Source organism: Nelumbo lutea, chromosome 1 (genome assembly GCF_056320005.1).
Source record: "Nelumbo lutea isolate HS-2025 chromosome 1, American lotus-T2T, whole genome shotgun sequence".
Taxonomy (NCBI): domain Eukaryota; kingdom Viridiplantae; phylum Streptophyta; class Magnoliopsida; order Proteales; family Nelumbonaceae; genus Nelumbo; species Nelumbo lutea.
Window position 1 is genome coordinate 17,445,179 of NC_142684.1, and position 72,089 is coordinate 17,517,267.

The 72,089-nt window shown below is 39.0% G+C and overlaps 2 protein-coding genes across 5 annotated transcripts; both read left to right on the forward strand.

The window, feature by feature from the left end:
- Window positions 1–1,955: 1,955 nt before the first annotated feature.
- Window positions 1,956–49,424, forward strand: LOC148873747 (Hydrolase-like protein family). 3 transcript variants are annotated; one of them, XM_088963585.1, is made up of 11 exons: window positions 1,956–3,182; window positions 9,407–9,551; window positions 10,212–10,279; window positions 11,417–11,487; window positions 11,603–11,872; window positions 47,364–47,527; window positions 47,603–47,658; window positions 47,829–47,881; window positions 48,744–48,912; window positions 49,007–49,104; window positions 49,200–49,424. In XM_088963585.1, exons 1-11 carry the CDS (start codon window positions 3,023–3,025, stop codon window positions 49,302–49,304), a joined length of 1,359 nt encoding a protein of 452 aa, XP_088819711.1. In that variant the 5' UTR covers window positions 1,956–3,022; the 3' UTR covers window positions 49,305–49,424. The 3 variants fall into 3 exon arrangements, with proteins under 3 accessions (XP_088819711.1, XP_088819713.1, XP_088819712.1); XM_088963587.1 differs by lacking the exons at window positions 48,744–48,912; window positions 49,007–49,104; window positions 49,200–49,424 and adding exons at window positions 48,096–48,191; window positions 48,307–48,380; XM_088963586.1 differs by lacking the exons at window positions 48,744–48,912; window positions 49,007–49,104; window positions 49,200–49,424 and adding an exon at window positions 48,096–48,293.
- Window positions 49,425–55,954: 6,530 nt separating this feature from the next.
- Window positions 55,955–60,447, forward strand: LOC148873748 (14-3-3-like protein D). 2 transcript variants are annotated; one of them, XM_088963540.1, is made up of 7 exons: window positions 55,955–56,585; window positions 56,696–57,002; window positions 57,100–57,187; window positions 58,527–58,636; window positions 58,740–58,888; window positions 59,803–59,858; window positions 59,938–60,447. In XM_088963540.1, the coding sequence occupies exons 1-7, from the start codon at window positions 56,513–56,515 to the stop codon at window positions 59,938–59,940; spliced, it is 786 nt and encodes a 261-aa protein (XP_088819666.1). In that variant the 5' UTR covers window positions 55,955–56,512; the 3' UTR covers window positions 59,941–60,447. The 2 variants fall into 2 exon arrangements, with proteins under 2 accessions (XP_088819666.1, XP_088819667.1); XM_088963541.1 differs by having other exon boundaries at window positions 56,101–56,585; window positions 59,806–59,858.
- The last annotated feature ends 11,642 nt before the right edge of the window (window positions 60,448–72,089 follow it).

Here is a 72,089-nt window from a genome sequence, read left to right on the forward strand (position 1 = left end):
GAGCAAACGGATCCTAACCAAGCGGGTTGAGGATACTAGAGTTGTTTCATGAGTTCCACTACAACCCAGCTATATAAGAACTTCAAACCCCAAGATCAAGGTATGCGCGATTATTTGCTCACTAGCACACTTATCATTTGACTTTCAGCTCGCAATACTAACTTAAGCATCAAAGCGACCTCGTTGGGTTAGCCACCCCGGGTTCTCTGAGCCTCACTGTTTTGTAGACCGAACCAACTTGCCATGCAGCCAAGTTCCAAACCACCCTCCAGCTAGGAGCATCCAGATCGTGCTCCATCAACTATTATTATAAATATTGTTAATAAATAGATATTTACTTAATTTTACTTTAAATTAAAATTATAAATATTGTTATTAATAAATACTGTTAATAAATTTAGTAATTATTATTATATTAAAAATAATTAAAAACATTATTAAAAGTATTGTTATTGATTATTTAATAATATATTATAATTACTGACTATTACTGATAAATACTATTAATTTAATTTAATTTTGGTAATTATTAATTTAATGAATATTGTTAATAAATCCTATTCATAAATTTAATATTTACTATTATATTTATTAAAAATAACTAAATAATGTTATTAAAACTATCATTAATGATTATTTAATTAAATAATATAATTACTTACTATTATTGATAAATGTTGTTAATAATATTCTAACAACCGACAGTTTGATCGTTTAGTTCAAACAAACGGATGGCTCGTTTTGACAACAAAAATTACAAGCAAAAAATTACGAAACCATTTTGGCCATCGGTTTCCGGGTCGATGGTTCGATCATCCGGTTCGAATAGACAGTCCGTTCTGACAACAAAAATTGTAAGCAAAAAATTGAGTTGTGAGGTCCATTAAGTAGTATCATACGTGTTATGTCATTCGAGCGTGTGACTCATACGACTCAAAAACGAAACCATTATGGCCATTGGTTGTTGGGTCAACGGTTTGACCGTTCTTTTGAACGAACGACCCGTTCTAACAACAAAAAATTACAAGCAAAAAATTACGAAACCGTTTTCGGCCACTGATTTTTGGGTCGACGGTTTGATCATCCGGTTCGAACAGACGACCCATTATGACAACAAAAATTATAGGCAAAAAATTGAGTGTGTGAGGTCCATTAAGCAGTATCATACATGTTATGCCATTCGAGCATGTGACTCATATAGCTCGAAAATGAAACCATTTTGGCCACCAGTTTCGGGTTGATGGTCCGATCGTCCAATTCGAATGGGTCAACGGGTCAATGGGTTGTTTGACCACTCGGGTCAATGGGTTGTTAATCAATTCAATGGTTTTTAGCCAGGGACCAGGATTGGGGTAAAACAAAACTAGTTGCTTGGACGGTTCCCAATTAAAAAATTAAAAAAATAGACAACCCATTATGACAAAAAAATTACAAGCAAAAAATTGGGTGTGTGAGGTCCATTAAGCGGTACCATACGTGTTATGTCATTCGAGTGTGTGACTCATATGACCTGAAAAATAGAACCATTCTGACCATTGGTTTTCGGGTCGACGGTTTGACTATTAAGTTTGAATGGATTGCTTGTTCTGATAACAAAAATTAAAAAAATAAAAATATGACTAAAAACTATTGAACGGGTCAATGGTTCGACTGCCTGGGTCAATGGGTCATTGATTGATTCAACAATTTCTAATCAAGGAACGAGATTAGGATAAAACAAAACTGATTGCCTAGATGATTTTTAATTAAAAAAATAAAAAAATGCCAAAAACCATTAAACAGGTCAATAGGTCAACGGTTCGACCACTCGAGTCAATAAATCATTGACTGATTCAATAATTTTTTGTGAGGAACTAGATCAATGGGTCAACGGGGCGATGGTTTCATTCTAGACCCTGCGATGCAGGCCCCTCCGCTAATGATAAATTAATTCGGTTTTGACTTCAGGTTGGGCCAGGCCTGAAACCTAAAGTTTGCACCTTGACACGGTTGGGATGTGCTGTGCGGGGCCAATGTGAACTCGACATTTGAATCTGGTCTGGATCTGCTACCCTGGAGTGCTAGTAACAATACAATACATTCAGCTGCACATATTGTTTGTTTGTCTTATTTGTTGTAACGGAAGGATATTTGGATGTGTGCGGCTGTATTATTTTGGTGGCGTATCCGGACTTCATAATATTTTGTAATTATACGAGTTCGGATCCAGTGGGGATTTGCCACTAGCGCTCTTCACACCGACCTCACATTACATCCCACCGTCCATTGTAAACATCTCCCCGTCAATAACAACATATAATACGGGAGATGATCTTGATGTGCGGCTGGGAGGTGATGTGAGGAGCGTTTGTTAGAGGAGATCCGGACTCGTTCGGAGACGATCCGACTACGATAAAACAGTGCATAAGACGTTACCCGCACATCCGGTATTTCATGTCGCCATTCATGTGAGATGTTCCAGATATATGTTTTGTGTTCAGAAGATCCTAATTCGAATTATGGATCTCGAATTATACACACATGTAACGACATTTTCCTTCGGTTTTTTGCGTGGACAAACACCCAAAATTTTGTCTATATTCGTAGAGCGACAATCAATCAGACAATCACGCGCCCAGTACACGTGGACCTATGATTTGCCACACGATGCACTAACGCAATCAAAGCAGTCCGACATATCTCTGTACTCCCCTTCCCCATCTTTCCGGAATCTCAATCCGAACTCCGATAGGCCTGCCGTCCGAGAGAAACAGAAATACCGGCGGCTTCTTCTTCAACCTGGTACTCGTGTGAACTTTTCTCTTCTCTTTTTCTAAAAGTAGGAATAGAGCTTCGTTGCTCGTGCGCGTGATGGTGACACGGCCACGGGATCCGTGACGGAGAAGTGCAGCGGAAGAGCATTTTGACGATGATGGAAGTGATCAAGCCGTCAGGATAACCACACGGCGACAAGAATGCTGGCATAACGGAAAGCGAGAAAAAGAGATCTCGTTGTCTTTGTTTGTACTATTCTTTGTTATTTATGGCTTCTGCGCCTTTAATCCATGCTCGTTGCAGTTATTCCCCAAGGATCAGGCTCAATAAAAATGGCGGACATGGAGGGCCATCTTCTCATTGTTCCTCTTCCAGTTGTACCAGTTCCTCACAGGGTTTTCCCTCTAATCTCTGTAACTCCTCCTCTGGTAAATAATAAAATATTCCTTGTTCTTTATTTGTAATCTCTTCTGGTGTTGGTTGTCCCTTTCCTGTTTCTTTGTCTCTGTGCTGGATGATTTTATTGGAAAGTCGATTGAATTTACGTTAAATGCCGGGAGTTCATTATGTTGTTCAGGTTTTGACACTGAAAATCTTCATAATGGGAGCTTTATATGATTGTATATGTGTAGGCAGGAATTTCAGGATTGCTTGTTTACCTTGGAAATTGGAATGGCTTAGACTTAGGTTTATTCGAGAATTTATTTGACTGAACTGGTCGTGGGGTGACAGTTTACCAGTATAGTTATCGATGATTAAGGTGGATCATTGTGGTGCTTAATATAAGCATGTCACAACAACCGTGTCAAATAGATAAATTCCGTTTGTCAATACCCACCCACTTGAATACTTTGGATGATTTCTATTCTGCCAATACTGTCCAATACATACTAGATTCCTCGTAATTACAGATCAAACTCTGTATCCAAAATCTCAAGTGATAAATCCAATCAGTCCATATTTGTGGATTTTAGTAAATACTGTATGTGCATGCTTCCACGGCCTTGTAAATTTGAATCTGTTTTTGTTTAAGCCTCAGTATTATTAGTTTTTTAGTCAACAGGGAAATGCGGTTCTATCTTGAAGGTGAATTGATGAAGTGTGAATGACTGTGCTGTCAAATCCATTAGCAATATTACTTTCAGTGGTTGGGGCATCCATACATTGTAAACGACTATCTTTAACCAATCGATTATTCTATTTTGTTAGGAAATATCGGGTTTCCTTATCAGGTGGAACAAATGGTTAATGGATCATACAGATCATGGATGTACTACTACATTTTTTAGTGTATTTAGCATAAAATGCTAAGAAGAAACCTTTCATATTCATCACGTGGAGCACTCACCATCTCCTTCCCATATGAACTTGTGGATGTAGAAGGTGTCTGGTTAATTTGTTGATCCTCACTTATTTCACCACCACCACTTGTCATAGCATGATTAGCCCATGTAGGGTGTGGACCATGCAGATCGTAACAAAAATTAATAGTATGCCCCTCTATTCCATAGTATGTGCACTTCCTAGGACCATTACTATGTCCTCTACCAAGACCTTCCCTTGAATCTTGACCTCCACCATGTCCACCACCACGATTAAACACAGGACTACCTTGGCCTCCTTGGACTCTATGACCTCCTCCTCTATTCCCACGACCTCCCCCTCTTGCCACTACAAAAGCAGACCTACCGGAGATAGTAGGACTCTCTAAAGATCCAATAGAAATTCTATGGAGTAGGGCAAACACCTCCTCAAGAGAGGGAAGATCAGAACCACCTAATATTTGTGCTCTGGTTGGCTCATATTCTGCTTTCAAACCCACTAGAAATCCGATCACATCAAGCCACTCCCTTTGTTGTTGCTGAATTTTTACATCTGATGTTAAGGGATGATAAACATTAAGCTCATTTCGGATATTTCTCATATTAGCATAATACTCTTCAAGACTTTGATTTCCTTGTTGTAGATTAAAGTCTCCTAATAAAGTTGATATACTCTTGTAGTGTTGTCTTGCCTAGAATAGAGTTTCTTAGCATGGTCCCAAATCTCCTTGGCAGTATCTAAAAACATAAAATTCACACTAATCTTAGGCTCTATACTATTCCACAACCATATCATAATTTGTGCATCTTCTTATTCCCACTCAATATACCCTTGGGATTCAGCCAAGGGTTTTTCTTCTTTCACATGCTTCACCTTCTTTTTGGCTCTAAGGAAAACCTCCACCGACTTGGCCCATGCCACATAATTCTCACCATTCAGTTTAATAGAAGTCATTTGCACATTTAGATAAGCAGGGGGAGATCATAACATTTGATTTTGGGTCACTATTCTCTCTTATAGTTGTCATGTTATAATTTTTTCTTTTGACATAAAGTCCCAACCAACAACACCACACCACACTAGGTTAACACCCACAACACCACACAGTCACTGATCAATTGTTGCCGAAACACCCACTATCACAGTTTCAGCAACAAGCATTACATCAATCAGCCCTCTCACCAATTAAAACCATAAAAAAAACTTCTCAAACACATATCTCACTTGAATGGACCAACAAATCTTCACAAGAACATGGGTAACCAACCTCTCCATTGACAGGCCCTCTTTGAGTATCGAGTAGAGGGTTTCTAGATACCCACGAAAACCGCAACTGCAGCAACCACTGGAGACACGGTTGTCTCCTACACAGAAAAACAACTAGCCATTTTGTGTTTTCTCACTGATCTTCCAACCAATTGATGAGTTCTCTTCAAAACAAGAAGCTAAAAGGCGATGGAAAAATTTGGGGTTGATTACAGGTTCTCTGATACCATGTTAACAATCCTGTTACACTGGTTCCAGCCATAGGTTTGAAGAAAAAGAGAAGGAGCAAGAGAGAAAGTGGAGAAGAATGAATGAGAAAAAGGTCTAATCTTGAGAGTTAGGAAAATCTTCCAACTCTTAGTCAACCAGATATATTTGTATGTTTGTGACTGTTATACAAAGACTGTCCTACTTAAACTGAAATAAAAGAGACAAATAACCCTTTAATAAACCAGCCTATAATGACTAAAGTGTCCCTCTTCCGACTCTAACAGTTCCCTTTTACTTAATGGCCATCAGAAAGTTACTTGTGATTAGTAATGTCCTAACAACCTCCAAGTATTGCAAAGAAACGTTTAACTTTGTTGAAAAAAAGTTAATTGTCTATTGTGAAGATTTTATTAAAGTATGTAGTCCATATTAAAAAAAAAATCCTGGGTGGGAATACAACATATGAGGAAAGTAGATTTACTGCCAAGAAAAGGAGATTGTACTACAGTGATTCACCTTGAATCAATTCTTCAGTATGTGTACAACATCGACTTCTACTTTAAAGAAACAATAAATATCTATGCCATTATTATGCTTAATGAAATGAACCAATAAGGAATGTGTATTTTAAATACTGAATTCATGATAAACAAAGAATGAGCTTTGTAAATACCTTCTTAAACTTTATACTGCATTAGATCTTGGTATTTGGAATAAACCCCCAAATCATTTGCCAATTCCAGAATTTCTGAACCTCAAAGACCCAAAAAAGAGATACTTTCCATTAATGATACAAACCAGCCATACTAAGCACCCTATAAAGGCTTAACCTATCAAGAAGACATAATGTCTCAGTAATGTAATTCCCAGCTACACTACATAAAAGGCCATTACCCAATGTTGGCTTCATCTATCTGGGGTCTTGGGAGGTGTAGACTGTGTACGATCCTAACCTTTGGCAATTTTTGCACAAAGTGGCCACCCTCAGAGTCAAATCTGCATTTTCATGTTTTCCAGCCCAACATTTTATCATTACACCAAGTAATGGCCCCTTCCCAGCTACACTGCATACCATCTGAAATACAAAATTTTATGTACTATTGTCTCTGTGCCACTTCTACCCCAAATGTCAAATTTACCTTTGAATACTTCATGAGTGTTTTTTTTTTTTGAATACTATTGTCTCCTTCAAATTTACCTTTGAATGCCCAGATTTCCAGAGAAATATTGTGCTTATGGGTTTGGGTTTAGATCCAAGGTTTGGAGTACCTTTCCTATCTCATCCAACAGATAGAAATTTCCATTTCCTAAACTTCTCTGTGCATATTTTGTCTCCAAAAGTTGGTCTTAAACATTTATTGTAAATTCTCACTCTCTGTCCAGTTTTCAGATCCTTTGTTATCTGATATACTGATACTTCTAGCAACTTCAAAGTTAAACCTTATTGAGATGTCATACTGTGAAAGCACATATACAAAACCTTTGAGTTAAGATAGGGTGATCATATAAAAAGTATGCAATTCTAGGTAGAATTCATGGGTTTAAAGGATATTGATATATCTAATTTTATAAACTTCGCTGGAGTTATTGTTCATCCATTTTCAATTAAGGCGTAACTTAATCCTCTCATGAAATTATTTTACTTATTATTTTTTCTCTTGGGGGAGATTCCATTTACTTTCTTGGGTTTCCCAATTGGTGCAAAATCTTTGTTGCCTTTTTAGCCAATTCTAGACAGAATTGAACAATGATTAACAACTGGAAGGGGAAGTACCTGTCATTGCGGGAAGGATAACATTGATTAAGAGTGTGTTATCTAATCTACCAGTTTATTACTGATCTCTACTTAAAGTACCAGCATCAGTGGTGGAATAAATTCAAAGGGTGCAGAGGGTTTCCTATGGAGTGTTAGGGTCCAAGGAAAGGAAGTTCCACTTGGTGAAGTGGGAGAAGGTTTGTAGGGATAAAAAATGGTGGCTTGGGGATTAGAATGGTAAGATTATTTAATAGGGCATTACTGGGGCAATGGTTACGGAGATTTAATTGTGAAAGGGGGGATTAATGGAAGAGTCATTGAATTCAAATATGGGGTGATGAATTTTGGATGGGATTAAAGAGAAGTGAAGTCAATTTATGGGGTGTGTGTTTTGGAAAGGGACAATGAATTTTCATGAAGCCTTTATGAATTATGTGTCCTTTAATGTTGGAAGCAGTTCAAGCATTGGATTTTGGGAAGATGAGTGGTTGGTGATTGGAAGGTTATGCGATACATATCCAAAGCTATATAGGTTGAGTAGGAGAAATATCCCAATGTTTCAAAATAATTGAGGGTGCAGTGTTGTGGTGTCCAAAATTCAGAAGGACTCTATTTGATTGGGAGATTGAAGAATATGTTAACTTGTTGGCCAAAGTGAAGGAAGTGAAATTACACTTGGATAAGAATGATTAAAGCTAGTGGAAGGAGAGTAGCAAAGGAGTGTTTACTGTAAAATACTTCTACAAGGCATTGGCAAGGAATCAGTTTGAAAGGAAAGACGTTAATGGTGTTTGGGGCAATCTTATACCTCCTAGGGTGGGAGTGTTTACATGGTTAGTGGCTTTGGACAGCATCCTTACTCAAGATCATATCAAAGAGTAGGGATTTTCAGCTGGCAGGAAGATATTATCTTTGCCTCATTGAGGATAAGAGTGTGTTTAACCTTTATTTTGGCTGCTGTTATGCGAAGATAAATTTGGGGGTATTTATTTCTCCAAGTTTAAATTGGAAATGTGGAACCCAAGTTCTCCAAGTGAAATTTTTTGCTCATTGGCCAGCCTTAAGAGGAAGCAGAAAAGCAAAGATAATCTGGAGTTGATTGCCATTCGCAATTTGTAGGGAGCTGTGGAAGGAAAGAAACAGATGAATATTTGAAGATAAATTCAGAGGTCATGATCGTCTTGCTTCAATTTTTGGTAAAAGGATACCGGAGTGGGTTCTGATTCTTCCAGATTTTGCAGAGGATATTAAGGAGTCCTTTGGTTCTGGGTTTTGATCTGTTTTTCACATAGGAATGGGGGGAGTAATGTTGTGTTGTGTTCCTGCTTTCTTAGGTGATCCCTCACCTCCTTTGTATTTTCTTTCCAGTATTAATAAATTTTTCTTCTTTATTTATTACCAAAAATGCATTTTTTTAATATATTCAATTGTGATTTTCTCCCTGCATTCTGATTTGATTTCTTTGCAGTACTCGTTCATTAAATTTCACATTGAAAGCTTATTCTCTACCATCACATTCTTCTTGTATTGGCATAATACATCTCCAGGGTATGCTCTAATATGTTTATACTGTTCTGGATCTCTAGTACTCATATCCTATTGGAATCTATTGATTAAGTTTAAAAGAAGTAAATGTCATTTACTCAAGTCTGGATCCTTCTACCTGAAATTATGGATGATATTCTCATATGCAATAATATTCTTCTTGTATTGGCATAATACATATCCAGGGTATGCTCTAATATGTTTATACTGTTCTGGATCTCTAGTACTCATATCCTATTGGAATCTATTGATTAAGTTTAAAAGACGTAAATGTCATTTACTCAAGTCTGGATCCTTCTACCTGAAATTATGGATGATATTCTCATATGCAATAATATTCCTTATATCGTGAGAGAAGCTCTCCCACCTTTTGTACTAATACAAATATTTTTCTTCTTTTGACTATCAAAAAGAAAAAAAAAATATTCCTTATGTATGTTTAATTCATAATATTGCATCATAATCAAGAAACGAAATGAATTTGTATCAGTTTTTCTTGTTCTCTTTCCTTTTATTTCTTCAACTGAAATGTGTTAAATGAACTTTATCCAGGCCTGAAAAATTTCAGCAAAAATCCAAGTCTCAGAATCCAAGCAATGGGTTCCAATCAGAGAAACGTTGTAACACCAAAGGGGAACTCAAAGTCCAATGAGGAACCTGATCATCTTCTTGTCCTTGTTCATGGCATCTTGGCCAGGTAAATGCAGATCAAAATTATGGAGATTGATATTTGCCACCATCACTAAGTACACTGTAACATTATAATTCAATGTCTTGCAATTTTCACAATGAAATGAAAATTTTGGACAATTGGGAAAATATTAGAGGGTACATAGAATTTATAAATGGAACTTCAAGGATTCTTGATAATATTGCATACTCATGGGTCAAAAAGTGTAACAGAAAATTAGCAAGGGAAGATTAAAAGACTGAAATAGTCAAAGATGAAAATTTTGTTCCATGATCATAAAAATGAGGTGTTCTTACATCCAATGGTTAAAATACTTGCATAGAAAAGTGATAAACCAAAATAAAAATTATACTTTCATATATATATATATATATATATATTTTCTTTGAGCAGTAACAATTAAATTTTTGTATTGGTATCATTTTTAGTGATTGGTTGATTACAATGTAACTTTTTTCTTTTTCACAACAAAGTAGGTTTTCTTACCACTGACGGAATCAACAAATCTATGTTTTTATTGCCATGGAAAAAGAAGTGGTTGTTGTTTTACATTTCCAATACTTCTAGATGATTTTGCTGAAATTGACAATACTTACTTATTGTTTATTTCTATTTCCAAGTTGGTGACAGTGACATTCACTTTCACTGATCCTGTAAGTGATGCAGCCCTAGTGACTGGACATATGTAGAAGCGGAGCTGAAAAGACGACTAGGAAGCAAATTTTTGATATATGGTATGGCATATGTGCTTTTTCAATGTAATTCTTAGTTTCTTAATTTATTTTCTCAAGAAAAGTGCTATTCTTCATCTTGTGCATGTTTTTGGTTATGTGTTTTTTTCCCTTTCAAAAGTCTAATGTCAGTTTTTAAATACAAATATTTTTTCATGGATAACTGAAAAGATTTTTTGTTGTAAAAACTCTATATACAAGGTGGTGATTAGTTAACCCAAGGCTATAGAATAGCAACACCTTTTTACATTTCACCTATTTATGTTGTTCCCCAATGTATTTGATCCCTATTTACCCCATCAGCCATGTTATTTTCTCATCTCTATATCCAGTTGAATCTTGCATTCATCTCCCTTGACAGCCTCTCCCTCATGTTGTCTATACGACAATGACCCTGGCTTATTATGCTCCATCCACCCAATGGCAGTCCTTGAGTCGCCTTCCACTAGTAGATATGTAATGTTGAGGGATCTCCCTAATCTCAATCTATATAGTAGTGCTATTAGTTCTGCTTTTGCTGAATTGTTATGGCCTACATGGCCTGATAGATAGCCATAAGAGCACTGAGCACCCTCTTAATTTCTAAAAACTCCCACATCCAATGATCCTGGATTACCTAGGGTTCATCCATCAAAATTTAGTTTTACCTGGATCAATGGTGGTAGAGTCCTAACTACTGGTTGATGGCTGATTTGAAGAAGATGAATCAGCAATGTATATCCATATGAACTCACTCTAAATCTGCTTCTGAATTAATAAATTTGTTATCATTCATTAAAAAAAAATGTATATCCATCCTCTGATATAATAGTTTATTTTGGGCTGTGTTGTAGGTTGTAACTATATTTTCTGTTGGGGAGGGCTAGAGTGTTTATCCCTTCCCTTTTTTCCTTTTTCATTGTACTAAACTTATTTAATAAAATCGCTTCTGTTATTGATAAAAAAAATTCTCGAACAAAGTAGTAACCTTTAGCCAATTTGCCAGTCTGATCAAAGTAGTAACCTTGAAGATTCTCAAGTTCCTTTCTTCCCAAATCAACCAAAGTATAACCACCCTGATAATATTTATTTTTCTAATGCACTTGCAATGAATTTCATTAGCTCTAATGTGAAAGAGGTGTACCATGTTGCTGTTTTCAGCAAGCTCATCTAATACCTACACTAAAACTTTCACTGGAATTGATGGAGCTGGAAGACGATTAGCAAATGAAGTGAGACTTGATCATTTCTTTTATTTCCTTTCTTTTAAATTGTACACTGATCATGGTTATAGTTGAAAATGACTTATTTTTTATGCTGAAATTATGGTTATAAATTTTGGAGTAGGTCATACAAGTTGTCCAACAGACAGAGAGCCTAAAAAAAATCTCTTTTTTAGCGCATTCTCTTGGTGGCTTGTTTGCAAGATACGCAGTTGGTGTTCTTTACTCATCAAATACATGCATAAGTGATCATCCTGATGATCTTGCTGATTCTAGTTATGGAAAATCAGAAGTTTCAGCATGTTCTTCAAAAGGAGATACAATTGCTGGACTGGAGCCTATCAATTTTATCACCCTGGCAACTCCACATCTAGGGGTGAGGGGAAGAAAGCAGGTATTTTTATGGACTATGTTACTATCTCCTATTGTTATCCTGTTTATAATGGCCATGTTCATACTAATGCGACATTAATCATTATAATGGCTTTCAAATTTTAACAAATGCTTAGCCTGATCCTGCCAAGTTGGAACCCCTATTAATTACTCATCCTTTTTCCAAGATATGTTGATAGGAGGTTCTCACTTTTTCCATTCAGCAATGCTTCTTAAAGAGGAAAATAAGCTATACATGCTTATATTTTATGTCTTATTTCTTGAAGCATGGGAACTGATGTCAAATTTGAAGAGTTTAGACTATTAGGAACAAAGAAGTTGAAAATTGGGAAATATAAAATTCCAAGTAAATTAACATAATTAGATTGGTTGGTGTTAAATTCAATTCAATTGAAACATTATTAATTTCTTCCATGAGCTCTCCCATTTCTCTAAGGATTAGATTAATCCTTGTATGAACTGCCTTCAGTTGTGCTAGACTTCACTCCCTTTGGATTTGGAAAATATTGCAAAACGTTTCTCTTGGCAGTGTAGCCGGCCAGAGATAGGTGAAAGAGGAGAGAAGAGAAGAGAAAAGAGAGAGTTTGCAATGCAACAGTACTGGCGGCGCCGGTGTTTATTTAATATATATAGGGCGACAGAAATAACAAAGGAAAATACCATTGTGCCCCTGAGTACAATAATAGACATAACAGAAATAAAAAACGAAATAAAAAAACACTTTAATTAGACAAACAAGCCCTAACAACTGCAACTAAGTTATTCTAACATTATTCCAACACTCCCCCTCAAGTTGGAGAATAGATGTCAATCATGCCCAACTTGTCACACAAATCTTTGTGCCGCACATGATGAAGACCTTTGGTGAAGATATCTGCAAGTTGCTCTTCCGAGTTGACATATGGTGTGCACACTTCTCCACTTTCAAGTTTCTCTCTGATAAAATGTTTGTCCACTTCAATGTATTTTGTCCTATCATGCAGAACTGGATTAGCAGCAATATTGATGGCTGCTTTATTGTCACAATAGAGTGAAGTAGGATTGTTTACTACAAAAACCAGTTCACCTAACAGATTTCTTATCCACATGATTTCCGCAAACCCATGAGCCATCGCTCTATATTCTGCTTCAGCACTGGATCTAGCCACCACACTTTGTTTTTTGCTTCTCCATGTGACAAGGTTTCCTCCTACAAAGGCACAATAACCACTGGTGGACTTTCGGTCATTGATTGCTCCTGCCCAATCTGCATCAGTATATACTTCCACTTTTAAGTGACTGTGTTTCTGGAACAACAAACCAGCCCCAGGAAACTTCTTGAGATATCTCAAGATCCTCTCTGCAGCCTCAAAGTGAGTTGTCATCGAGCTGTGCATGAATTGACTAAGGACACCCACTGCATAGGCAATATCAGGCCTGGTCATAGACAAATACAGAAGTCTCCCCATCAGTCTCTGGAACATCTTTACATCTTTCAAAAACTCTCCCAGACTGTCTCCCAGATGGTGATTAGGTTCAATAGGTGAATCAGATGGTTTTACCCCCAACTTGCCTGTATCTTCTAGTAGATCTAGTACATACTTCCGTTGGGAAATAAAGATGCCCTTGTGAGAGCGGGCAACTTCAATTCTAAGGAAGTATTGTAAGGGGCCTAGATCCTTCACCTCAAATTTAGTGGCTAAGAATTTTTTTAGTCTCTGGATTTCAGCCTCCCAATCTCCTGTGATCACTATGTCATCCACATACACAATAAGTGCTGCAATTTTACCTTCACCTCTTTTTACAAACAAGATATGATCTGATTGGCATTGTTTGAATCCCATTTGTTGGACTACTACATGGAACTTACTAAACCAAGCCCGAGGTGATTGTTTCAATCCATATAAGGACATTTTCAACCTGCACACCTTTTGTTCACTACCTCTGGCACAGAACCCTGGGGGTTGGGTCATGTACACCTCCTCTTCCAAGTCACCATTCAAGAAGGCATTCTTGATGTCCAATTGGTGAAGATCCCAGTCAAGATTTGCTGCCAAGGAAAGGAGAATCCGAATGGAGTTCATCTTCGCTACAGGGGCAAAAGTCTCTGCATAGTCCACTCCATATACCTGTGTGAAGCCTCTTGCTACCAGTCTATCCTTGTACCTTTCAATAGTTCCATCAGCTTTGTGTTTCACTGTGAACACCCACTTGCACCCCACTGGTTCTTTCCCCTCAGGAAGATCTACCAACTCCCACGTACCATTTTTATGTAAGGCATCAATTTCTTCCTGCATTGCATCTGTCCATTCAGGTTTTGACAAAGCTTCTGCCACGGTCTTAGGGATGGGAACACTGTCCACAGAGGAGAGGAAGGCACGGTACGAGGGTGAAACATGCTCATAGGACACAAAGTTAGAGATAGGATGATTAGTGGTACAAGATCTAACACCCTTTCTCTTAGCAATAGGAATATTAAGATCATTGGGGACATGTGAATCACCATGTAAAGGAGCAATGGGAGCAAGTGTACCTGGCTGATGAGACGGATCTGCCTCGGGTGAATCCAATGATGTTGGTTGCATAGTGTCCGGCTCCACGGCTCTTGAACTCTGCTGGCTCTTATGACGACGATGGAAAACCTGGAACGGAGGAGGATCGGGTAAAGGAGGTAGTTGAATTTGAGTCGTCGCCTGTTTCTCCTCAACCCTACTCTCCCCCTGAGAGAAACCGAGAAGAACGGTTGACTCTCAAAGAATGAGACATCAATGGAAACATAGTACTTACGGGCAATGGGATCATAGCAACGATACCCCTTTTGAGATGAGGGGTAACCAAGAAAAACACAAGGAATAGCCCGGGGGTCAAGTTTACCACGAGTAGGTGATAGGTTGTGGACAAAACAACGACACCCAAAGACACGCATCGGAATGGTGGACAGCGGGGCTATAGGGAACAAGAGCATATGTGGGGCCTTATACTCTAGTAGCCGAGAGGGCATGCGATTGAGGATATATGTCTCACACAATACTGCATCCATCCAGAACTGTTTCGGCACATTCATATGAATCAGCAAGCCACGAGCAACTTCGAGTAGATGACGATTTTTTCGTTCAGCCACACCATTTTGTTGGGGTGTCCTGGCACAAGAGCTTTGCTGAAGTGACCCACTCGAAGCAAAGAACTTCGTGAGATCACTATGGAAATATTCCTTTGCATTGTCCGACTGGAAAATATGAATTTCCATTTGGAACTGAGTGAACACCATGCGTTGGAAATCTTTCACAATTTGTGGCACTTCATCTCGAGATCGCATAGGATAAACCCAAGTGTATCGAGAATAATCATCAATCAACGTAACAAAATACTTATAACCAGCCGCAGTAGGTAGAGTAACAGGGCCCCAAACATCAGAATAAACAATATGAAATGGAAATTCAGATCTTTTATTTCTTAAAGGTAAAGAGCTTCTACAATGTTTACTCAACTGACAAGTTTGACACTGTAACTGACTCACTGACAAGGACTTAAAAATCTTTGGGAACATAACTTTTAACGACTCAAAAGAAAGATGACCTAAACGACTATGCCATAAATAGGCCTGACTCTCACTCGTCGAACTTGTGGACTCAGTCGCCACTAGACCAGCATTATTCTCCAACACGTAGAGACCATCCACCATGCTTCCTCTACCAATTGTCTTCCCCGAGGTCAAATCCTGAAACACACATGAAGACGGAAAAAAAGTGACTGAGCAGTTCAAAGAGTGAGTAATACTACTAATGGACAACAAATTAATAGGTAATTTCGGAACATGCATGACATTTGGAAGAGTAAGGCCAAGTGGGAGAGATATGGTGCCTCGGCCAGCTATGGTAGAAAAAGAACCATCAGCCAGTCTTACCTTATCTCTCCCAGAGAGAAGGTTATATGTCTGGAACAAATTTGACTTACCGGTCATGTGATTTGAGGCTCCGGAGTCAATAATCCAAGGTGAATCAGTAGTATGAGATGACACATGGAAGGCTGTGGCATTACCTGATGTAGACGCAAATGAGGTAGAAGGAGTAGGCCCAGAATCCACCTGGCGGAGAGTCCTACCATACAATTCCAAATGTTCACGGAAGGAATTGATAATATCTTCCTTAGGGTCAGAACCGGGATGTCTCTCCTGAGTTACGGAAGGACTAGTCTCTGTCGATGCCAGATTAGCTGAGTTATACCTTCTTTGATTTTGTTGGCCTGGTTTCTTGCCCTGATTCGGTGCTGACTTCTTACCCAAATCCTGTGCCCATTTAGGTTTTCCATGGAGATCCCAGCATGTATCTTTAGTGTGTCGTGTCTTCTGGCAGTGAGTGCACCAAAACTTGCTTTTATCTTCTGTTTTTTTTCTGAGTGTCACCCCTTTTAAAACCACCTCCGACATTTGTATCTGAATTTCCCCGGACCGCTAGGGCAACTGACTCCCCTTCTACACCATTCATCACACTTCTTCTGCTTTCTTCTGACTGCACCAAGGCATACACCTCCTGGACTGATGGCAAGTCTTTACTACCCAAGATCTGTACCCTGATGGACTCATATGACTGATTCAGCCCTAGGAGAAAGGCAAACACGCGTTGCTGTGATACAAGTGACTTATAGGCTTTTACATCTTCATCACACTTCCAATTCACATTCTGATAGTGATCAAGTTCTTTCTATATTGATGTCAAATCAGAATGGTACATCGAGAGACTCCTCTCCCCCTGCTTGCAGTTGATATATCTTGGCATAGTGTCTCTGTTCTGAATAAGTGGACTTCGCTTGTTCCCATATCTCACAAGCAGTTTCAGCCCACATAAAGGTCTTCCTTACTTGTGGCAGCATTGAAACCAAGAGCCAAGACATCACCATACTGTTCTCTTGGTCCCACCTATCATGCTCAGCACTTCCATACTTCGGTTCCTTTACTCTCCCATTGATGTATCCTATTCGCCCCCTAGCAGTGATGTAGAGTTTTATCCCCCTAGACCACTCAAGGCAATTCAGACCATCAAAGGGAATGACAGCCATGGGAAAGCTCATATCCATTCCCCCACTCACTCCATTGTGGCTCCCTGAGATTTCTGAAGTAGCAGAATTCTCAGTCGACATGGTCAAGCAGTTACTCAGTCCCACACACCGGATTTAGGACCCCTCCTTACTCCACAAAGCAATGCTCCACTCAGTTCACACCCACACACTAGGGTTTACCAACCAGATTGTGCACAAACCGTACCAAATTCTGGACAAAACTGAGGTAATATTCGGCAGTTTCAGACCTGCCTATCAGAATTCTAGAATGGCTAACAGCCACCAATCAGCAGGAGAGATCCTTCTTGCTTATAGTCAACTCAAACCATTGAGAGGACAGGTCAGCATTGACCTACAGTTGTCTTAACACATCAACAGGATCACACGATCCAAGACAACTAGGGTTACACAGGTTCGATAGCATTCAGCCGCCCCAGATTCATAGGGTTTTCACTCGGCCCATGATCAAGGAGAGTAAAGAGGAGAAAAATAGAGGAAGAACTGTACCAGTCGTAGCTATCCTGTAGTCCAGAATCAGATTTCCTTTCTGCTAGCCTGTAGTAGGGTTGATCGATCTTCTCTTGACAGTAGGGTTGATCGGTATGCTCTCTTTTAATCAGTATTCCTGCTCTGATACAATCTTGGCAGTGTAGCCGGCCAAAGATAGGTGAAAGAGGAGAGAAGAGAAGAGAAGAGAAGAAAAAAGAGAGAGTTTGCAATGCAACAGTATTGGCGGCGCCAGTGTTTATTTAATATATATAGGGCGACAGAAATAACAAAGGAAAAGACCCTTGTGCCCCTGAGTACAATAACAGACATAACAGAAATAAAAAACAAAATAAAAAAAACACTTTAATTAGACAAACAAGCCCTAACAACTGCAACTAAGTTATTCTAACATTATTCCAACAGTTTCCTTCTTTCATTCCTCAAAATTACCATCTTCACATCATTGCTTATACTTTATCAACTATTTTACTAATATTGAGAGAATTTCCTACAAAAAATAATAGATTTCCTCATTAAAAACCCAATTAAGTACTTATGGCCATATTTGTTTCAATGTAAAATGAATAATAAGTTTCTCAGGCTGAATATTTGAGCTATATTTTAATTCCTTTTATGTTAAATAGTAAATGTGTACATGTGTTGCATGTAGCAATTTCTAATGATAATAATAATAATGATAAAATTTGAATGTTCTTATCAGAGCTCATATGACAAAGGTAAGTAATCAAAGTATAGTGTAACTGATATCATAAAAATGATAACCAATTAGGTGGTTATCATTAATCTAAGAACCTTGTCCAAAGTATATGGGATCAGCTATATGAAGCCTCTTTCACCATTCAATTCTATTCAATGTTGATTCATCATTAAATTATGGGCACATATATCATTTTTTATATACTTGCACCTAATTCCTTGATTTGCCCCTGGCTCTTCTAGCCCCTTCAACATTAAATTGATTACTTTTTTTAATAAATGTTGTATATGATTTTGCATGCACATGACCAAACCATCTCAATCTATTTTCTCTCATTTCCCTCATTTTGGAATTTCTCCTAGGTTCCTTCATATGCCACCAATCAAATGATATTCATTAAAATTCATTTGAGGGGGGAGGGGTGATGATCGATTAAATATCTTTTGGTATCATACCTTCTGGCATCATATATATGAAGAATATATAGAATATTAAAGACATGTTCAATTTTTTTATAAATTTTGTAATTTTTATATTTTGTATTTTCACTATTTGTTTTATGACATCACAAATTAACTTGTTTAATTGGGAGGGAAATGAAATGACAATTGATGCTTAGAACATTGTTTTTATCTCATGGTCAAATCAATTGGTCAAACAAGTAAAACCATTACCTAACAATGATTTTGATTCAATTTATAACCAAAACACTTACTTGCAAAAGACCTTTTACTTGGTTAGAAACATGATGACCTAATTGAACCATTTGACCTAGTTAGTGGGATCATTGATTATACATCAATTTTTCTAATTTTTGTATTCCACTTGTATCATTAATAAAAAATAATTCTTATTTATCACACTTAATTTTTAATATGCTAAATATATAATATTAGACATGTGCCCAAAATTGTTCTAGTACTTTTTGTGCCTTTTCATAATTCTTTGTATTTATTTATTTTTAAAATTTTAAATTTTTAATTATGACACCATGGGCTGACCAATTTGGCCCAAATGGTTGAACCACTGACCTGCCACCCAAATAGAAAATGGGTTTGTTTTTGATTGATTTTAAATTTCATATTTTAATTTCATCATTAATAAATACTTCATATTTATCATATTTCTTTTTAGGGTTTCCATTGTATGGTCTGGGTTTTTGCCTACTCTATTGGGGCATTTCTATTGTATATACTTCCTTTTTTCTCTTTTAATAAAGTTTTAGTTTACAAAAAAAATACCGTACTTGTGTTTAATAAATGACGATATATAATAATAGTGATGTGTCCAAAATTTTCTATAGATTTCCTTTATTCTTTTTATGTTTTTGTATATTTATCTATTTTTAATTTTTATTATTTAATTATGGTATTATGTGTTAATCCTTTTAGCCCAAATGGTTGAACTACTTAACTACCACTTAGATGAAAAAAAAATGGTTTCATTTCTAACTTGATTTTAAAAATATAGATTTTTATACTATGAAAATCATTATTTCTGGGCTTAATTAATGGAATTTAATGATAAAAACAAAAATACCTTAAATATAGGATTCATTGACATAGAATGAGTTAATACCTTAAATATGGGATTTAATGAGACGGAATTGAATGAACTTAATAGTAATATTGAAATTACAGTAGAACTCCAACTTCTAATTAAATCAACTAAGGAGAAGTCCTTGAATAGTTGCAAAGCTTTCAGCCAATGTAGGATCTTGACAGTAAAGCTCCCAACAAGTGCTTCCATGGATTTTTCTTGCCCTTGGAAAGTCCTATTATTCTTTCTTCCCAAATCGACCAAAGGACGATTTCTCTCGCATGAATTTTTGTCTTTTAATTCTCTCACATATGCTGGAATCTGGACTTGAGCCTTTAGAGTTCATAGAGTTCATGTCATTTTTTATTTGGGAAAGAAGATCAACGGGTCATTTGGGCAAGGAAATCTCATCTGATTGGTAAACTAGTGCATTTTCTAGTCCTTATTTTAATGCTATTAAAGTTTTTTTGGATTTCCTCTTTTGTTGGCTCTTTGGAAGGATTTATATTTTCCTCCTTGTCTTGTGAGTTATGCTTCCTAGCATCTGAACTAGTTAATATCTTCAAGCAGATTCTGGTTGGTTGTTGATCATTTAGTCAAGTTTGTTGTTTTTTTTGGGAGTTATTACTTTTCAAGGAAATATTGTAGAAGCGATGCAACTACTCTGGTATATTTATGATTATCAATATCAATGTGTGATATTGGATCTCAAGGTGGCTATTTGGTATTCGAGAAAATGTCTCGATGGTGTAAATTTTTTTGCAATGGTTCTCCATTGTTATGATCAGTTCTGATATGATCTTGTTTGTGGCTTTGTTTGATATTTAGACTATTTTGGTGAATAATAAATCTATTATCATCAGTCAATATCTGGTTTGTTTACCTCATACATGTTTTGCATGGAAGATGTTTGATGAAATGTTTCAGAAATGATCCTTTATTGTGTTCATCAGTTTTGAGTTGGTTTTCTGGTTGGCCAACTCTGATTCCTCTCTTTGGTTTATGGAGTTCATAGTTGGCTTTTTGTCGACCAACTCTAATTCTTTGTTTTGGTTTATGGAGTTCACCATAGTTGACTTTCCGCTAGCCAACTTTCTTTTGATAATTCTATTGGCATTTCTGATTATCTAGTTGTTTGACATGGTTGGTATAATATGTGTTGGATATTTGTTGGCAATTCTGATTATCTAGTTGACTCTTTTGCATAATATGTCTTGGATTTTTGTTGGCCAATTTTAGTTTGGTGATTACTAGATCATGACTTTGCTCTACTTTGGCTTTCCGACACAAGTTCATATCACTTTGGTACCTCATCCACTTTTTTTTTTTTTTTTTTTATCAATAACAAAACAGTCATTAATCAAACAGGAAAATTAATTACACAGAGGGGGAGATAAACTCTCTTAACTCCCCAGCAGAGGCAAGAGCCCCCAAAGTGAGAAAAACCAGAATTACAACTGAGCCCAAAATATAGATTCCCTGACCACCCCTGTTATGGACGCCTTCCTCCGGAAGACGTACCATCGCCGTCGGCAGCAACAGGCACCTGACCCACCGCCAGCAGTAGCAGTGATTCAGTGATGCTCATCCTACCCAGTTCGGCAACAACAACCTTATCTAGATTAGATTAGCTCATTTTGCTTGTTCTTATCTTATTGTTCTTATCTCTTATCTTATCTTGTTAGTAGCTTATCAGATTAGGATTAGCTTATCTTATCCTTAGAAAGATAGAACTGGAAGTCTCCCTATTCAGCAAGGAGACTCCCTTTGATTAGGACTCTTGTAATCTCCTATTTAAGGAGACCCCATTATTGAATGAGATATCGAATATTTAGTTGAAGAAGTGAGTTAGGAGAGTTGGTGATCTCTTGAACAAATCACCAGAGGCGCCAAGATGGGTTCATCAAGAGCAGGAAGGAACAAGGGAAAACAGGAGGTTTTCCCTGTGGACCGACCCGTGACGAGATCCTATTCCCGGGCCCTCAACAACTTGGTATCAAAGCAAGGCATCATGGGTGATCTGGAGCAGCTACAATCCAGGGTCCACGACCTCGAGCACCAACTCGTGGAGACCAGCTCCGAAGTCCGTGAGATCAAAGACGAAGTGAGGGAGCTGCGACGCCTGATGGAGCTATTCCTTTCTAGCAGGGAAGGGAACTCTAAAGGAGGGACAACCGCCAATGGCCACCGACCAGATCTGCCAGAGTCTTCCGGCGAGTGGTAGTCCGTTAGCCAAAGAACCGTAGTCGTCCCCAAGTACAGAAGGCTAGAATTTTCGTCGTACAACGGCAACAAAGACCCCTTGGGCTGGCTGTATCGCTGCGAGCAATTTTTTCGAAACCAATGGACAGATGACCGGGATAAGGTAAGTCTAGCTGCCTTTCACTTAACAGAGGAAGCACAACTTTGGTTTTATCGGTTAGAGCAAGAAGAACCCGGGTTTAGTTGGCCCCAGTTTAAGTCCTATTGCCTTCTTAGGTTCGGACCCCCACTGACCAGCAACCCACTGGGTGAGCTGATTAACCTTAAACAGACCGGCACAGTGGCTAAATATCAGCGACAGTTCCAAACCCTCCTCGCGAGGGCATCCTCCGTGCGACCCGACCAGCAAGTGGATATGTTCACGACAGGGCTATCAGAACCCCTGCGGGTGGATGTCGAGATGCAGAATCCCCCAAATTTGGTCACAGCCATGAACTTAGCCCGCGCGTTCGAGCGCAAATTGCAGCTCAGCCGTGGAATTTTTAATGTGGGTCAGCCACAAAACTCGTGGGTACCCCCAAGATCAGCAGCAACGACCCCCTCTTCTACTACCAGCTGCGAACTGAAATCTCCCACCACCACCGCCTCTAGACCAATGACAAGTACAGGTAGTCGGCCACCAAACTCGTGGGTACCCCCAAGATCAGCAGCAACAACCCCCTCTTCTGCTACCAGCCGCGAACTGAAATCTCCCACCACCACCGCCTCTAGACCAATGACAAGTACAGGTGGCAACATGGCCGCTCCACCCATTAAGCGTCTGACCAGGCAGAAATGGCAGAACGCCGAGCAAGAGGCCAATGTTTCAACTGTGATGACCTCTACTCAGCAGGAAATAGATGCAAGAGGCTTTTTTGCCTCCTCATCGATGAACAAGAGGAGGAGGAAGAAGAACCAGTCATATTCGAGCCAGAGATCTCTCTCCATGCAATCACCGGCATTAAAACTTCTCAGACCATGCAGTTACAAGCATAGATAGCAAGTCAACCGGTGCGCATTCTTGTCGATTCAGGGAGTACACACAACTTCATAAGTGGACATGCCACCCTTCAGTTAAAACTGCCAATGGAGCTTTGATCGCGACTACAGGTAGCCATCACAAATGGTGAGAGAGTTCATAGTCCAGGAATTTGTAAGGACGTGCCGGTACAGGTCAATTCTGAACTGTTTCTTGCTGATTTATTTGTACTTTCATTGGATGGGTTCGATATTGTTCTAGGGGTCAAGTGGTTAATTACCCTAGGCCCGATTTTGTGGGACTTCAGCGCACTCACCATGGCCTTCCACCTAAATGGAAAGCAAGTTTCATGGCACGGTTGCAGGGTTAAAGAAAGGACACCACATGTCCATGCACTTCAGACAAAACCGGCTGCCATGGAAAAACTTCTCGCCGAGTTTTCAGATCTGTTCCAGGAACCCAAGGGCCTCCCCCCTTCCCAAGCTTGCAACCATCGTATTCCTTTGGTGGCAGGTTCAGCACCAGTGGTTGTCCGGCCTTATCGCTACCCTCACTTACAAAAGGACGAGATAGAGAAACAATGTACAGAGATGCTGAACCAAGGAATCATACGCAAAAGTCACTCCCCCTTCTCTTCGCCGGTTCTGTTGGTGGCGAAGCAGGATGGAACGTGGAGGTTTTGTGTTGACTATAGAGAACTCAATGACCGGACGATCAAAGATAAGTTCCTATTCCCGTTGTGGACGAACTGCTGGACAAGTTGCATGGTGCCCAGTATTTCTCTAAGTTGGACCTCAGGTTCGGATACTTCCAAGTTCGCATGGCTCCCGGTGACGTGAAGAAGACTGCTTTTCGCACCCACCATGGCCACCTTGAATTTTTAGTCATGCCATTCGGACTCTCCAATGCCCCATCTACATTTCAGTCACTAATGAACGAGGTATTCCAGCCCCATCTGCACAAATTTGTTTTAGTTTTCTTTGATGATATCCTCGTTTATAGCAATTCATGAGTAGAGCATGTCCGCCATCTGAGTACCGTTTTCGAGCTCCTATGCCAACACAAATTATTCCTGAAGCGGTCCAAGTGCTCCTTCAGGGAGCGACAGGTTCTTTATCTCAGCCACGTCATCCATGGGCAGGGTGTGACAGTTGATAGTTCCAAGATTCAGGCTATAAAAGAATGGCCCAAACCTCAACCCGCCAAGGCCTTACACAGGTTCCTCGGTTTAACGGGTTACTACCGCAAATTTGTACAGAACTGTGGAGTGCTGGCAGCCCCGTTAACCAATCTGTTGAAGAAAAATTCCTTCCGGTGGGACAACGCCGCTGATGAAGCTTTCCTGACACTGAGAAATGCCCCGTCTTCCACCTCTGTCTTGCAATTACCTAATTTTGCCCTCTAATTTACAATCGAGTGCGATGCTTCTGGAGTGGGTATCGGGGCCGTACTACAACAGCAAGGGCACCCGATTGCTTTCTTCAGCCGCAGACTAGCCGACCGGCACCTAAAGCTTCCAGCCTATGAGTGCGAACTAATTGGCCTAGCTCGAGCCATCTAGCACTGGAGGCCATATTTGTGGGGGTGGTCATTCGTCGTCAAAACTGATCATTACAACCTCAAATACCTGTTAGAGCAGCGTCTCACCACTTCCCCTCAGCAGCATTGGGTTAGCAAACTGCTCGGGTTTGACTTTCGGGTGGAATATAAGGCGGGATCCTCAAATCGCGCAGTTGATGCCTTGTCTAGGTGAGATGAAGACGCGATGGTTCTGTGTAGTATTTCCCAATCTCGGATCTCTCTGTTCGACGACATTAAGAACGCAGCACCACAGTCCTCGGAATGGTCGCTCTTGCTACAGAAGATCTAGTCCGGCACCGCCGACCCCAATTGGTCACTTCAAGACGGGTTGGTACTGTATGAGGGACGAGTCCATCTTCCACCAGACTGCCGGTTGATCCCCACCATCATCACCAGCATCCATAACTCCACCCACGAGGGCATTCAAAAAACACTACACCGCATCCGGACTGATTTCCATTGGCGAGGTATGAAGATTTCTATTCGAGATTTTGTCGAGAATTGCTCCACATGCCAACAGCACAAATGGGAAAACCTACACCCGGCAGGCCTCCTTCAGCCCCTTTCCATCCCGACACAGATCTGGGCCGACATCTCCATGGACTTCATTGAGGGACTACCCAAGGTAGGTGGCAAATCAGTTCTCTTCGTGGTAGTCGACCGCTTCTCTAAATATGCCCACTTCATTCCTCTATCACACCCGTACAACGCCGCTTCGGTTGCCCTCACCTTCTTTACACATGTCTTTCGCTTACATGGGTTACCAGAATCCATAGTCAGCGATAGAGACCTGGTTTTCACCAGTGCCTTCTGGAAAGAGTTATTCCGGCTACAAGGCACCACCCTGGCCTACTCATCAGCTTATCGGCCACAAACCGACGGTCAGACGGAGGTGGTTAACGACACTATCGAGATGTATCTCCGCTGTTTCGTAGGCGATCAACCACGACGGTGGGTGGATTGGCTCCCTTGGGCCGAGTACTGCTACAACACAGCCTACCATTCTTCCCTCGGCATGACTCCCTTTCGCGTCATTTATGGCAGGGATCCTCCCCGCTTGCTGTCCTATGAGCCGGGTTCTACTCGTATGGAAGCAATTGATCACTCCTTACAAGAACCCGACGCCCTCCTAGCCAACGTCTGCCTTCGCTTACTGCAGGCCCAGCTCCGCATGAAGCTCCACTATGACAAGCACCACCGAGAACTGTCATTCGATCCAGGACAATTTGTTTGGTTGAAACTCCAGCCCTACCGGCAACGCTCCTTGCGCCACAAGGCTGCCCCGAAGCTGGCCCCTAAGTTCTATGGGCCCTACAAGGTTCTACAACGGATTGGCAGTGTGGCCTACCAGCTGGAATTGTCTGAGACCAGCCGGATTCATGATGTCTTCCACATCTCCTTGTTGAAGCCATTTACAGGTGTTCCCCTAGACCAAGCTCCCTCCCTACCACCCTTGAAAGATGGCAAGCTGGTCCCCCTACCTAAAGCTGTCACCCGCTCTTGTTTCAATCGTGGAATCCTTGAAGTCTTGGTGGTGTGATGTAATTTACCATAAACAGAAGCCACATGGATCCCATTGGCAGAGTTCCAAGCCACATATCCAGAGTTCGAGCTTGAGGACAAGCTCGTAGTCCAGGAAGGGAGTAATGTCATGGACGCCTTCCTCCGGAAGATGTACCATCGCCGCCGGCAGCAACAGGCACCTGACCCACCGCCAGCAGTAGCAGTGATTCAGTGATGCTCATCCTACCCAATTCGGCAACAGCAGCCTTATCTAGATTAGATTAGCTCATTTTGCTTGTTCTTATCTCTTATCTTATCTTGTTAGTAGCTTATCAGATTAGGATTAGCTTATATTATCCTTAGAAAGATAGAACTGGAAGTCTCCCTATTCAGCAAGGAGACTCCCTTTGATTAGGACTCTTGTAATCTCCTATTTAAGGAGACCCCATTATTGAATGAGATATTGAATATTCAGTTGAAGAAGTGAGTTAGGAGAGTTGGTGATCTCTTGAACAAATCACCAGAGGCGCCAAGATAGGTTCATCAAGAGCAGGAAGGAACAAGGGAAAACAGGCGGTTTTCCCCGTGGGCCGACCCGTGACGAGATCCTATTCCTGGGCCCTCAACAACCCCTTGCTTGGCTAACCCATCAGCAGACGAGGTAGCAGATCTCTTCACCCAACTGAACTTTATTTCCATGTCCTTAATCAGCCATCTGAATTTTCTCCTTTCATTGTTGCAGTTCCATAAACCAGCCTTGTCTTCTTGCAGCCACCCTACCACCACCTCTAAATCCCCTTCAATTGCAAGCCTTCTAATGCTCATATTCTTTGATCTTTGGGAACCTTCTAAGACTGCAAAGATCTCAGCCCTGAGAGAGTCACCAACCCCAATTGGGCCTGAGAACAGAGCTGAAACAGTCCCATTCTCATCCCTAAAGACACCCCCAATGCATGACTTCCCAGGATTCCCTCTACTATTGCCATCAAAGTTCAGCTTTATAAATCCAGTGGGGGAAGGGGTCGAAGACAGACTTAGACCCATTTTGACATGGGCACAGCTAGCAACCTCTCTCCATTTCCTCAACAGATCATGCACAGTAAAACCTTTGAATAAGTCCGAGGATTTCAGCCACTGAACAACCCTAATGTGAATCAGCTCTATCAAAATTTATACACTTCTCTCTCTTTCAGAGAAAAGTCTTGAGTTCCTTTCTTCCTAAATTGACCAGCACACCATAGCCCTTAGGCATCTCCACATAATCCTATCCCTCTTCAAATGCCACCTGAAAAATGAAAAATAAAAGAGGCTCTGCACATCCACAGGGGGGTTTCACCCAATCCCAAAGAGGGAAAAGGCCCATTCCCAAATAGTTTTGGCAAACTGATAAGAAGTCAAAAGGTAAAAACCAGTCTCCCCTAGTGTTTTAAAAGCGCAAGGCGCAAAAAAGGCATAGAGGTCAATTTGCGCCTAAGGCACAAGGCGAGGCGTGCACCTTTTTGAAGCAAGGCGCAAAAATACAAAATAAAAGCTAAAAAAATAAAAAAAAAGTCAGAAAATTCAAAAAAAATATTAAACATAATATTAATAAAAATATAAACTTAAATTTTAAAATAAATGTTTTAAAAAACCTATTATCTAAAATTAAAATACATAACCATAAGATGTAAAGCATATTCAAATGAGAATTTAAAAATAAAATCAAACATATAAAACATTTTCAAGCATGTAAAACCTCTAATCTCTTTTTTCACTCAATTGCATTACTTCAAGTAGCTAATGTAATGTAAAACATATTACATTCCTGATTCTACGAGCAGCCTTTGTGCCATGCCCCTCGAGGCAAGACCAAACAAGTCCATGTTAGGTGTTAAATTCTTAATTCTCACACAAAAAATAATGAGTTTATAATTTTAATTGCTTTTTAAGAAAATATTTTATTAGGATGAATGAATGAGCAACATTAGCAAATAGAGGGTTCTCGAAGCTTTGAGGGGCCTGGCATGGGGGTCCAGGGGCGGAGCCCCTGGCCCAACCGCTATGTTCAAAAAACGCAAAAAAAGCATCAAATTTTCAAAAGGCACATGCCTGGGCTGAGCTGCAAGGCGCATTAGGCACAAGCCTAGGCGCACCAGGCGTGCACCTTTTGAAAGGGCTGCGCCTAGAACCTAGGCAAGGTGCATACCTTAAAATGTGCCTTTTATGGTGCGCCTTTTGAAAGGGCTGCGCCTAGAACCTAGGCAAGGCGCATACCTTAAAATGTGCCTTTTAAATCACTGGTCTCCCATTAGCTTTACAGAGAATACACCTATGAGGGGATAAACATATCTTGGGTCTCTTTCTTTAAAGCATATCACTAGTGCTGATTCTATTCAGAAATGATTCCCAACAAAATCTCCCAACCCTAGGAGGAATTGGCTTGCACTAGATCTCTTTAACAAAGAATGATGAGCCTACGGGGTTGTTTGGCTGAGTCAAGACTTTAAAGAAGGAAGCACAAGAGAAGGAACCTGAGGGAGTAGGGGTCCAGATTCTGGTGTCTTCCTTTGTGGGGTCCAAGAAAACATTTTCAAGAGTACCTAAGATAGCCAAAGTGCTGTCCAGGACTATTATCTCTAACAGTCCTTCTCAAACCCAGATTCCACCCAAGGTACCTCGTCAGTTTTCTAAAATCCAACTTTGGTCTCTAGGCTCCTTCAACATCTCAAGTTTCACCATTGTTGCTTCAACGGTACATTGATTTTCATTAAGGTTGCTTTAACATCCTCACTTGCAAACTCAAGTTGGTTTCCCCACCTCGAGTTTGAGGGAGGGTTAGAAAGATATATTGTATTTGGCTGTATTTGGGTTTTCTTTCAAGGAGGGTGTTGGAGGTAACAGGGATATATTTGTAAATTGTAATGTTGAAAAATTTTGGAAACTTGTATGTATTTATGGAAGGAAGATGGGCTTATGTGAAATTCTTATATAATTGGGTCTTTTTCTTATTTAATCCATTGGTTGTGTGGGATTAGGGTTGAGTGAGAGTGGATATTTTGTTGTGAATCTATAGAGAGTTCAGTCATGCATCTCTTGTTCTCATAGTGAATATTTTTCCCTCCCTTCCCATGGATGTAGACAAACGAGTTGAACCACATTAAATATTGGTGTTTTCTCTATTTCTTTTCTTGATTTACTATTCTCTTTTGTGTTATTTGACAATAGATGATGTATTTCAGTCTGTAAATTTTATGTCCGTTTTATGGAGAAACAAACAGAGCCTTTTGACCTGATAAGATTGATCCTTCAGTTGGATATTTGGTTTAATTCAACCTTATTGACCTGATATAACTAGAGTATTACTAAATTCTCCCTACATTTCATGGATTCAATTGATCCTTGGAGAAATAACCTTGGTTACACCAAAAGGAGGTGTCCGAACTGATTCTACCCTTTGCTTTGTAGAGGTGCTTCTTGCCACCACAGTCCAATTCCTCCAAATGTTATCAAAGGAGAATTGGTAAAATTAGTCCAAAGCTGTTATCAAACTCCTCCATATGGATAAGATAACTTTATTTGAAGATCTCAATTTGTTTATTAATATCATTCCTATAAACCTTAGATTTATTGGAGTTTGAAGTTCAGTCAATGCCTTGAAGTAGTTGAATTGATGATGCGGACTCTTAAATTGAAAATGCCTATATTTCAAAATCAATGTTGAATTCAATTCTGCCTCTTGAACCTAGTGATCAAGAGGCCATTACCCAATGTTGGTCTTGTGGGGTCCTGGGAATTGGATATGGACCTAACGCTTTTTTTTTTCCACGAAGTGGCCACTCTCAGACTTGAACTTGCATTCTCATGAGATTTTACCATTTCACCAAGCAATAGCCTCTTGAACCTAGTGATACTAGAACCTTTTTTTCTACATCCTCAAGCATTTGGTTGACTCCTTTTTTCAAATATTTTGCGAATTCATATTAAGATTATCCAAATTCATTTCATCTTAAAGCCTTTCAATGGTCAATGATAAATGTTTTTTTTTTTTGTTGGGTGGGGGCATAATTTATAATCTGCCATAAAATAGGAGAAAGAGCAACGTTTTTCCTTAATACATTTGCATGATGTTCTATGTGAGTGGCACGTCTTAACAGAAAAGTTTAGATCTTATTGATGTCTTTAGTCACTCTGAGATGGCTAGAGGTGGCAAAATTCTGTTAAGTTCATTTATGTCTAATTAATATCTCAGGTTTTCCATTGGCATTTATAGCAGATGGATAGGGACATATGTTGAAGCATAAATGATCATTAAGTATGATTGATGGACATCCTTTGGCATATGTCAAAGCAGAGTCATGCACCTCCTGAATATGTTGCATGTCTCTAAGAAAAGCAATAAATTTTGAAAAAGAAAATGTCAAAATTTGTGTCTGTACTTCAATTTTCTGAAGCAAAACTAGGATTAACATAAGTAAATACTAGTTGACAAAAAATGGCCATCAAAACACTCTAAAAAGAATATCTGCTTCTACATACATCCTTACATTGTGTGTTTATTATCATATTATATTTGCAATCCATGCATACATGCATAAAGAGAAGAACATGTACATGGAGGGAAGAAGGGAGGATTGAAAAAAAAAAAAAGTATCTTTAAAAGAAAAAGGAAATCCTTATTAAAGGGGGCTCAGATTTGACATAGGATGGCTAAAATAAGTTTAAAGCAGTCATGTAGATATAAGTACATAATGAGGGAAATCACAAACCTGGCATTGGGACTTGGGAGCAGCTTATGGATGAACTCCTAGATCAACACAAGCTATGGGTGATGGGCTAGCCAAACAAGGGGCAAACCTGAGATAAATGCAATGAGGTATGTAAAAGGATTCATTATGGATAGCCTTATCTTAGATGGGTAGCCAAGGCTAGCTATCTTAATGGATGTAAGGAATTTTGATGTCTCAAAGAACCATTCAACATAAAAGCTTAAGCTGTTAGGTGAGGTCCTTGAATAGGTCGATATTCTCTAACACGCCCCCTCACGCAAAAGCCCATTGGGCTTAAAATGGGAACAAGCACAGGCCCACCTATACCTTGTGCTGAAACTTAATTAATTATAAGGGGGGTAATGAGGATTGAACACTAGACCACTTGGTCAAAGTGGCTCTGATAGCATCTCAAAGAACCATTCAACCTAAAAGCTTAAGCTGTTAGGTGAGGTCCTTGAATAGGTCGATATTCTCTAACATGATGTACTTCTAATTTTCATCAACGAATAAACTTAACAATTACTGATAGGCCTGTAATTGGATTGGATGTAGCTAAATCCAACTTCAATTTGATTAAAACTTTGCTTCATCCAAATTCAATCCAAAACCCAATCAGATGTTGGAGAAGTCCATTCAAATACAAATCTGATTGGATTTATCAGATTCCAGATTTAGTCTAAGTTCGAGAGAAAGGTATCTTGAGACTGCAATAGAATATAATGTATCTTAAGACTGCAATCAGTTAAAGACGAAAAAAAGAAGGGGATAGCAGTAGCTCAGGAATGCTTTACGCTTGAAGACAGAAAAAAGAAAAAAAAAAGAAACAAAGTATCTTGAGACTGCAATCAGTAGACAACAAGGAGGGGGATAGCAGTGGCAGCATAGGTTTAGAACTATTTTTAAAGACCGGAGTAAGACTTTCCCTGATTTTTCAATGTTGAGGACTTGGAACCCTAAACTTTAAGAGAAAAAAAGGCTGAGAGATCAACAAGCTAGAAGAGTAGGCTCTGTTTTCTTAGTTCATAAATACAAGGAGATCCATAGATCATTGATGTCAAAAGCAAAAACAAGAAGAACAAAAGGCTTGCCCACAAAAATCACAAAATAAAAAACTTTAAAATCTAAGCTAGAAGAGTAGGCTCAACCTCAACCCTGACTAACCCCACCCTATCTTTAACAGCCTTAGCAGCATTTACCTTTCACACAACCAGGCCATCAATATCCACAATATCACCTGGACCCTCTCAAGTCTCAAGTGTACTTACCACCATGGCTGGATTTGGGAGGGGTGTGATGAAGTGCAAGTATGGGCTGAGATTTCACAGTGAGTGGCAGTAAAGTGCAGAGGTTGAGCAGTGGATAGGGATGGTCTCTGTTTTGGTAAATAAGGATGTCTCGGTTGATTGACACCTGATAGATTAACAGTAACAAGGGGAATTGAAAAGTCATTATTTGTTTTTACATATTTACCCTTATAATTCAAACATAATTACAGTATATTAGGAAAGATAACAAAAACTGATTAGGGTATTTTAGTAACTCAAAATTTTTGGTAGAAAGTAATCATATATTATTGGATTCGGATTTTTTGTTGGATCGGATTGATATAAATCTGAATTCAATCCATTGTGCATGAGTCTGAAATAATCAGACAGTGGATTTTAACTTGGGCCTCAGATTTTTGGAGTCCATTGACACCCCTAATTACTCAAAAAAAATCATTATATATTTTATATAACTATGTTTATTAAAAAATACCTATTGGAGAAAAGGTCATAGTTCTTATAGGTCTTTTGGGTGGAGATCAGGTTTTCTTGAATATCTAGGAGAAAAAGAATAGAAGAAAATATAGAACAAATTCTTAAAACCTTCTACTACTATTGACAGAAACAAGGCAGTATTGTTGCCAATTCTTCAAATGACCTTGAAAGTAGTATAAGCCTTTAATTATTTGGTCCATCGGGAGTAAAGCTATCTAGTCTGACAATGCTCCTTTTTCTAATCTGTTAGATTCTTTTGAAGAAAATAACCAAGGATGCCTCTCCTTCCAAAAAAAATAATGTTCACTGGAAACAATTAAGCAACATCATAGACTTTAGGAAGCACTGCTGCACTTCAAGGGCCAAAAAAAATCTAATAATGAGTAGAAATAGTTCAGATTTGCTTTGATTGTCCTCTTAGGAGAAAAGAGGGGCACAGCTGTAGCAATTATCTTGATAACAACCAAATGTAGTTCATGCACTTTTTTTTTGATAGATAAGAAGTCCATGCACATTGGAGGTTACAATACACCATACATGTTGATACAATTCTTTTCTTATTCTAAGACATTGAGTTAAATTAAAAAAAAAATAAAAAATAAAAATCTAATAATGAGTAAAAATAGTTCAGGTTTGCTTTGATTGTCCTCTTAGGAGAAGAAGGGGCATAACTGAAGCAATTATCCTGATAGCAACCGAAAGGAATACACATTGCAGGTTACAATACAACCATCCATGTTGATACAATTCCTTTTTTATTCTAAGACACTGGGTTAAATTATGCCTTGCCATTGTTTTGTGTACTTGTCCCCCAAGTTTGTGTCAGGAACAGAAATCTTTTCACTATTAACTGGCTTTCTCCACATTAAAGGGTTTGTCAACTCTGTTATGCTCTTTCACATATTAAACACTAGGAAAATCAAATCTTTTGTGAAGATGACAGTTAACTAGTTTGTAAACTATGGAAGTTCATATCCCATGCCTTGGTCCAGATTCCTTCTTCACCCTATATGACTGATTAGTTATCTGGTAGGCAGGAACAATAGAGAAGAAAAGAAGGCATATTATAGATTTGCTGACACCAAAATCATATAAACTTGGACTATGGAGGAATTTTTCTTATAAGCATCTCTGATTACCAAGACTCAGGGTAACCTAATATAAACACATGTCAATTCTCCTGATCCAAATTAAATTTATTCTACAGCAAAGTTGCTTATAAGGAGAAAAGAAACCTTTGTCTGTGTTACCAATGCGCCTTGAAACTATAAGATCTAACTGTGCAAGAACTTGTTACTTAGCAGCACTTGTAGCATCTCAATGATGCTCCGAGCTGAAGTTAGTAGAGAACATGGGCACTGGTAGAAAAGGTATCCTATGGAATTAATGCAATATTTTGGTTATCTAATCTTTTACAATAGTTTAAAAATTATTTATTACTGTGCCCCATTCCATGACTTTTGGAGGTTGATTTGCTGGACACCTGAGAACACCTCAATATTTGGCATCTATGCTACATGCTAAGGTAACACTGACCTTGATACTTGTAGAGAAGATGGGCCGAATGGCCCATAGGCTGTTACTGTATGTTATCTCTATGTTCTTCTCTGTAATGGGCCTTATTCTGGGCCCATACTCTTTTATGTTCCTTTTTTGTAATTTCTTGTCCAACTAAGGACCTCTCTTGTAATTACTAAAAAATTAACTTAATAAAAGTGTATTAGAGAGTTAGAGGGAGGTTATGTTCGAAACTCTCATCCTCTAACTCTCCTTGCCGCAACTCTCTCTTCTTCTCTAATCTTCTCTTGCTAGTTTCCTTTGTTTCAAACACAGTCCCTACTTCTAGGACTGTTTTTCAACTTGGTATCAGAGCAGGCCACTGCTTGGCGTGTCCCTCATGTGGTTCTAGTCCAGCCAACTACATGAGGAGGTTCTAGGGCTGAGAGTTTACAGTCATCCGCCTGATTCTTGGAGGTCATTGGAGGGTTCCCAAGCTTCTACACACTTGGAGAAGGGTTCGGTGGCCAGGAAGAATCAGAGAACAAGTTGCTTTGCCTGATTTAAAATCAGAGAAAAGGGTTTTTCGAAGTCATCCTAGAGGACAAGTGTTCGGCCTGGTTTATTGTACAAACCAGAGACTCTTTTACTGTAAGTCTTTGCTCAGTTGTTTCTGGGTTAATTTTTCACTGTTCTGGACTGTTAAAAGGGCCGAAGTTTCCTTGAAAGCAGTGCTACAATTCGGCTATCCTCTGGTCTGACTTAATCCAGAGATTTCTGGGTTTTTTTTTATCTCTTTTCTGGACTGTCAAGTAGCCGAAATACCCCTGGAATCACTGCTACTGAGACTGCATCATTCGGCCACTGTTGCTGGACTGCTCCTACCCAGAAATTTCTCGGTTGTTTTTGGAGGTCCTATTCGGCTGATTATTGGGTTGGGAAGTTGCTGAGACTGTTAAAACTAAGAGGTACTAGTCTCATCTTCATTCCAGCCCCTTCTTGAAGGCTGAAACAGCAAACAGTACCCTATACTTTGAAGAATGAAACAGTAAACAGTGGGATGTTAAGTATTGCACACTGAGTGTTCGACAGAAGGTCTCTCAAGGACTGTATTTCTTTTGCCTTCCTCTTGAGACATCGGCTGTTAGAATCAGAAATATCTTGTGTTTGGAGGTTGCTGGGTGTCTTTTGGAGGCTGAAACAGAAAAGAAAAGAATTATCACCGAACTTTGCATGATGGATTTCTCAAACTTTGAAAACAAGAATACTGCTGAATATGGGCAGATGTTGGGAACAACCGACTCTATGCTAGCTGTAACTACAGTCAAGCTTGATGGGACCAATTACTTAGCTTGGTCACAATCAGTGAAAATCCATATTTGTAGCAAAGGAAAATGGGGTTTTATTTCTGGGAGCAAGAAAGCTCCTCCAGAGGATGATCCATCTTATGAGAGATGGGTACAAGAAAACTACACTGTGATTGGGTGGCTTGTGAACTCAATGCAACCACAGATCAGTCAACATTATCTGTGGATGAATTCGGCTAAAGAGATCTGGGATAGTGTTGCAGAGACTTATTCCCAGAAGTTGAATGTTGCTAGAGCTTACAAACTGAGAAGTGATGTGAAAAATCTAAGATAGGGGGAGAAGTCATTTGCAGCATACTTCTCAACCTTAAAATCTATATGGCAAGAGATTGATTTGATAGAGGCCGTGACTTGGGATACCCCTAAGGATGCTGAAACATACAGGAAATTGGTTGAACGGAATAGGGTGTTTGAGTTCTTGACAGGGCTGAATTCTGAATATGATATTACAAAGCAAACCATCTTGTCCAAGGAAGATGTTTCATTGTTACAAGCATATACTCTGGTCAGCAGTGAAGAAAGTAGAAGGAAAGTGCAGGTTCAAGGAATTGGTATTAATGATCATTTTGCAAATATGGGAATTAAACCCAAAGGGGTTACAGAAGCTCATAGTGGCTCAGGAAGGAAAGAAGTGGTGTGTGAATATTGTAAGAAACCGAAACATTTAAAGGACAAGTGCTGTAAGTTGCATCCCAATCTTGTACCTATCAGATTCTAGAAGAAGAATGATAGTAGAAAGACAGGAAGTGCACATGCAGCCACAGGCACAGATACAGAGGTTGAATCTACCAGTGCACAGTTGGCAGCCATGAAAGCTGAATATGAGAAGTTTGGAAAGATGATCAGTCAGCTTGAAGGTGCATCTTCATCATCCATCCCTTCTTGAAGTTCAGCCACCATTGCCTTTGCTCACTCAGGTATAAGGGCTTCCTCTAACCATGCATCCACCTCAGGTAAACACAAAACCCCTTAGATCATAGACTTAGGTGCTTCTGATCACATGACCAACCTTTCCACTTTATTTGTTTCATATGGCTTACTTCCTGGCCGTGACAAAATCACCTTAGCTGATGGTTCTCTTGCCCCTATTTCCGGCAAGGGAACTGTCAAGGCTACAGACTCCTTACTCTTACCTTCCACTCTTCATGTGCCTAAATTAAATACCAATTTGTTATCTGTAAGTAGCCTGACCAAATCATTGAATTGTTGTGTAACCTTTTTCCCTTCTCACTGTGTATTTCAGGACCTGAAGTCTCAGAAGGTGATTGGGAGTGGCCATGAAGTGAATGGAATATACTTGCTCGACACCCCTGGCCAATGTTGTGATCATCCCAAGAATGTTGCTTTTGGTTGTACTTTTTCAGAGTCTGTTAGTCAAATTATGTTGAGTCATTGTCGGTTGGGTCATTTACCTTTTTCTGCTTTAAGCCATTTGTTTCCAAAACTGTTTAAGGAAGTCAGTGTGTCCAGTCTCAATTGTGAGTCCTGTCAGTTGTCAAAGCATTGTAGAAAAAATTACCCTGTAAGCAATAAAAGGTCATCTTTTCTTTTTCATATTGTGCACTCTGATGTGTGGGGGCCATACCATTTATCCTCTATGGGGGGTTACAGATGTTTTATCTTGTTCATTGATGACTTCTCTAGATTCACCAGGATATGCTTAATGAAATCCCGGGATGAAGTCCCAAGACTTGTGAGGCAATTTCATGAGCTTGTTCTAACTCAATTTGGTACAATAATTAAGGTTTTCAGATCTGACAATGCAAAAGAGTACTTTGAGAAGAGTTTATCCTTGTATCTTTCAGACATGGGGGTTATTCATCAAAGCTCCTGTGTTAGAACCCTTGAACAAAATGGAGTTGCTAAGAGGAAAAATAGACATATTGTTGAAGTTGCAAGGAGCCTTTTGTTTGCCTCACATGTTCCTACAAGATTTTGGGGTGATGTTGTACTTACTGCTACCTATCTCATAAACCGTATGCCTTCCAAGGTTCTAGGGTTTAAATCCCCCTTCAGTCTTCTTCATCCAGACAAGGATCTCTTCCCAATTCCTCTTTGTGTGTTTGGCTGTACCTACTATGTTCACATTCCAAGTGTGCAAAGACACAAGTTTGAACCAAAAGCCCACAAATGTATCTTTCTTGGTTACTCCCCCACGCAAAAGGGCTATTGTTGTTTCGATCCAAAGACTGGCACCCGACATGTCTCTATGGATGTTACCTTTAATGAACTTTCTCCTTTTTTATAGTTCCTTTCAGGATGGACTTTGTCCACAGGGGGAGAGTCTGTCACAAGTTTTTGCTCTTCCTCTTCTTGTCTCAGTTGAGTCTCTTGACAAACCTGTATCCTCACCAAATGAGTCAAAGGAGGATCAATCACTTCATACCTCTTGTCCAGAGGACCCTATTTCTTTACCCCCTCGTCCTATCCATAATCCCAAAGTGTATCAAAGGCAGAGATCCAGGAATGACCAAATGGTTTCCCTTACAACAGATGAAGCTCATACATTCCCAATCACAGATGAGATAACAAGTACTGCTTCAACTCCTTTAGAATCATCTTTTCCAGACCTTGATGTCCCCATTGCTGTTGGGAAAGGGAAGCGGAAATGTACTGCACACTGCATTTCCAAACACCTTTCTTATGACCTGCTTTCTTCTTCATACTTTGTCTATCTCTCTTCTGTTGCTTCTAACCCCATTCCTAGGTCTGTCTCAGAAGCTCTTGGGATTCCAGAATGGAGAGATGCCATGAAAACCGAAATGGATGCTCTACATGCAAATGGTACTTGGGAGGTGGTGGATTTGCCTGAAGGGAAGGATCCGGTTGGGTGCAAGTGGGTTTTCACCATTAAATACAGGGTTGATGGAACTATTGAGAGGTACAAGGCTAGGCTTGTTGCAAAAGGGTATACACAAACATAAGGGATTGACTACCTAGAGACTTTTGCCCCTGTTGCCAAGATGACATCTGTGAGGGTTCTTTTATCTCTGGCAGCTCACTTTGATTGCCCTCTCTATCAGTTGGATGTAAAGATTGCATTCCTGAATGGTGACTTACATGAGGAAGTCTACATGTGCCTTCCCCCAGGGATGTATGGGAAAGATATGCAAGGAAAGGTATGCAGATTGAAGAAATCTCTTTATGGTCTCAAACAATCTCCTAGAGCCTAGTTTGAGAGATTTAGAGTTGCACTTGTTAAATTCGGCTATGTTCAGACACAGTCGGGTCATACTCTGTTTGTGAAGAGAAGTAGATCTTTGGCAGTGTATCTCATTGTGTATGTTGATGACATTATAGTGACTGGTGATGATGCCTCAGGCATTCTGGCTCTTAAGTCTTTCCTCCGTACAGAATTTGAGATTAAGGATCTAGGGGAGCTGAGATACTTCCTTGGCATAGAAGTTGCCAGATCCAAGGATGGGATCCTTATTTCCCAAAGGAAATATGTTCTTGATTTATTGTCTGAAATTGGAAAACTAGGTGCAAGACCAACTGCAACTCCCATTGATATGAGTCGCAAACTTTCAACTACAGATGGAACTCTGTTGGAAGACAAAGGGGTTTTCAGAGACTTCTTGGGAAGCTCCTGTACCTGTGTATGACTAGACCAGATATTGCGTATGCTGTCAGTTGCATTAGCCAATTCATGCATGCTCCTAGAGATACTCATATGGCAGCAGCAGAATGGATTTTGTGCTATCTGAAAGGCTCTCCAGGGAAAGGAATCCTATTTACCAAGCATGACCACTTGAAACTTGAAGCCTATACTGATGCTGATTGGGCTGGAAATATGGATGACAGAAGATCTACTTCAGGATATTGCAGTTTGGTGGCTGGTAATGTTGTCTCTTGGAGGAGTAAGAAACAATCTGTTGTGGCCAGATCTTCTGCAGAAGCAGAGTATAGGGCCGTGGCACATGGGGTCTCGGAATTGTTGTGGATAAGGTCCTTAATGGAAGAACTTGGGATTGATCATGACAGACCCATGATGTTGTACTGTGATAATCAGGCTGCCATCAACATTGCTCACAACCCGGTACAACATGATCGAACCAAACATATTGAAGTTGATACACATTTTATCCAAGAAAGAGTCTCCTCCGGAGAAGTGTGCCTTCCATTTGTTACCTCTAAAGGCCAATTGGCAGACTTTCTCACCAAAGGCATCTCCAAGGCAAGACTTCATCATGACACTGGCAAGCTAGGCATGATTGGCATCTATGCTCAGCTTGAGGGGGAGTGTAGAGAAGATGGGCCGAATGGCCCATCGGCTGTTACTGTATGTTATCTCTATGTTCTTCTCTGTAATGGGTCTTATTCTGGGCCCATACTCTTTTATGTTTATTTTTTGTAATTTCTTGTCCAACTAAGGACCTCGCTTGTAATTACTAAAAGATTAACTTAATAAAAGTGTATTAGAGAGTTAGAGGGAGGTTATGTTTGAAACTCTCATCCTCTAACTCTCCTTGCTGCAGCTCTCTCTTCTTCTCTAATCTTCTCTTGCTAGTTTCCTTTGTTTCAAACACAGTCCCTACTTCTAGGACTGTTTTGCAACTATACTTTCTCTAAGACTTCCAACATTCTTATGGATGCAATGAAAATAATGTTTTCTCATTTGGAATTGGGATCTAGATTTAAAGGACATTTGAAAGGATTGATAAGAATGAAAGTTTCAGACATTTGCTATACTCCCCCCCAAGTGTGGAAAAAAAAGAAGCATTCAACAAGATTTTTACGATAAAAAAAGAGTAGGAGTCCAGGCAAAAAGTAAAATTCCAAAGCCTAACACCAACTATTGGTTTTCCCAAAAAAAATGGAAATAGAAGTGGCTCACCAATGCCTTACCTACCAAGTGCATCAAAAAAGACATTTAGAAGAAAACAGTAGAAGTTCAGGACTGTTATCAGTCTTGAACTCTAATGGATTTCAGGTTCGAAAATAAGAAGAAAGGTAAAGAGAAGAGAGGAGGAAGAGGGAGGAGAAGCAATAGAACACAAGAGTTGAAAGGAGGAGCAGAAGCTTAATGTTCTGCCGCCGCCACTTTAATTAATATATATAGGTTATGCTCATTACATGGAAATGACAGATCTGCCCTTAGTCTTTACATAACATAATAGAGCAAAATAAGACTGAAATAAATAGCAACTAAAACAACTAAATGACCAACGGCTAACCCTAGGAAAACTAGAACACCTTCTACCCTACGAACACAGTGGGGCCATAGCTGTGGGGCCCACATCAGTGTTCTCTACACTCCCCCTCAAGTTGGGAATAAATGTTTATCATTCCCAACTTGGATAGATCCGCCTCTAGCTTCTTCCGTGGTACAACTTTGGTGAGGATATTTGCCAGCTGCATGTTGGAGGTGATGTACGGGAGACACACTTCTTGTGATGAGACCCTCTCTCGTACAAAGTATCGATCAACTTCAATATGTTTAGTTTTGTCATGTTACACCGGGTTGTGTGCTATATTAATAGCTGCTTGATTATCACAATACAACATCAGGGGCTTCTCATACTCAATACCCAACTCCTCAAGTAGTGATCTTAGCCAAAGAATTTCAGCCACTCCGTTAGCCACTGACCTGTACTCAGCTTCAGCACTAGATCGGGAGACAACACTCTGTTTCTTACTCCTCCAAGAGACTAGGTTACCTCCCACAAGAGTACAATATCCAGAGGTAGACCTTCTGTCATCAACACTCCCGGCCCAATCGGCATCCGTATAGACCTCCACCTTGATGTGGCCATTGTTCTTAAACAGTATACATCTACCCGAGCATCTCTTCAAGTATGCTAGTATTCTTTCTCCTGCTAGAAGGTGCATGGTTCTAGGAGAATGCATGTACTGACTGACAACACTAACTACATAACTGATATCTGGCCGAGTGAGGCATATATATAGGAGCTTTCCCACTAACCGCTGGAACATAACCTTGTCTTCAAGCAGCTCCTCACTCTCTGCACTAATCCTGTGATTCTGTTCAATGGGTGTATCCGTAGGTTTGACACCCAGCTTTCCATTTTCCGCCAACAGATCTAGAACATATTTCCTCTGAGAGACAAAGATCCCCTGTTTAGATCTAGCAACCTCAATACCCAAAAAATACCGTAGTGTACCCAGATCTTTCACCTCAAACTCTTGATGAAGGAACTGTTTGAGGGACTCAATCTCATGGCTGTCATTTCCTGTCACCACAATATCATCAACATATACTGCAAGTAGTGTTAGAGAGGACTCCACCCTCTTGATGAACAGTGTATGATCTGACTGGGCCTGTACATAATCGAACTTCCCAAGGGCTAGTCTGAATCTGTCGAACCAAGCTCTAGGTGACTGCTTCAAACCATATAATGCCTTATTGAGCCGGCAGACCTTCTTACCTGCCTCTGTATCATAGAATCCAGGAGACAACTGCATGTAAACCTCTTCCTGCAAGTCCCCATTCAGGAAGGCATTTTTAACATCCATTTGGTACAAAGGCCAAGTGTGGCTTGCTGCAAGAGATAATAGAACCCGAATGGTGGTCATCTTGGTTGCCGGGGCAAATGTCTCCAAGTAATCTATACCATAAGTCTGAGTGAGCCCTTTTGCAACTAGCCGAGCTTTGTACCTCTCAATGGAACCATCCACATTGTGCTTCATAGTAAATATCCATCTGTATCCAACTGGTTTCTTTCCTTTGGGCAAATCAACTAGCTCCCAGGTATTATTTTTCAACAGGGCATCCATTTCAACTTGCATTGCACCTCTCCACTCCGGGACTGATAGGGCTTCTTGCACTGTTCTTGGAATAGGGACATTAACAACGGAAGTGAGATAAGACTTGTAAGAGGGAGATAGGCAATCATAGGACAAAAACTGGGAGATGCAGTGGGCTGTAGATGTGGTGCAATGCCGTTTTCCTTTACGGATGGCAATGGGAAGGTCAAGGTCATCTGCAGGGGGTGAGGTAGCAACAATGGAAGGAGTCTCTGTGGGCAGTGGGACTGTAATATTTGGACTTGGAGCCGTAGAAGAGGTTGGAGCTGGCCGGGACTACTGATGACCGGGATCAACCTGCCTACATCGCCTGTGATAGACTTTCAACTCCCGATCCCCCTGACCACCCTCGCTACTGCAGCCCTCATCACCCAATGGAATAGGTAAAGGAACAGCCCCAAAAGTATTAACCCTGCCCTCACTGCACTCCCCCTAAAGAAAAGGACCCAAATCTCCATGCTCACTACTCTCCCCCTAGGAGAGACCCGAGAATAGTAGGGTGTCTCCTCAAAGAAAGTGACATCCACGGATACAAACTTCTTTCCTGAGACAGGATCATAGCATCAATAACCCTTTTGAGTTTGTGCATAACCAAGAAAGATGCACTTGGAGGCCTTGGGTTCGAACTTAGAGTGATGGGGACTGAGAAGCTGAACAAAACAGGTACAACCAAATGTTGAGGGGAATAGTAAACAACTCCTCATTGGGGTATAGAAGTGAAAAAGGAGGTTTCATATCAAGAACCCGGGAAGGAACCCGATTAATAAGATATATCGCCGTAAGGATAGCATCACCCCATAAGCGAATAGGGACATTGGAGGTAAACATAATACTTCTAGCCACCTCCAAGATGTGCCTATTCTTCCTTTCTACAACCCCATTCTGCTGAGGTATATGAGGGCAAGTGCTCTGGTGGATAACCCCATGATTAAGAAGGTACGATGCCAATGGCTTAGCAAAGTATTCATTTGCATTATCAGATCTAAGAACTTTGATCCTGGCATCAAACTGGGTTAGGATCATTTGGTGGAAGTTTTGGGTCAGGGCAGGAACCTCATCTCGTGAACGCATAAGATAAGCTCAAGAAAACCGGGTGTGGTCATCAACAAATAACAAAAAATATCTGTACCCACCCATAGAAGGAATGTGATATGGCCCCCAAACATCAGTATGCACAATATTAAAAGAACTATTACTCCTTTTATTACTCAATGAATAAGAGTTTCTACAATGTTTAGCAAACTCACAACTTTCACATTTCAACTGAGACAACTCAACAGACTCAAAAACAAAGTAGGAAACAGACTCTTTAAGGACTGAAAAGACAAATGACCCAATCGGTTATGCCAAAGGATAACCGGACTCACAACTTGAGAAACAAGTAACTTCTTATCCACTGACTCTTCCCGACGATAACTCTCCTCGAGCAGATAGATCCAATTCGTCTCACGGCTAGTCCCAATCACCTTCTTCGTCTCCAGGTCCTGGAAAACACATCGGTCAAGGAAGAAAGTTACTGAGCAATTCATATGTTTGGTAATACTACTAACGGAAAGGTTAGTATCAAGTTTAGGAACATGCAAGACAGAAGACAATGAGATAGTATCCGACAGTTTGATGTCACCCTTGCCAGAAATAGGGACAAGAGAGTCATCAGCAATAGATACTTTATCCCTACCAGAAGATAAGTGATAAGTAGTAAACAATGAGGGCAACCTAGTCATATGGTCGAATGCACCTGAATCTATTACCCAACAGGGTTCAGTAGTACCTGGAGCGGAGGCATGGTAGGCTGAGGCTCAAGTACCTGAATGTGCAAGGGCCGATGTGGCAGGGGCTGATGATGACTGTGGTGACTGAGCTGAACTGCCAACTTCCTTTTCCAATTGTATTAGAGCAGCCTGAACTGCAGCTAAGGTCTCTAAGGGTGTGCCTCTTGTACCAGACAAGGATGTTGAATCAATAGTCACAGCCACATGAGCATTACCCTTTTTGTTTCTCAACTTTGTCGGGACCAAATGTGGATGCAGCTTCCAACATGTTTCTTTTGTGTGTTTAGGTTTCTTACAATGCTCACACACCGCATCCCTTTTATCTTCCTTCTTTCTGTCCCTCTCTGAATCACCCATTGTTTTGGGTTTGACAGCTACCAAGGCAGGTGTAAGCGGCTGAGGTTGCATCATGACTTTCCTCCTAGTCTCTTCACTGTGCACTAAGGAGTATGCCTGAGAGAGGGTCACACTATCTCTGGTCAAAATCTGTTGCCTCACAATATCATATTATGAATTCAGTCATGCCAGAAACTCAAATTCTGTTTGTCTCGATGTGCTTTCTATGGGTCTGAGCATCTTTGGGACTCTCCCACTCAAGAGTCTCTAAGTGATCAATCTCATGCCACAGGGACTTCAAGGTAGAGAAGTAAACCGAAATCGGTTTCTCTCATTGTTTAAGGGTATTCACCTCACATTTCAATTCATATGCTCTGGCAACATTAAGGGGTTGGGAGTAAGTTTCTTTCATCACATCCCATATCACCTTGGCTGTCTTTGCCCATAAGTAATTTCGGCTGATATGAGGCTGCATAGAATTACACAACCATGTCATAACCAAGTAGTTTTCTTGGACCCACTTGGTATACATAGGGTCTCCCTTGGAAGGTTCTGTCACATCTCCCAAGAGATACCCTACTTTGCCCCTTCCCCCAATAACCATCGTGGCTGATTGGGCCCATTCCAAATAGTTTGATCCATCAAATCTTACGGTTGTAATCTGAAAACCTGTCTCAAAACCACCGCCATAACTACTATTCCCAAAACTGCCTTCTGCCTAATTCTTAAACTCCATTTCGGTCAAGAACCAGAAGTCTCAAAATTAGGGTTACTACAGTCAAAACAGCACTTGGACTATCAACCACAATCACAAAATCAGTATAGAATCAATCTGTACTCATAGTAGATGTGGATGAAACAGGTATAAAAATGATCTGAAACCAATAACTACACACAACAGCAACAATCCGAACTGTTTCCACCCCCTTAGAAGAGTTCGAAAACCCCAAAAGAAAATTGAAAAATAGTTTGAAGAACAATCTGATATGCTGAAGCCGAATTGGGGTTTTAATCAGTCCTAAAAGCAAATTCTCAGCCATACACTCCAGACAGTACCGTACTATTAGGGTATTCCGCAGTATTAGATCACAAGGTTCAGTCCAGTATTAGGGTTTGCCGCAGGGTTAAGACAAAACCCTAGAGAATAGAAAGATAAAACCCTAGATTGGTTCGGCCGCCCTTGCTAGATAGGTCCAACCTATCTTCTCTGATATTACTTCTCTCAGAAAATAAAAAACTTACAATAGGATGATGTTCGCTGCCTTCCAAGGTTACCCGAACCCTAGCCTTCTCTGATTCTTCCTGATCACCAACACGCTGCAACTGTGGCAATTCTTCAAACAGCTGCTAAACCCTTTGGAGATCTCCAAGAACTAGTCAACGAACTCTATTTTCTTAGCTTCCAGCCTTAGATGGTTCTCATGTGGTCGGCTGGACTAGACTCACATGAGAAACCCTAACTCTGATACCAAGTAGAAGTTCAGGACTGTTATCAGTCTTGAACTCTAATGGATTTCAGGTTCGAAAATAAGAAGGTAAAGAGAAGAGAGAAGGAAGAGGGAGGAGAAGCAGTAGAACACAAGAGTTGAAAGGAGGAGCAGAAGCTTAATGTTTTGCCGCCGCCACTTTAATTAATATTTATAGGTTATGCTCATTACATGGAAAGGACAGATCTGCCCTTAGTCTTTACATAACATAATAGAGCAAAATAAAACTGAAATAAATAGCAACTGAAACAATTAAATGACCAACGGCTAACCCTAGGAAGACTAGAATACCTTCTACCCTGCGAACACAGTGGGACCGTAGCTGTGGGGTCCACATCAGTGTTCTCTACAAAAACCTGTTACTATTGGATGATAATCTGATCAATTGTTGTGATATTCAGTGCTGTTTTTGAAATGAAGGTGACTCTCCTTGGATAGGGTGTTTCATCCCTATTAATGCAAGATCTAGGTGGTCAGACATGGAACTATCTGAATTTTTATTTATTTTTTTGTATTCTAGACAATAATAGTGTTTAGTCATTTTACGAGTTGTTTGCAGGGTCCAAGCCCAACGGTGTTTTCTAATTTGTGTAGTCATAGTTTAGTATTGTTTATAATTTCATGGTAATTGGTTAATTAGTTTAGGAGTAATTTATCTTTCTCAAAAAAAGAAGTTATTTATCTTTGAGTTAAAGTATGATAGAGGCAGTTCCGTAATTTTTGTTTTATCTTGGTTCTAGTAGGATTTGTCATCCATACACTTGTCTAACTGAAGGTCCCAAAGTCTAAAGCCAGAGAAGGCTTACTTGTCAGGTTTTTGTTTTTTTATAAACTTGAAGGATGCTGTTAAAATTGCGACTTCATTTTTATGAAATAGTAATGGAGACCAACATCTTAATTCAATTCCACTTTTGTGGTTGTAACATGAATATATCTTTGGGGCTGATCAGCTCCTGTCACATAACAAAACTAGTAAGCCAATGGTACACATGGTTGGGTTAATAAAGATTCCCCATTGGTGTATATTTCAACTTTGGAATGAAGATTTATTTATCCTTGTTAGAGAATAAAAACCTATTCAGGGACCTCACCTAACAGCTTAAGCATTTAGGTTGAATGGTTCATTGACATGGTATTAGAGCTTGTTTGAACAAGTGGTCCAGTGTTCGATTCTCGCTGTCCCCATTATAATTAATTAAATTTCAGCACAAGGTATGGGTGGGCCTGTGCTTGTCCATGCTTCGAGCACTATACGATTTCACATGAGGGGGGACATTAGAGAATAAAAACCTATTTAGGGACCTCAGCTAACAGCTTAACCTTTTAGGGTAATCGGTTCCTTGACAGTCCTTTTCTTTTGACAAGACATTGTGTGTTTAACTGTATGCTCTTTGTTTCTGCTTAAAAATACAACACTTTTAGGTTCATTTGATTGTATTTCTCTATATTTCCACTTCTATGGTATGAATTTCCGTCTGTCAATGATTTATGGCTAAAGTAGCTGGTATCCTTGCATTTGTTCTTGCTTTGCTTTTCAGGAAAATTATCTGGGTAAATGTGGAAAACTGGTGAAAGTAGATGGATATTGAATTATTTTGTTTCCCAAATCCAAATTCATTTTATTATTGTGGGTTACTTGTAAAAGCAATCTCATGTTTTTGTTCTATCTTCAGCTTCCATTTTTACTTGGTGTCCCTATCTTGGAAAAACTTGCTGCACCCATAGCTCCATTTTTTGTTGGACGAACTGGTCGCCAACTATTCCTTACAGATGGCAAACCCAGCAAACCTCCTCTTCTTCTGAGAATGGCATCTGATTGTGAAGATGGAAAATTTATGTAAGGTTTCTTTAGAAGAAGCTTATATTTTAAACATGATTACATTTATGTACTAACTTTCTGTTCATCTTGCAGATCTGCTCTTGGGGCATTCAGGTGCCGTATTGTTTATGCCAATGTCTCTTATGACCGTATCCACTTAATGGAACCCATTGTTTATTATTGTTATTAGGTTACTTTTAGCTTCTGTTTGGGAATTAATTGAATATATATCATTCAAAACCAAATATTGTTTTGGGGATTGCATGGTGTGATACTTTTCTCTTTTCCTCTTGAAATAGCTTCCTTAAATGCTGTTTAGATATGGTTGGTTGGCGAACATCCTCTATAAGGAGGGAGAAAGAACTTGTTAAGGTATATATGATGACTTATTTCTTGAGCTACACCATTCAGATTTTACAACAATTTGGATCGACAAAATATTATAGATAATCAGACAATGAAATTGGAAAAAAAATAGAAAAAAAAAATCGAATGCCCAATTCTTTTCTGGAACCTGACCTTGCACGTTCTTACTTTCTTGATTAAATTGTTGGGCCTTGACATGCCTGAAGTGTTCATATACCAGCTTATTCGCATAATCTCTGGCACTGGATATCAGAGTAGGATAGTACTTGTGGAGCTATTGTAAAAGTTCCTCTGGCATTGAAATGTAATTTCTCTGGTAGGTCTCTCTTTTGACAGTTTGGGACAATTTGGTTCTTGATCAAGCATAATATTTTATGATTAGGTTTTTGTGCTTTATTTACTTATTTTGTTCTTACCATTGTATGCAATAGGCCAGCTTACAAGAAATGCATAGTGCCATAACTCTCATGTTGAACAAAGCTTATGTGATTTTTGGTGGTGCAAATACATGTATGTTGAAGAGAAAATTTTTGAGATTTTTAGAGAATTAAGAAACTCTCTCTGACACATTTTCCCACAAGCTATGATTGTCATCAACTTGAGCAAGGAAATGTTTTTCACTTCCTGAGTTCCTGTGATGTTTCACCTTGGGCATTTCTAGGTCTTTCTGCTTTGAACTGGGAGGTGGTAATTCTTAGAATTTTAATTTTATGTTTGTAAACTAGAAAAGAAAAAACATAAAGTGAAAAGTCGACAAAGTTACATCAAAGATACAAGTGGTGTATATCATATTTTTTATCTCATTTTTTCCCTGCTATAATAAAATCTTATCTCTTGTATGTGTTGGCTGTCTACTGAAAACTGGCAGCCCCCTCGACGATCTTTGGATGGTTACAAACATGTTGTAGATGTGGAGTATTGCCCCCCTGTATCATCCCAGGGCCCTCATTTTCCTCCAGAAGCAGCAAAAGCAAAGGAGGCAGCACAAAATGAACCCAGCACACAAAATACTAGAGAGTACCATGATATTATGGAAGGTTAATATCTATGTCAATGAAACTAATGATGTTGCTTCTTATTCTCTGTGGTCTAATCCCTTACTGGTGTTAACATCATTATATCATTTGACAGAGGAAATGATACGTGGCTTACAAAGATTAGGGTGGAAGAAAGTCGACGTCAGCTTTCATTCGGCATTTTGGCCCTTCTTCGCCCATAATAATATCCATGTCTGATTCAATTCACTTATCAATCAACATAATTATGCTCCCTATTCTTACAAATTCTTCTGTTTTTATTAATTAAATAATTGATGATGCTTCAGGTGAAGAACGAATGGCTTCACAATGCCGGTGTTGGAGTGGTTGCTCATGTTGCAGACAGCATAAAACAACAGGAGTCTACCCCATTAATTGCTGCTAGCTTATAGCCACAAAGTTTATGTGGGTGTACTTAAAAGGCTGTACAATGTTGTAAACTAGATGCAAGTATAGAAAATTCATGATGCTTTTTTTGGCTATATAGTAAAACTTTTTTTATGGAAAGCCAATACATCTGTTCGAAGTGAGGATTCAAAGGTCCGAGTAAGGGGAAAAGAGTGAAGATTAAAAGATGATCAAGACTTGGAAAATAAGCAGTAATTCACAATTATGGTGGGGAACCTGCTCTACCTTAAAACTTAGGCTCTTTAGCCATGGACCACTGAAACTCTTTGGGGTAAGAAAAAGTTGAGTAATGGTGGAATCCAACCTCTCTGATGTCTGTCATGTGATTGTAAGATTGTTTCAACAACCACATCTTGACACCATGTCTAGTGTTAATCTTTAACCGTAGTTATGTACAAGTGATGGTGACCTATTCTGCTGTCTGCTATACTTTCTGTACCCGCTCTATCGAAAAAAAAAGACTCGGCTCATTTGAGTACGGAAGAAGCAAAAGTTGCTGTTGGCCAAGTAGCCAACTGAAAGTTTCCTGACTCAACCACTTTCCATGACTTTTCCTCTGCCAGCTATGAACATTCCAAACTGGTACCTAAGGACTATTCGTACCTGTTCCTGACTCTTTGATCTCAAGGCCAAGAACAGCTCCATCCAATCTCATCTTCCCTTTTATTTTTTCAAGTCCTTTTGTAGGGGTGTTCATGAAAATCTAAAAAATCTAATTAAACGGATGAAAACAAATAAAAAGAATCTGATTAATCGAACCGATAGGTTTGGTATCAATTAACCAATATGAAAAATCAGCAGTTAATCGATATCGAATCAATTGGTATGTATATATGTAAAATATAAAAAAAAAATTGAAAAATCGAAAGATCGAATTCGTCAAAAACTGAACTGATCAATCAGTTATCGATTAATTGATTGATTTCAGTTCGGTATAGTTTTATAGTTTTCCAAAAACTGAAGGACTGATTCAGTTTGAAAGGAAAAAAAAAAAAAAAACGACCCACAATTTATAATCGCTAAGTTAAAACTCCAGTGGAGCAACAAGCTACAGCTGATCCTTCTCAAACTTTTTACCCCTACCCAAGAACTTACAAGCAATTGAAAGAATATGAAAAGGGTACATGTTCATCCGGTAAATCTTGTCGTGTCTTGCCAACCAAAACTGTAAATCACTTGACGCAAACCATTTCTCCACTATAATTCCCCCAACCAGCCCCATAGATCGTTTGGAAGGGTTTCAGTGTTGGTTGAGCCGCTTTAGAAAATAATCTATCTTAAATAGTTTCACCGGAAAGGTTGAGCCGCTTTAGTATCCTGTATTTTGGGCCTAGTACCATTTTGATCCCTGAACTTTAAAATGTGATAATTCAGTATCTAAATTTTCAAAACGTGATAATCAGCCGTTAATTAGCTGTTAAGTGGCATTTGAAAAAGACACGAATGCCCTTAGAGTGTCATCTAATTTTTTTATCAACTATTCAATCATTGACAAAAAATTAACAGTCCTAAATCTTTGCCTAGAAAGTTGGGGTCACGTTTGTGAGTCATTCTGGTGACCCCAACTTTCTTGAATAGAAGAGGCAAGGATTTGGAACCATTAATTTTTATCAACGTTTAGATGATTGATAAAGAAAATTAAATGACATTCGAAGGGCATTTGTGTCTTTTCAAATGCCATTGAACGGTTAATTAATAGCTAATTAACGATAGGTACTAAATTGTCATGTTTTAAAAGTTTTGATATTGAATTGTAGCATTTTAAAATTTGGAAACTAAAGTGACACTAGCCCAAAGTACAAGATAGTAATCGGGAATTTTTTCTTAATTTTTTTGAAATTTCCATCAAACATGGCTTCACAACTTTCTCTCAGAAACCGCTTGTAAAATCGCTCCCAAACGGGCACTAAAGGCCTCGAACAACCCACTTGAATGCCCACTATAGTGTCAAAATAGTACAGCTTTATCGCAACTCGTCAGACTGAGTAATGGTTCCGGACATAAAAAAAAAGGTCTAAAGAGATACTACACTATCTCTTACCCAATGGAAGGAATCAGTACAATGATACAAAGCTCTTGTTTTCCTCGTTGCAACCAACTCCCATTTCATCCATGAGCCTCAGTTATTGGAGGGCCCACTGTCAGTTTTAATAAGGAGATGCATGCATGGAATACCATTATCATTAATAAGAAAGTAGCCAAATAAATGTGCTGTCTTTTCTACTGGTAACAAGCTTATTAATCCATTCACCTAGCAAAGATTTATGTGTTTAATAAATGTTGCACTTGGTATTTTAGGGCTGTGTTTGATTTGATAGATAATAAGAAAAGAAATAGAAAGTTGAAGAAAAGTTCTTAACAAATTTTTTGAAATTATTAAAGTATGTGTTTGTTTGTGGATTAGTGTAATATTGTACTTTGATCCAGTTTTGTAACTATTTGGATGGAGTATAAATAACCATTAAAAGTCGATGTAAAATTCTTTGTTCTGGTCATCGGTTTTTGGGTCGATGGTTCAACTGTTTGGTTAGAACAAACAGTTTGTTCTAACAAATAAATTAAAAATAAAAAACGGTCAAAACTGTTGATCGGATCGATGGGTCAATGGATTATTTTTTTCAATGGTTTTTGACCAAAAAACGGGTTTGGGGTAAAACGAAACCAGCTTCCTAAATGATTCCCAGGCTGAATCCAACAGTCCACGTCAACGGCGGTTCGAAAACCTTGCTCCATACAGATCAAGTTTTAGATCAATAATTAAGAGAACCTATTTTTATAAAAAGCATGTAAAACTTTACATCTATGATTGCCGGTTCCCATTTACACCTTTTTTAAACCAGTCAATGTGTCTTCCCCATGTATCCAAAAAAAATTGATGTAGAACTCTATGGTGTAAAAGTGTATTTACACCATCTTCATCCACGTATTGGCACCTTTATCTTTTCAGTAAAAGATTGTATTTGGTTTGAAAGAAAAGGTAGAGAAAGCTAGGAAAATCTATACAAATCTTGTGCAGGTTTTTTTAACTTTCTCTTACTTTCCCTATCTTTTCTTTCAAACCAAACAAAGCCTTAAGTAAAGATATCCAATAAATGAAAGATCATGCAACTGACATGAAAAGATAATTAGAAGAATATTCGATCCAAAAGGTTGGTTGTATGGTGGAAGGTCTAGATTGACCACATAACCCTTTTAAATGCCTGAAATAGTTGAAATCATCTAGCAAAGAGATAGGCTTTATTTTCCAATAGAGGGAGCCAAGGAGCTATAAGATCAGAGATTCTAAGGTTATCTAACTTCTTTGAACTTTGGAAGTCGGGGAAACATATCAAAGCATTTCTTTCGCATTCAAGTTAGAACAGGTTTCTTTTCTGTTTGAATGATGTGTGTTTCTATTTACTTTTCTAACCATACAAGTTAATGCACTGTCTCATCTGTAGCAGCAGAAAGTAAAGTAAGTAAAAACAACTTTATGAAGAAAGCAAGTTTGAAGTCATGAAGTTGCACACAACATAAGCACCAACAAGTAACAACCTAATAGAAAAGGTGGGTTCTCTTTGGCAATCGAGTTCATCCTCACAAAACCGTATTCACAGCTTTTTGTAGCCGTGGATTAAGAACATCTCCATACTTATATGTTTTGTGAGAATAAAATCCAAATTCCCTAATAGTCCAATAGGACAAATACTCTGACAGTTTAACTTCCTCTAATTTCTTTTTCTTTTGTCCATCGGAGCAAGGTCTACTCATATTATCAAATGGGTGTGCTGTGATCCTCCCCCCTGTCTCTCACATGTTGATGGATCTGGACTGAATCTACTGGGCCCTCTTGAGAGATTATAGAGTCAATTTGCTGAAATGACTTGAACCCATCATCCATTATGTTCCTGCCTCGTCTTCAATGTATGATATTTAGACATTAACAGAACCTTTAGTCATATTTTTATTTGTACTAGCTGAACCTAGTAAAAAAAAAAAAAAACACAAAACATAATGATATCTCTCGGCCTACTTGAACCTTCATTAATGGGCTCTTGTAAGAGACACAAATGATTTGTGAGGCCGGACAGTCTAAACTTTCATGGGTGTTTGGGGGATTGAGTAGTAGGTCTAGAATTTAAAGCCCATAAGCCAGCTTCCATAACCGTACCAACCAAACAGACTCTTGACTCCGTGCCGTTCATAGCACTCACTGATGTCACTGTGCTTTGTCAAGCTGGAAAACCAGCAATTCATCCATTCTCCTTCCAATTGACTACTAGTTACTGGCTTTCTTCTGGGGAGAGGAAAATTCCATGGGGAAGACTACTTCTTCCAATTGAGCCCTTTTCACTCTAGCATTCTTCTCAACCTCATCATCCACTCGCTGTGGCACCAGATTCAGATAGGTCAAACCCAAATGGCTGGCCCCAACTCATCAGAGAATAGTTTGATTGGATGACTCCATGTTTGGCCTCCCCTTTCATCATGTTTCCCTGTAAAAGAAAATTGGCTCACCGCAGGTCTCGCCCATATGCCTGGCCCACTCCACCCCACCAGACCAGTTTTCTCAGAACAAAAGGGGGAAAAGAAGAAGGAAAAGGGAGCAGACCCAAGAAAATTTGGCCACTTTGGCACCTGGAGTACTACTCTATTGGAACCGTAGGATACTGGGCCAATCATGATAAAGCACATCAACCACCTGACTGGGTTCATGTATGGGGTGGGGCTGACACGGTGTTATCATGATTGGATGAGTATTATGAGTGGATGTAGATGAAGCCTGAAGGGATACAGTACATAGACCAAAGCATGGGTTTCAGCCTTGAGGCCACAGGCCCCTTGAATTGGCCGGACCCATAACTTGTCAAGTGGCCCATGTACAGAGTGTCCGGAAATACCATTCAATGTGACCCATCTTGACAGAGTGCTTGAATTTGATCTTCTTTGTAACAATTGTAATTCTAAATACTTTATTTTACGATCAAGGATTAAAGTATTGGTATCGAATATTGTATTGGACAATTTGGATATAGATATGGATAAGGATATATTTTAGAAATACATGAATATGGATAAAAAATATGAAAACATTTACATACATTACAGAAATGCATATAAATTTCATAAATGCTTTAATAACACTAAAACTAACATCAAATAACCGCAAATAGTACATAAATACATAAGAAATGTATTGTTTTAATGATATATATATATTTACAATTAACTATAAACTATGTTTGCTAAAACCTGAAAAGCCATGAAGTCATATTTTGTAAAAATCAGAAAGCCAAAAATAAATTTAACTGAACTGAAAATTGACTTTTCAATGAAGCTCTACATCCCAATCAATACAGCTTAATCAAAGCTGAAGTCCTCCCAAAAGGGCTTATGGGCCAACGTTTTAAAACCGATTGAGGCCCAATAGTTTTGGCAACATTTCAGCCACCTAGGTCGGACGGTTTTTTAACTAGTCAATGGATTTGACCAAATCCTGGGTTTTAGCCAAACCGGACCCCGGAATCATGATTGAGTGATAGTTTGGATGATTGGAACGTCCAAATAAATGGCGATTGGTGAGTTGAAAACAATGTTGTGAAATATGACAGATCTCGTGAAAAGTTCTTGAAATCACCTCCCCTTTGCAAGTTATTAAAAGATTTCAGCATTAAGAGAGGATTAGGTTTAGTATCATTATGATTTTTGAACCTTCAAATTAAATAATCTTTATTCCATTTCCTTCATGATTCTTCAGCTGGCCGATGTCAGATAAACTGCCCCATTGGGGGAGAATCAAGCAAGATGGTCACTGTTTATGGTCGCGGTGACCTACTTAGCATCCGATTCAAAAATGACCCTCGTATGTGGTAGAGAACTGGCTAATTTACAGCCTAGCCTTAAGGCTTTAGGTTCTGCTGATTCAATTGAGGTACAACAGATTTTTTGTCTGTGCTTCCAGCAAGGATGACTCTCTCCCTCTCTCTATAAATAGTTGAACGATGGGTAAGGGACATGCTCTCTAGCCCTCTTTTTATTCTCTTGCTCTCACCTCGTGCCCTTTTCACCTTGTTAGCCAAGTTACCTTGGCTCGGTTTGATTTTGTTCATGATAAAACAAGGTTTAAAAAATCGATCAGGATGGGCCACAGGCTTTTGATTTTGTGGTTCAACGGTTTGATTTGAATGGATGGTCAATTTGGATTAAAAAAATAAAAAAAAAATTAAAATAAAAATAAAAAATTGTCTGCCTAGGTCACTAAATCGCTGATCAAATCAACAGTTTTTGATTAAAAAAAAAAACCTGAATAATTTTCAGGCCAAATCAATCAAATCACAAAATACTTTCCTAACATGATTTGTATCTGGACATAATAAAGATTAAAGACATGCGGCCACAGCTAATGTTGGAATGTGTTGAAAAAGCTTTTTCCGACTCTATTATTTCTTATGTTCCCACTACAAAGTGTAAAACCACTAAACCAGCAGCAGGAAAACTTACCAACTGAGCCACCGGTGGAGACTATGAGAGTATTTGTATTCGTATTTGTTCCAAACTGAGTATTAATATGAGGGTATTTTCGGAATATTAAGAGTTAAGAAGGTGACCCGGCAGAGGGCAGGTAGGTAAGCAAGAGTAAGATGCATCAAGTATCAACCAAAAGAAACGAACTGAGAAGAAATTTCACAAAATTAAGGGATGTTTTAGTAAGAGAAGAAAGGGAGAAGTGAGGTTTGAATAGTTTTCCTCCTCAAATCTAAATTCGTCTATAAATAAGGGTAATTGCAGCGAGGCCCACCCGACCTAAACACAGCGACAGCCTTGAACAAATATGCATTGAGTGGTGATACGTGGAGCATTTTCATTCCACAACAGTACCGGGAATCCGACGTGGCATCTACACCCGCCAGCGACTCTGGACTGTACCATCGAGGTCTCCTCTAAATCTATCTGCTGCCGTCCGAAAACCATCTCCTATAAATCTATCTGCTGCCGTCCGAAAACCACCGAGGTCTCCTCTAAATCTATCTGCTGCCGTCCGAAAACCATCTCCTATAAATCTATCTGCTGCCGTCCGAAAACCGTGTGTCCCTTTCACTCTCCTTCTCTCTCTCTCTAACCGAGTAAATTGACTGATTGGTATCGGCCGAAAGAGGAATCTTTGAGCACACAGAAATCAAAGCGAGGGAAACCCTAATTTCTCAGATCGGCCATGGCTTCCTCTAAGGAGCGCGATAGCTATGTTTACATCGCCAAGCTCGCCGAGCAGGCCGAGCGATATGATGGTTAGGGTTTTCTTTTTTTGGCATCTCCAGATCTCGTATCTGAATCCGTTTCTGTTCTTAATCTTTGATGAAAGCTAGGGATTTTGGCTTACATTCTTTGATTTTGGCAGAAATGGTGGATTCGATGAAGAAAGTTGCGAAGCTCGACGTCGAATTGACCGTGGAGGAGAGGAATCTACTCTCCGTCGGCTACAAGAATGTGATTGGGGCTCGCAGGGCTTCGTGGAGGATACTTTCGTCAATTGAGCAGAAGGAAGAAGCCAAAGGGAACGAGCAGAACGCGAAGCGGATCAAGGAGTACAGACAGAAGGTTGAGTCCGAGCTCACGAGCATCTGCAACGATATCATGACTGTGATCGATGAGCATCTCATTCCTTCCTCTTCTGCTGGGGAATCTACCGTCTTTTACTATAAGATGTGAGGGATCTTGTTCCCGTTGGTTATTGCTGGCTGTTTCCGTTTTTATTGGTGGGGTTCCACGGGTTTTAGGGTTTGGAGTTTTGGCTGGTTGCAGGAAAGGGGACTACTACCGTTATCTCGCGGAGTTTAAGACCGGTAATGAGAGGAAAGAGGCTTCCGATCAGTCACTGAAAGCTTATCAGGTGTGTGCTTGTTGACTTTCTATTCTTTCTTTTGCCGAAGATTCTTTTGTTTTGGACATTCTAGTGGCATTTCTAATGTGATCAACCGGGTGTCTTCACCTGTCTGATCTGTGCTTGTTTTAGACGATTGATAAACTTTAGATCTGACTGTTAGTTTTTAGTATGTCCAGAATTTTATGCTGTTACTTTATTGTGAAATGGTTGAGTGACTCGGTTAAGGCAGTAGAGGGTATTAGGTTGACCAAGACCATACTTTGAATACCACATCATATTTAATTCCCTAACTCGAATCCACTCAAGCGTCTGAATTCTTCGTTCTCATTTCTGTGTTCAAACTTGGCATTCAAGAGAAGGTTGTTGAATACTCATTTGCAAGTCTAGATGACTAATGCAATGCTTACTGAGAATATTTTGGATATACTTATGATTAATGTTTAATTGCTTATTAAGGTTGCTTTGGAGATACGTATGCCCAATGCTTATTGGAATTGTTTTGGAGCTACTTACGATCAATGTTTGTGCAAACATGTTTTGTTTATGCATAACGGCATGTGTTTTGTATTACTTTAATTAGGATGTTCGTTATTAAACATGTATTCTTCTCATGTACCCATATAAAAATTTGACCTTCTTGCTATTTACTTTTTTTGGCACCTTCTCATTTTCTTTGATGCTATTTGATCCTTTAGTTGCTTTCTAATTTATATTTGTTGGAAATTCTTATAGTAATTGAATCCTGGTGGGGTGTCTTGGTTGTACCAGTCTACCCTGTTCTGGTTGAAATTGAAGTTGCGTTTGATATGATCATGACAGTGATCCTAACCTGCACTTGGCATCTTAACAAAAGAGGGTAGTAAAGTGTAGAACCTTTTTGTTACCTAGCATGGAAATGAATAAAAAGTAACAAGAAAAAGTGAGTGTAGACTTGGTACCACATAGCTGGATGTGAAGTTGGAGGCCTATGATACTACCAAGTGATTTGCAACACTAGGAAAAGCATTCATTTCTCTGTGCCCTCTGACTCTATGACTTCTGAGTTGGTTTTGGTCTATATTATTTATTCTTTTTTACCATTGGTCTATATTATTTATTATTTTTTTACCGTTGATCTATATTTTGTTTTGCCCTGCTATATAGATCATACTGGCATGCAGTGAGCCAGTATATTTTGTTTATTGGGTTAATTTGGTAATTTGTTTACAATGAGCCACAGAACTTTAACATAGTGTTACTTAATATCTAATTGAAATATGGTGTAATTTGGTTTATTAAACAACAGATAAAATGAACATTGCTGCACGGCATTCACTAATTCTGCTTTTTGTTGCACTGTATGTAGACGGCCTCCAGTACAGCAGAATCTGATTTGTCTCCCACACATCCTATCCGATTGGGTTTGGCATTGAATTTCTCAGTCTTTTACTATGAGATTATGAACTCACCTGAAAGGTAAGATTTTAATTTTTCTATTATCCTTCCGAGTATAATATGATGATATGATCTTTCATTTAACACTGGGAACTTGATCTCACTGTTGCTGCTTATCACATAGAGCCTGCCACCTTGCCAAGCAAGCTTTTGATGAAGCTATATCTGAGCTGGACACCCTGAGTGAGGAATCTTACAAGGACAGCACTTTGATTATGCAACTCCTGAGGGATAACCTTACTTTGTGGACTTCTGATATCCCAGAGGATGGAGGTAGTTTTCTAACCTTTTGCATGGCTGAACCATGTAGCTACTTTTATCTCTTTACAATATCCTATTGAGTTGCCACTCTTAAAAATCGTCATTCCGATGCATGATTGGCTGAACATTTTTCCCCACTAGTTTGATTTTGTTTCTATACCAAAATGCACACTTTTACACCCTGTGCTATTTGTCCTTTTTTTTTTTTTTTGAAAGACTGCTATTTGTCTTTGATATTTATACTCGAACACATTATGACTCTTATGCTATGCGCATGCTAAATCATTGAACAAAAGTGCATAACTAGTGTATATTTTGTTGAATGGAATCAAACAGCCCAGTGAATTTAGGAGTTTTCCTCTTTTCCACAGGTGTCCAAGGTGACTCCTAATCATTGTGCAATTAACCTATTGCTGGTGCTTTCTTAGATCTGATTGTGTGTAGGATGAATTTGCATTGTCTTGGTTGTTCTGTGGATGATATTGGTGAAAAACATGCAATTTGATATTAGTCTGATGGTTACACTTCCAAATATTCCCAGACATGCAATTGATAATCTTTTACCATTATATTGCACGCTAGTTGATATTAGTCTGATGTTTACACTTCAAACACATAAATGTAATTATCTAGCCTTGTTCATTCAGTTGTCAATTTGTGTGTATGACTGTGTGGGCTTCCACCACCTCGAGTATCTGAGTAAGTGGCATTCACATATTTTTTTCAGTTCATCGATCATCATCGGTTTGCTAGTTTTGCAGTTTTAGTTTGTATAGCGTCGGGCGTTAGCCTAGAATAACAGAATTTGTAACCCCTGTTTCGAATTAAGAAATGACCGACGCAAACATGAAAGTTGAAAAAAATACTAAATCGAGTTGTAGTTTGTTTTATTCACTAATTAAAATTAAACTCACATTTGTCTGCAGCAGATGATGGCCAGAGGATGGAGACTTCTGCCAAGGCCGGAGGTGATGATGCAGAGGTGGGTTGCACTCCTGCTCAACCGTCATCGTATTATTAAAAAGTTGGAGTTAAGTGTGATTTTTTTTCTTTTATTGCAGTGAAGGGGAAGACAGCCATAAAGCCAGGAACCAGACAACCACTTGTAAAACGGGGAAGAGGAAAAGGGTGTTCCCTACTTTCTGCTCATCTCTGGAATACTGTTTCCGTAATTAAAAAGGAGAATTTCAAATATCTATGATATTCCTTTGGTTCATTGTGTGGTTATTATTATTGCTACCATGATAGGTTGATGTTCGTCGAACTTGGTCAGTCCTGTTTGCACCCCCCAAGGCTTTCTATCCTCCGCCATTTGGACGGAATTTAATAGGGTTGGTGTGGTTACTTTAGGAAGAAGATTTTTCTTTTTATATGAAAAATTGCGACGAGTTCAGGCTTCTCAGGGAGGACAACAACCACTCCTACCAATTTTAATTTTCTCCTTTCTCTTCTCTTTGCCTTCATTTTGTTTTTCTTTCCCAAGTAATTGTTATTTTCTTGTTTATTCAAACTTGATGTTAAACCCGTAATTGCCACATCTAATCGAGTTTCATCCCGGTGTCTTTCGTATATTTACTATTTACTATTTGATTATAGAATTCTACAAGCTTGGCTTTTGGATTTGGACTGCGGTGCCTATCAAGTGATTTACTGTAACTCAAACACCTATAAACTAAAATGTGGGAACACCTTGCAAGGGCTCCCAATTCCCATACTGCACTTTGTTCTATCAAACCTTGAAAACTAGCCCATTATGTATGAGCACTGGTTGACAGGTTCCGTTAATACGTCTGCATTTTATTCCCTTTTCCTCTAGATTTTCTACACTTAGTCTACTGATTGCCTCCAAGTCATAAAATCTTCCAAGAAGTATCCACCTTAAACCGACTCTAATGGAGAATGTCTTCCGCCTCTTCGAGAGCCATCTCCATGTCAATAGAAACGGTTTGGAAGGAGTATATATACAAAATACAAGTAAAATGATACAAAATATAAGGTTTGGCACTTTATATATTTGTATTTGTATTCATTCAATCTGAGCCCTAGAATGCTGAAAACATCGGTGCTAATTCATTAGTTTAATCATTGGGAGTTCAGAACTTCAGCGTAGAGGCCTAAGTTGTGACTCAACTTAGATAACTGCATTACTATTGTGAATTGGTCGAGCTACAACTCTTGCCATGTGGATAAATCAAATTCCTAATGCTGTGTTTGGAGATAATGCAAATGGAGTGTAAATTCTGGTTCAGGGTAAATTTTGCACTTTGGTTTACTTTTGTGTGTTTTTGGCAATATCACATTTATGTATTGTCAAATGACAGATGTTTTTGGCAATATCATATTTACATTGATAATAAGATGTAAAGGTACATTATTAATAAAAAAGAGGTTAATTTATATTTAAGTGGGCTTTTGATAATATATATATATATATGTTTTATTGAAATTCATGTTTGCATCCATTAAAATTAAAAGTCTGTTTAATAAGAAGATAAATTTGACAGTGCAAAATTAACCCAATTTTACAATTTATGTGAATTCTTTTACACTACATATTTGTATTTACACTTATTTGCATTATTTCCAAACGTAGCCTAAGGGAAAACAAAACCCATGAAATGTTAATAAATCCAATAAATACTGCTTCACCAACCTATCCAGGTTTTGAGGTGTGATGTATTAAGTATGAGAGGGGGGTTGAGATGAGATAATTGGGTTACCTCCTGGATGCCCGCTCAAACGAACGACTCTCTCGTCAAGTACAGCAACCTCCTTGATATTGAACTTATTGAGTAGAGTAAGACTGGAGATGGTAGACATGGGCATGACAACCAAATCGTCCATGACCATGTAAGTCACGACGCCCTTCACATATCCCCCTTCTCCGCTTGTGGCTCCCCCTTGACCTTGAAATCCCACGTACATCCGGTTCCCACACCCAGGACAACGCGCGCCATCAATTTTTTGTGTTTGTCACACGATGACATGCATACCCATTGCAATGTAATGTATTATAGACCTTTTTTTTTTTGGCAAGTAAAAGAAAGTATATTAAAGGGAGGAAATATTTACATAATGCTCCACAAGAGGTATCCTTTCAAAATAACCATTGTAATCAAAATAGTATTGAGTTACTGTTTTTTCTTTTTGGGATACCGTGTGGGCAGGAAGATTAAAAGTTCTGTTTATATATTTATATTACATTAATTCCCAGACTTGTGAGGAAGACAAATCCAATGATGTTCATTAGTAGAAGGAAATATAGAAGTTTGGCAAATTTTGGTAGTCTCTTCCCGGGTGAAATATTATTGAATTAAAGCTCGATTCTATTGACCATCTGTAAACAAAGCTGATAGAGGGAGATTTCTCATCTAAGGAGAAACAGGAAAAGGAATGCAGTGAAAGGAGAAATCAGACTAAATCTAGGGCACTTGGGAAAGAGAAGCATTAGAGTTTTCACTAACCAAATAACCAACTTCTGAAGATAATTCTATTACCTTTGGACAAATAGCTTTCCAACAAATAAAGGCATTGGCAACAGTGGAATAAAGAAAGATGGACTCTGTTTTGAGGTATTTAGCTTTCTAGAGTTGGGCCCAGAGTTTATGTGGGAAAAGGAAGGAGAGTTTACTGCTAGAGAAATTCCTTTGACCTGGTTCTCAGGTTCTGTTTGATAGAGGAACCGAGTAAGACCTTCCATAGCAAGGATAAAAAGATAAGGTGATAGAGGGTCACCTTATCGAATGCCTCTAGTAGGATGAAAATGTCCTTCCTATGAGCCACTAACAAGAACAAAGTAGGAAATAGTAGAAATGCATTCCTTAATCAATAGACAAAATTCTTCAAAAAATCCTAAGGAAGACAGAATTTGCAAGAAAAAATTCCATTCCAAGCGATCATAGGCTTTGGACATGTCTAAATTGATAGCCAGGTAGCTAGTACCCCTCTTTTTGTGTTTCAGATAGTGAAAAGCTTCCTGGGTTAAAATAGTATTATCAAACATGTGATGGACAGGAACAAAAACTACCTGATTTAGAGCAATACATTTATCTAGAAGGGTCCAAAGCTTAGAAGCAATTAACTTAGCTATGATCTTATAGGTAACATTACAAAGGTTGATGGGTCTGTAATCTTGAACTTTGGTGCAGTCAACATTTTTAGGAATAAGACAAATAAAGGTATGGTTGATTTGCCTTAGCAATTTCTTATTCCTAAATAATTCTTAGACTACTTGGATAATTTGAGGGCCCATAAAGTCTTAGCATTCCTTAAATACCAAATAAGGCATCCCATCTGGACCCGGGGATTTAAGACTTCCAATGCTGAAAAGGGTTTATTTGATTTCTTCTCCAGTGGAGATGCTCATTAGTAGGGAATTCTCTTCCTAGGAGATTATTAGGGGGGAAAGAGAGCTTAGGTTTTCAATGTCCTGGGTGCCCTGAGTAGAAAAAAGATCAAAGAAGTAATCCACAAAGATAGAGGAAATGTCATGGTGCTCTATTTTTTTTATTTATTGTTAGTGTCTTTAGTACCTGCTATGAAATTTTTCTTTCTACGACAAAGAGCACTGTTGTGGAAAAAATTAGTATTTTTGTCTCCAAGGAGAAGCCAATTCTAGCGAGATTTTTGTCTCCAAAAACTTTCTAATTGCCAAGAGGCCGCTTCCAACTCTTTGTACAAACTTTGAATTAACATATAATCTCCATTTTGTTCGGCTTGGATGATTTGTCTCTCGATTAAGTCTATCTTAATTTTGGGATCAATAAAATGATTTTTCCTCCAATGAATCAATTGTTTTTTTTATTTCATCCAATTTCCAAGTGAGTCGAAAAGCAGCATGGCCCTGCATTTGAAATTACCAACCTTTTTCAACCAAAGATCTACAAGACTCTTCCGAGATCCACATTTCAAAGAATCTAAAAGGTATAGGAAGGTTGTGAAGCTTGGGATGCAGGTTGAGAATCAAATGATGATGATCCGAACCCCATTTAGAGCCCAAGGACAAAGAATTATCAGGAAAAAGTTGAAGCCAATCCAAAGAGAGAATGACTTTATCTAAGGTCCACTGAATATGGCCCATGGTTCTTTTATTTGTCCAAGAGAAACCCCTCCTTGGATATTTAGTTCAAGAAGATTGAGTGATGATCAAGTTTCTATATTGCGAGGAAGTTAGATGACTATTATGAGAGGTAGAGGGAAAGGGGTCGGAAGGATTTATTATTGTAGCTTCACTTAGATCACCCATCAAGATAAAAGGAAAATTGACATTTAACAACATGTTATTTAAAGTTCTCCAGAAAGGGTTTCTTTTGTGTCTAATAGAAGGTCCATAAATGAAATCTAACAACCAAGAGGTTATAACTGGATGAACTTCCAAGAAAACATACTTAGGTTTAGAGAAAAAAAAATTAAAATATTAAGGGAAACTTTCCAAAGAACTGCTAAGCCGTTGGCTCAGCCTTCAAGGTTAATAATAAAAGAGTTAGTATAATTCAAAACATTAATGAGATTATTTAAATTTAGAGTCTTGGATTTTAGTCTCACAAAGGAAGATAATATCCGGGCTGAACCGGGAGACTAAATCCTTGAGACCTTGAACTGCCTTAGGGAGAGCGGCCCCACGACATATCCAACTTATGACTAACATTGATGGGGGTGGGGCTGAATTGGGCCAGCCTCCTCTGCCCTCAAGTAAAAATTAAAGGAAAAAAGAGAGAAAAGATGAATTACCTCATCCTGAAGATCAGAAATCAGAGTAGTAGCACGAGGGGAAGTATCATCCACAAAAATTATCCAAGCAGGTGAGTTAGAGGGGTCTGACATGTCAGGACGATCAAAGGTTGGGATAAGATTCGGACCAGACTCAATTTGCAAATTTGACAAAAGATCAATACGGGGTCTCTTACCTCGGTTTCCAAAAGAGGGGTCGGGTTCATCTAAAACACGGTTTAGGAGAGTTTGAGCACTAGCCACCAAGTTGAAAGTGTTTGCTAAGACTTTCACAGAGGAAGGATGGGAAGGAGAGGTTATTGTTAGTTGGTTACTTGGGGAAGGTCCATGATTGGAAGGTGGAGTTGAGGAGTCTTCCTAGTGAAAATTTTTAGTATGGGGAGTGTGGTAGGGGGCAGGTCAACAAAACTATTGAACAGAGGCCTTTTCTAGGAGTGCCTGAGGGTTTGTTCAGCTTTCAGCCAAGGACCCAAATAATTCATTGTTCTTCTATTAAAAAATTGATCATAAGATTGATTAACTGTATGGGGAATAGGCTGAGAGCATCTACGGAATTAATGGCCAATACATCCACAGATGTAGCAAATCCAAGGAAGGTCTTCATATCTAAAGGTTACCCATTGATGAACACTTACAAAACAATCAGTTTTGAGAGGTCTATCAACAAAGATTGTGGCTTTGGCACGGATATAGTTGTGAACTACTGAAATTTGTTTGGTAGGTCTAATATGTTCAAACAGAGGGCAACCAACATCTATAGAGAGGGTCTCAAAGGGAAGGTCATACAGTTGGACCCAAACTTCTATGGTGTGGATGTTCCTTGAGTATTGCACCTACCTAGCACCCAAGGTTCCATTAGGATCCACTGGCCATTCAGGGTCCATGGGCCTCCATTCCAGATTTCATTATAGTCTGCAACATACCAAAAATTTAACCTGAAAATGGCCATGGTGAAAAGGAGCAAGTAAAAGGTGATCGGAATTGAGGTTCCAAAGATCATAAAGGCCTTGAATGATGTCATCAAGCTAGTTTGTTAGGTGGGGAAAAAGTCGACAGATGAGAGAGAGATTACAGGCTTCATGGATGTTTGGAGGGATCAGGGGTTGGATGTTTACAACTTCCACAGGACCTTGATTGTTACCTTGAAGCATGTTTCCAAAAGCCTGGTTAAGAGCATCCATGTTATCCATCAGAGCTAGATGACAGAGGTGCAAAGAGAATTGCATAAGGAAGAAAGTGGTGGGCAGGGAGACAGATAGCAGGTTAGAAAAAATAGAGAAGAAGAGCAAAAAGAAATATACTCAGAGATTCGAGACATAAAGGCAAAATAAATGAGAACTATTTAAAGCCAAAGACAAAATTAAAACCCAACTAAAAAGCAACGAGAAAAGGGAACTAGAATCAACCAAGAAAGGTAAATATGAAACTAAACAAGAGAGAAAATGTTCAAGATACTTCCTAATAAAACTTGGTTCAATGTGGGTAGTGGCAGCAACTTGTCAAACACGAGAGCGAAGAGGTAAAAGTAGACTTTACTCCGAGAGAACTGAGGCGAGTGTCAAATCCTGCCACTAGACTTTAAGACGAGAAGTTGGTGGTTGTAAATGCACATGAGACCAGCTGTCTCCACAAAACTATATGAAAAATCTTCAAACAGCTACCGCGTGATGAACTTACAGTAGCATGCCTAGGGTGGTCAATCGTTGACGAGGAATTACTGCCTGTCTGGCAATAGTAGAGAAATTTGGTTAGGCAGCACTGCAATTTGCTCTAGGATTCAATAGCGTCTGCTTTAGGTTGTGTACACTATTATAGAGGTCTCTACCTAAGCAACCCACCATGTTGTTCTTGTTCATAAGTCTCACAACGGTTCCAAGGGTAATGCCAAGAGGTGAGATTGAACAGGAAATCCACAAAATCCTTCTTTGATTTTGCAAACAGAACCTTCTGGGCCTTCTTATCTATTACTAGGTTCAAGTTTAACTCTTAGACTTTGAGGAGCCTTCCATTGTCTCAACTAGATATATCAAGAGTTAGAGACTATTTTATTCTTCTACTCTTTTGGATGGGCTTCACTACTTCAGTTATCCATTGATTTATATATAGATGTTGTAGGAGGGAAGTAGAAGGTAGAGGGACTAGGGATTCGAAATTTGATGCATTCTTTATCCTAACTCATGTCCTAGTCCTACACGCTTCCCAAATCCTCCAAATAATGTTGGTTGTTGGGGGAGTAGTTACAATATCCCATAATCCCACCTTGAGCTTATCTCTTACCTAAAAATCCTCTCCTTTATAATCTCATCTTCTTACCTCTCTCCTGTCTCTCCCTCAGTATTTTATCTTTCTAATAGAATTAGATTTCTAATCTACAATTTAACTACCTTTATATTCCACATTTAATCCCCCTTAATAACTTTCATTTTATATCTCCTCTCTTCTCTTTTCATAGATTAACTTAAACATACCTTGAGTTCTCAAGATGGACTTAAACATACAATAAGGCCATTAAAGACTCTTTTACCCCTTATTATTTTTCAAATTTTCATAAGAGGACCATAAACAAAACTTGCTTATCATCTAGTCATCCACTCCAGATCATCCACATTTGGAGTCAAAGGAATTTTTCATTCAAAAGTTGTCAGATGAAACACACCCTCAACTAGGTCTATCTTTAGTGTGGGAATTCAATTTTTTTCACATATTATTTTAGAGAAATTAATTACAGTTAAAGACCAAAACAAAAGAAAAATGGTTCTCTAAAATAACAATCGGTGCTGGTTGGCAGCAAGAATAGTGGAGAACGACCCTTGATAATTAGTAGGGAGATAGTTAAAAGAGTTCGGTTTCCATTCCATGTTCCTCTCTTATAAATCTCAGGTGTGTTGGTGTTTCTTCATTCTTATTTTGCTATTCTTAATAGCATGTAGGAAGAATTAATTAAGAGGGCCTCAACCCACCTCTCCATATTTGTTGTTTTCTTCTTCCTGAAATTCCTTGTTAACACCTCAGTCTAATTGACAATTTCTGCTTAAAATCCTAGTTTCAGCTTCTAGAACAACCTCCCAATTTCCCTTAATATGGTCAGTATTCTCTTGCTTCTTTTAGGTAGTCCTCTTGGCATCTTCTATTGATGTCTTCAACTTCTAATGTCATAATTGTAATTATCATGTATGAAGAAGCCCAACAGAACCAAGCAGACAAAGAGATGCTCAGGTTGAACTTAGAAGCATTTAAAAGTGCATAATAGGGTTTTTTAAATATTAAAGAGATCACTTAAGTCTACTTAAAAAACTCAGGGTATGTTTAAGTATAGTGGGGTCAACTCACAAGTAGACCTGTTCATTGGCCGGGTAGCCCGACAGGCTGGCCCGGCTTGGCCCATTATTAAGTCGGGCTTGGTCATAATTTTAGGCCTGCGGGCTCGGGCTTGGGCCTAAAGCACCGAGCTTGACATTTTTTGGGCCGGATAGTCCGACGGGCTAGCCCAGCCTAGCCCGTTATTAAGTCGAGCTTGGTCATAATTTTAGGCTCGCAGGCTCGGGCCCGGGTCTAAAGCACCAGGCTCGACTTTTTTCAAGCCGAGTTTGGGCTTTCTCAAAAAAAAATCAACCTGAGCCCAAGCCCGACTTGATACTATATTAAATAATAAAAATATATTTTATTTAATAAAAAATATATATACAATATTTTTTCTTTGTTTTTCTCTTTTTTTCAAATAATAGTGAAATGTTTATTATTTTTGAGTTTTAAAGATTTTTAATATAAATAAAACACTTTTTTATTGAATAAAAAAGAAAAATTTTGTTTTCTAATTTCTGGTCAGGCTTGGGCTTGGGCCTGAGTGTATTTTGTTGATACATATACAAACCCTGCCGCAAACCCGGCCCAGCCCGGCCCATGAACAAGTCTACCCTCAAGGTATACTTAAGTCCACTTAAAAAACTTAAGGTTTGTTTAAGTTTGTTAGTTTTACCCTATTTTTCTTAATTAAAACCATGCTCCAAAAGAGAAATTGCCTCTCTCATGGTTTTGGTAAACATTAAGGTTATGCTTGGTTTGAAGGAAAAGGTAGGGAATGTAAGGAAAAGGTAGAAAAACCTATATAAAGTTTGTAAAGGTTTCCCTACCTTTCCCTACTTTTTCCTTCAAACATAGCCTAAGGCTCCATTTGGTTCATTTCCCAAATTAGAATCAGAAGCAAAATCAAATTTTCTCATAACCATAATCTGAATGACCTATTTCCATAGCTTGTTAGGTTCAAACATAAATTAGAATCCGAATTAGAATAATCTAGAATGAGATCACATTCACAAGGGAGGAGGAGGGGAATGGCCTTTCCCTCAAATGGGGGATGTCATCCCACCATGAGTGGGAATGGGATTCCAATCATAGTTTTCAAGTGCCAAGGCGAGGTTGGGCGTCAGGGGGGCGCCTTGTCGCCTAGTTGCCTAGGCGATGGATTTTTTTATATAGAAAACATAGTATTTTTGTTATAAGAAAATAAGAAAAAAAAAAGTAGTAGTAGTAGTAGTAGTAAGCCCTGTTTGATGATTAAGTGGTTGTTAAAAGTACTTATTTTAACAACCACTTAAGGTTGTTTGGCAACCCATTTTCCAAATCACTTATTATGTTTTTCCCATAAATGCCTATATTGACACAAATGATAATTTTAGCCCTCACTTCACTCATACATATGTACAATGCTTTTCACATATTATGCTATACATTTTAATTGAGAGTCCACGTGGACCCACATGTGAATCGCCACGTGGACCCAATTAATAATAATAATAATAATAATAATTAAAAGGCACACTCCTCTTCTTCACCTTTCGAGTTGAGAAACCATAGCCATTCTATAAAGAATGAGATGGATGACGAGCTAAGAAGTGATAGAATGTGTGTGATTCCAGTGCTCCCATTCTGCAGAATTTCGGCAGCGTCACTGATGTTGTCGATGAATAGATGATCTTGCACCAGATACGACATGATCACCACACAAATCCCTTACCAAGCAAAAGGAAAATGAAAAGAAAATCCTCTTTCATTGAAGGATCCTTTGCTTAGACGTTTTTTCAATAGAATATAGAAAGTTCATTCTCCCTTAATTGGAAAACCTAAGTGAAAGATGGCTCGTATCAAGTAATCAGAGCTCTAGTGCAAATGATTCTCCCCCCCCCCCCCCGCTGTGATAATCTCTTCTTTTTTTCTGTTGGGGATTTCTTTGAGCATCCCAATGTTCTAGCACCAACTGAAACTTCCCCTGTTTCTGCAAACTCTCTCGAACCACTTGAGGAAGTCTTCACCGCATCTCCACACACGGAAGGTAGAAATCAGTTCAACCCTTCACCATGACTCATCACAGTCTCTATTCCGTTTGTTAGCTACTAGAAGTCTGAGATCCCAATAGACTATAGCTTCCTCTGTCATAGATCGTTTTCATACCACATTCTCATCAGGTAATGCTCTCTCACACCTCCTGTGCGCTTGGCTCTATGTGACTGCTTTTGCTTAGAAATTTAACCGACATCTAGAGCTAGGAGAAGGAACAGGTTGACTCAGCTCATATACTTCCCAATGGCACCGCTACCTGGTAGAGATGTTCAAATGAAAGGAGACAGAGGTATAACCCTCGTGTGGGGGTATTTTAGGTATTACAAGAAAATATTAGGGACTGATTCGTCCCATTTTTTGGAGTACTTCAAGAAGTGCTGAAAAAAAGTCAACTTGAAGTCACTTTTTTAAAGAAGTACTTCTTCCCCACTTTTTTACAAAACACACGAAACCACTTAATAACCACTTAATGTGTGGTGCCAGCTCTTAAAAGTACTTTTTAAAAGAAGTACTTCTTATAAGTGTTCTCAAACAGGGGCTTAGTTGTAGAAAATGTGTTGATTAGACAAAATTTTAAGTTCTTCCTTACTTATTGGTTCAGGTTTTAAAGTCCTTGAGGGTTCAATACAGCATCTAACAATGTTTGTATTGATTAAATCCTAACAAATAAGAAAATAATAAAAACAAATTAGTATATAAACACACAAAATGAATATTTTAATTTAATAGTGGTTATTTTATAATTATAACATCAAAAAATAAAGAATAAAAAAAGTATTTCACAATACATAGTACAAAACTGCTTGGCAATTAGGCAAGGTGAACCTCAAAGGGTGCCTTGTCGCTTAGGCGCTCGCCTAGGTGTCATCTTGATAATTATGATTCCAGTTCAGCTCAAACAAATGTTTGGATGATTCAATTCTAGATCCCTACTCCCACAAGCCAAACGGGCCCTAATATCCCTGAGAACACTAATCATCCAGATTTGGCATTCATACTTCGAAGGATGATATTTTGTCAACATCACCAAGAACAAAATCCATATCCCTGGAAATTGGGAAAAGAATGCTATTTCGTTCCAAACAGGCCTACGGGAGAGGACTATCAACACTTGTTTATAGAGCAAGGATTTAGCTGAATTCAATGGCTATTCAGCCGGCTGTGGAGCAGTGATAAATTTATTCTACGTTCCACGCCAGTAAAAAAAAATATAGGACCCACACCTTTCACAATAGGATCCATAAATTTATTACTGACATGGACATTATCATTTGCTAAACAGCCATTGCGTTTAGGTAATCCGAATTAAAATATGGATCTGAGCCAAAGGATACATTCAGTTCCAACTACATATAAAACATAATTGTGGGGAAAAACAAAGACATAATCAAAACTGAAACGTGGGCACCGCTCTTCTCGAGATTGAGAGTAGTTGGCTTCATTGATGAAGCCCTTCATCTAACCATCCATCAAGCACATTTGCTTGGGATTCAACTATAATATGAAAAAGATATGTAATCCGAAAAACATCTGACCAATTAACTGAAATCATAAACATGGTAGTAAATCAGGTGTTATTTATCAAAATTCATGGGTGGATTTTGATTGAACAAAACCCTTTCCATACCATATCTTTCCCACATCTTAGATTTTCCTATTTGCTTTTGTCAACATTAGGTATGATCGAGATTTTAGATTAGACTTTACTCTATTCGAGACTTGAGAAGCAAAGGTTAAATGATTTCTAGAGCTTTGTTACTCCTTTTCTGCACTAGTTTTTTCAAGTTTTGATCTCTTTTCCCATTGTACCAATAAAAATATAATAATGAAAGAGAGGAAGAGTTGAACATTTGGATGGGGAAAAACTGAAGTGGCATTTGATAGCACTTTTTCAAATCTATGAAGTATGAAAATGTTGCTTTTCAGATGCCACCTATGTTTGGGTTTGAGTCTAATTAGTAGATCTAAAACCCAATTTCAGAACTGAATAGAAAAGTCGGACCAGGTGCTTAATGCACCGAGACTTTTCAAATGTGGGAAAAAGACAAAAATGCCCTCATAGAATTTTGAAATGACCCGCAATGCCCTTCATGTAAGCCAAAATATCAAGTTATTCAACTCCTCCCCTGATTCGAGTAAGGAGATT

What these genes read in the sequence shown, in the direction of transcription:
- LOC148873747 (XM_088963585.1), top strand. Translation starts at nt 3,023, where the DNA reads ATGGCTTCTGCGCCTTTAATCCATGCTCGTTGCAGTTATTCCCCAAGG. An exon ending in TCTCTGTAACTCCTCCTCTG is followed by an intron (nt 3,183 to 9,406) that starts GTAAATAATAAA and finishes AACTTTATCCAG; the next exon opens with GCCTGAAAAATTTCAGCAAA. An exon ending in TCGCCCATAATAATATCCAT is followed by an intron (nt 49,105 to 49,199) that starts GTCTGATTCAAT and finishes ATGATGCTTCAG; the next exon opens with GTGAAGAACGAATGGCTTCA.
- LOC148873748 (XM_088963540.1), top strand. Translation starts at nt 56,513, where the DNA reads ATGGCTTCCTCTAAGGAGCGCGATAGCTATGTTTACATCGCCAAGCTC. An exon ending in AGTCACTGAAAGCTTATCAG is followed by an intron (nt 57,188 to 58,526) that starts GTGTGTGCTTGT and finishes CACTGTATGTAG; the next exon opens with ACGGCCTCCAGTACAGCAGA. An exon ending in TGATATCCCAGAGGATGGAG is followed by an intron (nt 58,889 to 59,802) that starts GTAGTTTTCTAA and finishes ATTTGTCTGCAG; the next exon opens with CAGATGATGGCCAGAGGATG.